The sequence below is a fragment of the Papaver somniferum genome, chromosome 5, assembly GCF_003573695.1.
Source record: "Papaver somniferum cultivar HN1 chromosome 5, ASM357369v1, whole genome shotgun sequence".
Taxonomy (NCBI): domain Eukaryota; kingdom Viridiplantae; phylum Streptophyta; class Magnoliopsida; order Ranunculales; family Papaveraceae; genus Papaver; species Papaver somniferum.
Window position 1 is genome coordinate 193,610,607 of NC_039362.1, and position 72,089 is coordinate 193,682,695.

General features: G+C 36.8%; 3 protein-coding genes and 1 long non-coding RNA gene across 6 annotated transcripts; 3 read left to right on the forward strand and 1 right to left on the reverse strand.

Annotated features, from left to right (window-relative positions):
• Nucleotides 1-9,898: 9,898 nt before the first annotated feature.
• Nucleotides 9,899-12,129, forward strand: LOC113284155. Of its 3 annotated transcripts, none has more exons than XM_026533569.1 (5): nucleotides 9,899-10,026; nucleotides 10,175-10,215; nucleotides 10,620-10,843; nucleotides 10,913-10,959; nucleotides 11,092-12,129. In XM_026533569.1, exons 2-5 carry the CDS (start codon nucleotides 10,205-10,207, stop codon nucleotides 11,248-11,250), a joined length of 441 nt encoding a protein of 146 aa, XP_026389354.1. In that variant the 5' UTR covers nucleotides 9,899-10,026; nucleotides 10,175-10,204; the 3' UTR covers nucleotides 11,251-12,129. The 3 variants fall into 3 exon arrangements, with proteins under 3 accessions (XP_026389354.1, XP_026389355.1, XP_026389353.1); XM_026533570.1 differs by having other exon boundaries at nucleotides 10,620-10,837; nucleotides 10,907-10,959; XM_026533568.1 differs by having other exon boundaries at nucleotides 10,620-10,795; nucleotides 10,865-10,959.
• Nucleotides 12,130-13,809: 1,680 nt separating this feature from the next.
• Nucleotides 13,810-15,322, forward strand: LOC113284156. Its single transcript, XR_003327951.1, has 2 exons — nucleotides 13,810-14,054; nucleotides 14,694-15,322. It is a non-coding gene; the product is annotated as an uncharacterized LOC113284156 (long non-coding RNA).
• A 9,835-nt stretch (nucleotides 15,323-25,157) lies between these two features.
• LOC113280452 lies at nucleotides 25,158-28,907 on the forward strand. The gene is made up of 5 exons (XM_026529073.1): nucleotides 25,158-25,566; nucleotides 25,671-26,659; nucleotides 26,743-27,195; nucleotides 27,574-28,148; nucleotides 28,298-28,907. Exons 1-5 carry the CDS (start codon nucleotides 25,158-25,160, stop codon nucleotides 28,905-28,907), a joined length of 3,036 nt encoding a protein of 1,011 aa, XP_026384858.1.
• A 37,247-nt stretch (nucleotides 28,908-66,154) lies between these two features.
• LOC113280453 (glutamic acid-rich protein-like) lies at nucleotides 66,155-66,730 on the reverse strand. Its single transcript, XM_026529074.1, has one exon. The coding sequence runs from the start codon at nucleotides 66,728-66,730 to the stop codon at nucleotides 66,155-66,157; it is 576 nt and encodes a 191-aa protein (XP_026384859.1).
• Nucleotides 66,731-72,089: the final 5,359 nt, after the last annotated feature.

Below are 72,089 nucleotides of genomic sequence, written 5' to 3' on the forward strand. Positions count from 1 at the left end.
ACTGGGAAATCTAGTACCGTGTTAGCTCTTCGCTCATACATAGATGAGGTAAGAAATTTTCTCTTATGATTTTAAATAGTATATTGTTACCTCCATACTTCCATCTCTTATTTCTATTTGTGTGTGAAGATTATTGCTGAAGTAGAAGAATCTGCCGATGTTGCGAAGATTGGTGATAAAGGTAAAGGTTCTCTTCGCAGGGAAAAGGAAAGTTCGTTCTTCTTCTCCTTCAAATATTCTTCCTCACGAAAATTCCTAAAGTGACAAAGGTGATGAGGACAACGATGATCTTGCTGCAAGTGAAGATTCTCCACCTGAACTTCTATGGCTAAGCTCTCTGGCCTCTTTTCTGATTCTCTTCAAGGAATGGGAGATAGCCAATTCGCAAATGCCTGCAAAGATCTCTCTACCATTTGCGATGTCCCTTTACTAGATAGTGATAGCTCTCTTCGTGGAGTTTCTAAATCAGTGACTCCCGACTTCTTGCATTATCTCAATAGTCTGATATACTTTCATCCTATTACTTCTTCATTGTTATAACTCAAAATTTCTTTATATATTAATATTTTTATATATTTTCGCAGGCTGGAAAAGCTTCTTTTGTTGTTTCCTCAGATCTAGAGAAGACGCGAAAATCTTGAAAAGAAGAATCTTCAATTTCGCAAAAATAATGAAGAATTGGAAGCTGAAGTTAAAGGTCTTCGTGAGAAAAATAGACAATTAGAAATTGATTCTTCTTCGTATAAAAACAAAATATCTAGTCTTCAGCAGCTAATAATCAGCTTTACGGTATGTTACTTTTCTCTTTTCCCTTTATTCATTCATCCTGTTGTTTTATCTTATTTAAATGATCTTTTTTGCAGACATTTATGGTCTTTCTGATAAAGCTACCCTTCTTTGTTCATTTCCTAACGCCTTGGATAATGATACCCTTCTTGAACGTCTTAACAATTCCTTAAATAGCTTCTCAAATGATAGAATTTCATCTCTTTCTCTAAATGAGCTTAGATCTACATTTTGCCTCTTCGAAATTGATCATAGATCTAGTTTAGGCTTAGACAACAGATTTAAGCGTCTCCTTATTGATTCCAAAGAGAAAACCAATGAGTTAAGAACCAAAATTAGCGGTCTCATAGATGATAAGGATCGTATCTCTGATCAAGGTGCCAAGGCTTTGGCGAAATTCCAAGAGGCTCTCCTTGAAGTTCAACTTGCACGAGATGAAGCTAACCGCAAGAATATCGAACTCTGCGAAAGGGAAAATCAAATTCGTTCTCGTCTTCTCATAAGTAGTGAGGATGAATTTGTTTGGGCTGCAAAAATTTTAGATGATGCTAGAAAAGATTTAGGCGTAAATGTTAGTCTCCAAGTTGAACATACAACCTTGATTAGAGATATGATTTCTGACAGAGAAGGTTGCTAATTGCTCTTCTTTACTATTCTTTTGCTTCTTATGAATTTTCATCAAGTTAATAATTGATTGTCTTTTGTTCGCAGATTCTGAAAATAAATATCGTGAAAAGATTGAAGAACTTGAAGCTGAAAAGGAGGAACTCGCAAAGAATCTTTCTTCTCGCAACGACAAGTATTCTAGATTAAAGAATCAAATAAAGATCATTGTTGCGAATTTTAAGAATAACGCTATGCATTTTCGCAATCAAACCATCCAAATGGTTTGTGACGATCATAATATCCCACATTCTGATTATCCTTGTATTTTAGAAGAAATCCCACAGAATACTCCCAGTTTGATCTTTGATAGCGAAGCTGACGATGAAGAATCTGATAGTGATGGAAGTTCTGATGGTGATAAAGATTTTGACGCAGACGAAAAAGGAAACAAGTCTGATGAAGATAATGAAGGATTAACTAAGAAATAGTCCTTACTTCTTTCTTTGATTCTTTGTAATACTTGTACATTTATTTATTCTTTCTGTATATTTGTGTTTCTTTCATTTTGACCTGCATTAGTTAAAACAATTCTTCTTTGCAATACAGTTAATCAATATCATCATTAATTCTTGAATCTTTGAGTAAATCTCTCATATGGAGACAAATAACATTTTCTAATTTCATACATTCCCATACTTGCCTCTGTTATTTGAATCCAAATGAGAGATTTCATAAAAAAATTCTTATTGTATAACTTTGAAATCTTATGCGAAGTGAATTTTGTTTCTTTTCAAAATCTCATTCATGTGTGGTCTTATTTTGCCTTCCTAATTAAAGGTCTTATTATGCCACCTCTTGTCATTGCGACAAAATCGCAGGACGTCCTTGCACTTTCATGCAAAAACCCATTGATCTTGCCTTAACTTTTTCTTTTATATTATGGCCTCTTCAGGAATGTTGCGACAATATGACAGGCCTAAATATTCTTGCGAAAATGAAACCCCATGACATTGCCGTCTTGCGACGAAATCGCAGGACGTCTTCGCACTTTCATGCGAAAACCCATTGATCTCGTCTTATCCTTTTCTTTTGTATGATTGCCTCTTCAGGATTGTTGCACAAATATGACAAGACTTAATATCCTTGCGAATAAAAAGCATCATGACATTTGCGTCTTAAGACACTTATCAACTCCCTAATGGAGGGTGCTGCCCTTATCTCCCCCTGGTTGCCCCTTCAAGGAGCCGTACTTCTACCATACAAGGTTAGCTCCTTCCATCCATTCTTAACAACAACCAGTTGTTTTCGCAGCCTCTTATCCCTTTTACCTATAGGGTTTATGGTTATGAGACTGCACCCTAAGTGGGGTTTTCTTCCGACCGAGTGCAGTATAAGCCAAGACTTGTCAAGAATGGAAAAGTACGCTTCAAATGTCTCTGGCACTCTTGACTCAACCGTGTACCTCGGCGCCTTGATCAGATCTGCACTCCTTGGGAGAGTCCTTATTACCTTAGTCGCCCAACCTAAGTCATATGCTTAAGTTGAGAATCCAAGGTGCCTCTCCCGGATGGGCTTCATTGACCCCAAATCTCCATGACTCAGGTTCCAGTGGCGGTGTAGCCTTTCCCTGAGTCATGCAATAGGTACCCCCTTATATGACGTACTTTAGGTCTTACATTTTCCTCTTGCGAAATTGTATTCGCGAACTAGGGTGTACGCCATAAAGGTTTGCCTCTTTCTCTTTCGTCATTTTTCTCTGATTACTTTCTGTAAAATTTATTATCTCTGCGAGAGTCTCGCAAATCATCATATTGTATCTGAATTTCGCAATCTCAATTTTGTCATTCAATCAAATGTATTTTTGATAATTTTTCTTATTGCGAGAGTATCGCAACAACTTAATCATTCATACATTTCTTGTTTTTATTACCTTTGTCATCCTCTGCTTCTTTATTATTTTCTTCTACTGCTTCCTTAGTAATGGTATATTCATTATTTTTATTCTGAGCTAGCATTAATTTCGCAACATCTCTGCTCCTTTCCTTTCGATTGTATCCACCATCAACCTCTCACTTCTTTATGTATCTTTGATTCTGTGTTGCCAATTTTCCTTCTTGTTTTCTCTTCCTTCGCAAGATTCTATCTCATTTTCGTAATACCTCTTTCCTTCAACCCAATCTCCCTTTATGATTCCTACACCACTGGGGTGATGGAATTTGATGCACTGGTGAAAAGTTGAAGCTACACCTAGAATCCCATGTAGCCAAGGTCGACCAATTAACGCATTGTAGGGTGATTCTACATCAACGACACAGAATAAGATTTCAGAAGATATTCCCTTCAATGGAATTCGCATAGTAACCTCCCCTTTAGGCTTGTTAGCAATACCATTAAAACCATATATCTTATATGTTGATGGTATAAGATCATTATCTCTTCCACCCATGGTTTTATAAGTATGATAAAATAAGATGTTCACAGAGCTTCCAGTATCAATTAGAATTCTATTGATTGCCCATGAATCTTCAGCTTCATCATCCTCATCTTCTTTCGGTTTTGGATTAATTTCTAATTTCACTACCAATGGATTGTCATGCACATCTTCTCCTTCGGGAATTTCTTCCGCGGTAAAAGAAATGATCTGTTTCTGCCATTCCTCTAGTGGCGAAATTTTCGCAATATTCATAATTTCTCTTCCATCATTATCTCTTGCGAACACTTTACTCAAAACATTATCATGAAAATCTTCAATTGTCTTATATGAATGTACGATAGAGTGACAGAATAGATTTTTTGCTTTTGCACCAACTTCTATGAAGAATGTTTCTTTCTTTTTCATCGCATTCATTTTGTGATGTTCTGGTGGTGGTGGCAGTGGTTGAGATTGTGGATGCCCTACACGAAAGTCGTTTAGTTTTCCTTGATCTATCATTCTCAAAATAATTCTTTTTACATTTCTGCAATCATTTGTGGTATGTCCATGAAAATGATGATAAGAAAAAAACTCATGACTTCTGTAGTTTGGAGGTGGTTCCGTTCCCGTGTTCCATGGTGTTGGTATATTCTCCATCAAGATTATAGCTTCCCGTATCTTGTCCACACTTGCATTTAGAGGTGGCATCTTGATTTCTTCCCATACTACCTTGTGACCTACTTGTCCTCTATTATAATTTGGTCTTTGACCTCCATAAGTTTCTTGCGGTTGATCGAGTCTTTGAATCTTGTTATTTCCTCCACGATTGTAGAAATTTCTTTCTCTTTCATACTCTTCTTGATCTCGGCTTCCCATAGCTACCAGTTTCTGTTGATTGTTACTTGTCACCTTCTCTTGTTGTACTTGCGAAGTATTCGCCACTGTGTTTATTAGCTTGGGTAATAAGCTTGCGCTCGTTGTTTGTGAGCTGGTGTTCGCAACTGGATATGATTCCATTTCATTTTGTCTTTCCTCTAGAGAAATGTACTCTGAAAATTTGGACATACAATAGGTTTGTTGTGAACATAGAATTGATAAATGATAATATAAGATATCTCTCATCTACACGGACAACCATTTCTCTACACATAGTTCTCCATATTTTAGTCAGGTGTTTTAAACTTTCGCCAATCCTTTGTTTTAATCCAAACACATCTTCTATACCAGGTCGCGAGGAATTATTACTTATATACGCCCCGAAGAATATAGTCTGCAAATGATTGAAGGAGGTTATTGTGTTCTTTGGTAGACCTTCAAACCATTTTAATGCCTCTCCTGTTAAGCTGGATGCGAAATATTTGCACAATACAGCATCATGATTTTCCCATTGTAACATGCACCTCACATAGGCTTTAATGTGTTGAATTGCACAAGTTGTTCCATCAAAAATGCTAGTTAATGCGGGCAAATTGCATTTCGGTGGTATTCCTCCTAATTGTACTGCCCTTGTAAATGGAGTTTTCGCAGCTTCTTCTATTGCTTCATCCAATTATCTTCTACCTACTTCTCCTCTATTATTTAACATTCCTCTCATTTCTTCTAATTCTTTCAAGATTTGTTTATTTACACCTGAATCTTGATCCATTGGTCTCTTTAATTTCGCCTCTCTTCTTCTGCGTTCATGTCTATCTTCTCTCGCGAAATTATGCATTTCTTCTTCATTATCCTCATCTCATCTTCTACTGCGATTCTCTTCCTCATCTCTATCTTGAATTCGCATATGATGATGTCTTACATTTTCCCCTCCATGATTTTGTTCATTTCTTATCAATTCGACTCGCTGTCTTTCTGCCATCCTCTTTACTCTATCATACTCTTCAATGAGATTACCGCTATTCCGGTTTTGTGTACGTCTTCTTTCTCGATTATCATGATTGTTCTGGCGAATTGTCTACTAAAGCTCTTGTTCTTCCATTTCCGCTCTCAATCTTTCACGTTCGCAGATTAAACGTGCTTGTTCAGCATAATGTCTTTCAATTTCTTCTTCAATTGTCTCTTGATTTCTTTGAGTTTCTCTCACATGTAAAATTCTTCTTCATTCCTCTCGATTTCCTTCGCCATCTTGGTTATTTCGTCCCTGATGTTGTTCGTTCTCTTGATTTCCACCATTTTTCCCATCATCAAAAGTTTCATTTTGTGGAACGTAACGATCATCAGCTCTTTCTCTATTTTCGCGACGTTCTTCATTAGGATTTGATATTTCTTCTTGAATATTGTTTCCAGCATTGATTGTGGGTGAGTTTCGCCTCATTTCTTTTCTAGTCGATCTTGAATATGATTTTGTAATACTTCTCAATCTTCTATTCTGTAGTATTATATTCTCCATCCTTAATTCGTGATTTTGCCTTGTTAAATTTGCACGTTCTTCTGCCTCATCTCTTCTTTCTTCATGTATTCTTTGTCTCAACGTTTCTAATGATCCAACTTCCTCATCTCCATGAATTATTCACATACAGTGCTTCGGATAAAATACTTCATATGCAGTACTTCACATACAGTGCTTCGGATGTAGGTCTTCAAATGTCGTTCTCTCCTTGATGACTTGTTCCGAAATCAATTGCCTTACTAAAACTTTGACAAGGAAAACTGTAGTGGGATAAAAACATGGTACAACTCTTCACATGTAGTACTTCAAATGTTATTTCGTATTTTACATGTAGTTCATCACATGCCATACGATCTTCAAAGATCGACGAGTCTAAGTTAATTGCCTCGTTAAAACTTCGTCAGGAAAACCCCTGAGAAAAAAACCTGAACTAAAGAAAAAGAGAAAGATATTAATTAAACTTAGAAAAGAGTTGGATTCGTATACGTTGCCTTAATAAAACCTTGACAAGGAAAACCCAGTGGGATAAAACCTTGATGAAGGGAAAAGAGGACAACGTGGCAGATGCAAGTAAAGTTGACCTGTTGCAGATGGTCACTTTGCTCCATTGAATTTGACTAGTTGCTTCACAACTCCTAAGGCAGGAAGTCCTTGTGAGAGAGACAATAGCCTTAGCTGGGAAATTACATTCCTGGTGTTTGTTGTTGTCTCATTAAAAACCTTTCCGATCAATAAAACCATGGTGGATTAGGCCTTCATCCATTTGTTCTTCCTCCTATTCTTCCGGAATGCCCTCGATAGGAGACAAAAGCGGCTCCACCTTTTCACCTTTCGTTTGACTGTGTTTGATTATTGAAAGCTGATGCAGATGATGTATTGATAGAATTTTTCTGCTAGGTGTGTCCGACTCCTCCTCCATGTATAGCTTCCGCACAGTATGATATCCGAGTTTCCACTTCTTCCACTTCCACGAAGGTTTGAAATTTGATATTGGTGAGGTTTATCCGTAAAAATTCATCCATTCCTCTAATGCAAATCTCTACTAAGCGTTCCTCCGCTACATCCTCATGGCATTCCAACGTGAATTCTCGGAAATGAGTAATGTACTTTCCGATTTCCTCTCCTACCCTCTGGGTGCATCTCCCAAAATCAATTGTTGTGACTCTTCTTTGAGCGAAGTAAAATATTTTTAGGAAAAGATGCACCATAACCGACCACGAGCTAACACTTTCGGGTTTTAAATTTTCATAACATGTAAAAGCGTCGCCCGTTAGTGAATTTGGAATTCCCGAATGCATAGGCTTTCATCTTGAGCGTAAGCATTCATTAATGATGTGAAGAGACTTATATAATCTTTGGTGATGTATAATCTTTGGGGTATACATAATCAAAAACATCCACAGAGTATGGCGATCCTATTGAATCATAAGCACCATGTTTTAGCACGCGATAATTGGTTTCCAAGAATTTAGCTATCGCATCCTCCGTCATTCCTTGAGCGGTGTTGTTCATGCATACAACCCTTCAGGTATTCGCGTCCTGTTCTCTTGCTCTCTTCAAGAATCCGCGCAGCTCCTGTTGTATCTTGACAGACGCGTCTAACTTCTCCTGCATTTCAGACATATCCCTTTCACTCGTCTTTGTGGAAGTCTTCCCTTTTGAGGTATCCGCCTGTTTCTGTGATATTCCTGCGCCGTGTGATGTATCTGCTTTATTATGAGAGGCTCTGACTCCTTATACGGTTGGTGTAGTAACTACCGCTCGGATTCGTATTTCCTCGTCACTTTTTTCTTGCCCATTTTCCACTGTAACCTCATCCAGAGTTGGTAATGCCTCGCCTGCTGATGCCTCTTGAATCGCACTTGGGAGTGTCATGCTGGAAAATAGGCTAAGATACTCCCACTGTGGTCGCTATGTTGATAGGGTAAAAGCGTGAAGGAAGAACTAGTCCTAATCAGAAAAAGTACTCCCAAGGAGTAGAGAAGTTTAGGAGAGATAATGATAAATTATGATGTCTTCTAAGTAAGCTTTATTCCCTATTTATAATAATCCCCCGTTTTCCTCTCTTATGGATAAGTACCCTAAAAGGTTAATATATTAGTTCCAAGTTAATTTTTTATAAAAAACTATTTCTTTTTCTTTGGGACGAGGCCCATTTGATCCCAATACCACCTTTTATGGACTAAAACTATCCCAATATTTAAGGGTTTTGCGCAGACCCCTAGTCGTCTCTATCTAAAAGGAGTCCTTAATAAGTTAAGGGGTGACTCCCTTTGGGGTTGACTATTTTCATGTATCAACAACCGGCCATTAAATCTAAGATCTTGACCATCTAGCAGCTAAATATAAAAAAAAAAAAATGAAGACCGTCCGTGTGATATGTATCAACTACCTACCTAATCTACTTCACACGTTTCACTTTGACTTCTAGAAGTCAAAATGCAAAATATCAGTTTGAGTTCTACTTCTAGAAAAGCAGAAATAAGACTAGAGAAGCAGAATGAATTATATCCAAACGCGTTATTACTAACCAAAAGAAGGCTGACGTGTTGGAACCCTAGTTAGCAATTCGGAGAATTATTGCGAACAACTCGTACCCGAATTATACGCCCGTCCGTTTCCAACCCTTGCAACCCCGATCCCTGTACGTGAATTATATGAGCTTCCCGGCTTATTCGCGGTTTTTCCGTTTCGAACTAGAAACGGGCGTACTAAATCGGCCCAACTTGTTGAAAGTATTTACCGGGCCTGTTGTCTAGGCGTTCTTTCATGGCCCAAAAGTCCCATTTCCTTCTCTTTTTTCCAAAAAGAGCAAATGAAGGGATTCGAACCCACGCCGTTATAGTCTGTAGCCAACTGAATTCTACTGAACTGGTGGTTCGATGGTGTTGTAAGTACTTATATCAATATATATTTGAAAATTGAATACCACAGATCAGATTTTCCAACTTTCCTTTGCATATACAATACTTCTTTTATAATTAGTACATGACGGATTTTACGTCCCGAACCCATATCTCTAAAACGAATTATACACGTATGTATGCCGAATCACGAACCGTTGACCGGATCTTTGACCGAATTTAATTTTTATAAAACCGAATAATACCGGTACGTTTACCGTTCCGTACGTATGCCGAACTCCGAATTGCTAACTAGGGTTGGAACGCTTACGGATCACCCAATAATTTTGTGCCACAGGTCACCGGTAGGCCCGACCAAAACGGTGAAAACTGTAGGTGGTGACTATTCAATACCAGGGGGTTAGTCCACTAGTGAGTTGGAGGGAGTTTAATGTATTTTGAATCTTGGGGATTTTGAGGGAGTGTAAGAGAGTATAGGGAGTTTGAGAGAGTTTGGTGTGTTGAGTGTAGGGAGTTTGAGAGACTCTCCCAAAATCTCTACTTTTTTGAGAGATTTGGAGTGAGACAAAAATACACTATAAACTCCCTTGAACTCCCCAGAACTCCCAAAAAAAAACAAACTCCCTATCATTCTAATTTTTACCACTAACAGGGAGTTTAAGAGTTTCTTTCAAACTCCCCCACGATTAACGGGGTTTTTTAGGTAGTTTGGGAGACTCTTCTAAACTCTCCTACGACTAACGGGGATTATGAGAGACTCCCTCGAACTCCCTCACGACTAACGGGAAAAAACACAACTACACCCAACTCCCCCAACTTACGTTTACCGGGCCGTTCTGGGCCGTTACTGGCAGTGGGCGGTTAGGGTTTTTGTATAAAACGAATGTTAGCCGCAGGAACGTTTCATTTGTGTCTTCTCTCTCCAGTCTACCACAAGAGTTAGGGTTTGGGTCCGAGATCACATAGAATTGGTAAGTCTTTATTTCAAAGATTATTCTTCTTTTGATTGCCTTGATTTTGAATCTGATTTCGATTGTGAATTTGATTTTCGATTTGGTTTTTGTGTTGATTTTGATTTTGATTTTGTGTGATATACTGATTGTTCTCCTTTCTTGGCAGTTATTTGTGATACACCAACCTTGTGCAGCGATGTTAGATAGGTATTTTTCTCAGCGTTCTGCGTTTTTTATTTTAATTTTCTGACGCTATCGATATGTAAATTTTAATTTTATAATTAATCTTGTTTAATTTTACTAATCAAAATTTTGGATTTTTGGTATCACAAGTAAAGAAATCTTACTCAGATCGTGGATAAATTTTTTATTTCTAATAATAAACTCAAATTCTCTGGTCCTAAAACTTGGATAATTTTTAGTTGAAATCTCTCTGACACACTACAGATGTGAAAAGAAAAGTCCATGTTTTGTATAGATAGTTATGTTGTTTATGATGTTCCTGTTTAGGTATTCTACCTTTTAGATTTTTTGCTGTCAAAATACTTGACCATCATCTTTATCTTTTGAGAATCACGCGCAACATTTGATTATAATCTTGTTTTTCCTAGCCGGAGTGTTATTCAACTTCCTACTGCTCCTCTACCTGCTCTTGGTGCTGTTGTCTCTTCCCAGAGATTCCCCACCTTCCATCAGCAAATTCAAATTGAAGAAGATGCCTCATCTGGTAGCAGTATCTCTCGTGCTTCCTCATTGGAGTACACAGATGATGAGGAGGAGTACACAGATGATGATGATGAGGAGGAGGAAGTGTCAAGCATCATGGAATCTGAAGATGATGATGAGGAGTACACAGATGATGATGATGAGGAGGAGGAAGTGTCAAGCATCATGGAATCTGAAGATGATGATGAGGATTATCCTTCAGATTATCCAGACTCTGACATAGAAGTATGTATTCATGATCAGCATCTTTTTCTTGATTGAATACAACAAACAACACCTTTTGTACCCCACTCCCTCTGGCCTCTTTAGGGTTATATATGTGTTCTAGATGGTGTATAACGATAACTGTGTTTGCAGGTAGTGCCAGAGACAACTGATGAACGTGTTCTTGCTCATTATGCAAACTTGAAGAAGTTCAAGGATATGCGGCCGGAATTGCAGGAACTGGATAAACTCCTGGTCCGAGAAAAAAAAGCCAGGTACAATTTGGCTCAATGTGTACGCTCACTGCAATAAGGTTAAAGGTTATGGAGGATATGGAGTTATTCTTCGTAATCAGTGGGCACGACCTATAATCGCCGCAACTTGTTTCTCTCGACAAGGGGGATCACAGTTCTTTCAAGTGCTGAGTGGTTTGCAGACTGGTCTTGAACCTGCTCTCAAACATGGGTGTCTCCGTCTTATTGTGAGTTGCAATGTGGAGAAAGCTGTTCATTTCCTTCGCATGTTTTTCCAAACAGCTGGTGCTTGCAGTTTAGGCGCCGACAGCAGCAGCCATGTAAAGAAAAACGGGATTTGCAAGGATTGTGCAAAACACTTTGTGTTGGTCAAGGACGCTACTTTAGAAACTTCGATACCTGTCATCGCGAACCTTAAAGTCCTGCATGCAAAGATTGGCGCGTCTAAATTCATAGAGCTCTCAAAGGTTGCTAGAAGTCAAAATGAAGCTGCACATTGTCTGGCAAAAATGGCAAAAAGGGATGCTCTCAAAGCTAACCGTGTGCTTCGCACGAACTCAAAGGTGATGAAACCAGCTGACTTTCCTCCTAAGCTGGGAAAAATTCTTTGGTATGATGCTTTTGGTTGTGCAACCCAGTATTCTCATTCACTCAGGCAACTAATGCTTCGGCAATGAATTATCTATCTAGTTTATATACTGTAGTATGGTTGCTTGTGTGTCCTGTTGTCTTTTTTTATATCCTTTTAAGGTTGGAGTCTCTATGGTCTGGGTATACTTATGTTACCAGTAACTCCGAGAGGATTATTTAAGGTACTTGAACTAGTAGTTTCTGGTCTCTACTGTAAAAAAACAACAAAAAACCGCAGTACCGCACCCTTCTAAGTTAGTTTTTGAATTCCAGTCAGTTGCTCTAGATTGATTTTTGGTTTTTTAAATGCTGGTCGTGAATATGTTTAAAGTTTGGGGATTTTTTTTTTCTATCCCAGTTTTTTTTTTAACCGTTAACAATTAAAATTTGGCATAATTGTAAGTTCTCAACTTACAATCTTTTGCAAGTTTGCCATCTGAGCTTGCAATCTTTTGGAAGTTCTCAACTTACAATCCTTGTTTGCTTTTTTCTTATACTTTATGAGGTCTATTCCTATACACATGTCAAAAAAATGGTGTTTGCCAGGTGGCATGGCAAACCATTTCCATTTGCGCCACTATGGGCGAACCGATATGATATTGTTTATATCGCCAGCGATAAAGCGATATTATCCTCCTATAAATTCCGCACCAACACCATTCTACTCTTCACAATCCATTCTACTCTTCTTTTCCCTTCTCAACTCTTCTTTTCCCTTCTCAAAAATGGAGAGAAAAGAAAAGAAACATAAAAACCAAAGGATGTACTGTTTAGAGGGTACATATACGAGTTTGGATCTCACCTCTCTCTTCTCTTTTTCAATTTTTTTCTTCTTTTCTGATTATGGAGTAATCTCTGTTGGATAAGCTTGGGGGCTTATCAGGATCATGAGTTATGGGATGATAACAGGGATCACTCCACCTTTAATGATCATAAATGATTTAGATGTTTGGTAATAACAGGCAACAGATTTTTGTTTTGTTTCTTTAAATTTTTCTGGTCTTTTTTATTTTTAACTTCTTTATTTGTCTATGGAATTTTTTTGGTTCAGCTCTTTGAACTTTCTCTCCTTCTTCTCTTTCGATCTAATGAATCTTTTAATTTTTTCTTTTTGTGATGAATCATTTTTATCCCCTTCTATCTCTTTTAATGGATCTGGACTAATATCGTTCCTCTCCTGTCTCTCTTTCTTTGCTTAGATTTTTGGTTCTTCTAATTCTCTTCTTCTCTAATTTTCTTTCTTTTATTTGTTTGGTTTGTTTGCCTCATCTAGATCTATCTCTCTATGTTGACTAATGCTATCTCTATCTCTCTCTTATGTTTCTAGACTTTCTTCTCTTTTCTTCTGATATTGTTCGCTGTTTAATTTGATATTATTTGCTTCATTTTTAACCTTCCCTGAATCAATTCTATTAGGAAAAAATAAGGTAATTTTAATTAATATTCTCTAGGCTTTGATGGAAATACCTTCGGCCCCCCTTTTCTTTTTTGGGAGTTTCTTCTTTTACAAAAATATTTTCAAATTGTTATCTTTCCTCTTAATGGTTTTGAGATTCAAACTTTAAGAAAATTCTTCTTTTTCCAGATCTAAAAAATGGTCTTCAAAATGTCTTCCTCTCTGCCTGGTCTTCTGGTTTGTAACCTGGTTTGTTTTTCTTCTTAATCATTCTTTATTTGTTCCTACTTTTGATCTATCTGTTTTTCTGGGAACAAGAAGAAAAATTCTTGGGTTTCCTTTGTATTATGGGATGTATACCCTTTGCATCTTTATTAATCTTGATTTCTCTTCAAATCTATTCAATTTAAAAGTAATTTTAAAATGTAACAGGGTTTGAGTGGTTTCTTCAATCTGATTTACTCTCTCTTTTTCTTCTCTATTTTGGGGTGGATTGTTTTTCTTCTGAATGAGTTTCTTTAAGTTTTCTCGAGAGCGGGAAGGGTAGGGTTTCTGGGACTGTCCTTATTAGGTATCCTGAATTAAAAGTCTATTGTGTTTCTTAGGATTGGCCTCCTCTTGCTGATTTTATGTTTATTTAACTGTTAACTTTTTTTTTTTTTTGATCTTTATTAAATCCTGGTTTTCTTCACATGTTTGATTTCTTGTCAGTTGTCGGTAGGTTTTTCACTTAATTTATTCTTTATGGTTTTTAAAATCTGCTGAAAAAAAATACTTAATAATAATTATAAACAAAATCCCTAGACCCAAACTCTAACTCCCCAAACGGCCCCCAGGTGAGTCCTTCTTCAATACTTTCTCCCCTTTGATAAATTTCTCTCACTGTTTCGGGTTCTCTATTTTGATTTCAATTATCGGATTTCCATTCAAATGCGTCAGTTGTTGCTCACCAAGAAAAGTGTCCTGGCAGTGTTGCGGTTGGGCTAAACAGGGGGCTTTTCCTACACCTTGTTTCTTAGATACTTTCTCTTTAGATCTCAGCTCTTGTAGATAGCAAACTTTAAGAGTCTGACTGAATTAAGTAATATTAGTACTTGGCCTTCTAATTACTTATCATTTTGAATAATATAAGTTTTTCCCTATGATGCATGTCATACAGGTTCATTAGTTTCCCCAATTACGTAGCATCTGTTAAATATTTTAGCTAATCTAGCCTCTAAGTCATTGGTTGTCTCTTGTTTTTGCTCTTGTATTTTTGCCCTTTCCTCTCTCTGCTTGAGGTTCCATAGACTGAACAATAGACTACTAAGCCCTTTAGTTTGCCCTCATATTTTACATTTTTCTTTACCTTTAGTTCATAATTAGGATTAATTTCTATTGGTGTTAGTCTTCTTTAGATTTTCATTTAATATGTTTTTTGCTTTTGTAAGGTTACTGTGTATTTTACACTACCTTTGTGCTCCTTCTTGGTATAGGAAAATGAAAGCTCATGTGAAACAACATGATGCTGAAATCAATACTGGCTGCGTTCTATTTGGTTGTATATTCTCAAGGATACAACTCTCACCAACAAAATCTTTGATTGTGGAAAAGGCTAAACCGTCATCCTCAATCATTAAGAAGAGATCTCTTTCCTGTACAGGCCGCCGTGACACTTTTATCAGACTTGCTCATGATAGAAGGGCTCAGGAATCCATCTTGATAGTTTTATCACACCTTCACAACTCGTTTGTGGATCCTTACATGCTGTCAGTATTAGAAGACTACTCATTGAAGAACGAATGCTTCCTATGTTATTGAAGAATTACAAATGGTTTGGTTATATTTGTTTATTTGGTTTTAGGATCTTGTCAAGGACTCATCGCGTTGTGCTCTTTTCCTTCGTCAAGGTTTTATCCTTTTGGTTTTGGGTTTTCCTTGATAAGGTTTTTAACGAGGCAACATATGCGTGTCCAACACCTTTCAGTGGTTTTCACATTTACCTTCTATTTTTCATATGTTATTTTTCATGTATTTCCTTTATTACCAATGTAATCAAGGCTGCTAACGCCATAAGTTAGTTTTTTTTAATATAATACCTAATTCACAAAAGAAAAAGAAAAAAGAGGATGTACTAGTACCCCAGCCAGTGGAATAAATTTTGTTGTGGATACAAATTATGAGTTTAATAATGTTAGACAAATAGCCGGTGAAGGTATCTTCTCTAATCACCTATCTAACCATGAGGAGCGAGTTAATTCGGTAACTCTAAGAGGTGGATGGACTGAGTTAAAAGTGATTTATGAATTACTTCCCCTAGTTGTTCAAGAGAGAGTTAGAAGATATCCTTGGCGACATATATATCTTATTCAGCCCAGAAACCACCGGACTCATATTTCAAGTTATATTTGAAAGATGGTGGAAACCTACAAACACGTTCTTTTTCAAGGACTTTGAATGCGGTAAGTTAGTTTTTTCCAGTAATTTCTTTTTTAAATTATATATTTAGTTTTATAAAAATCAACAAACGCTAATTATGAATAATTGTTGTTAATAGGAGTTTCCACGCTAGATTTGTACATGTTAACTGGAATCCAATGTGAGAGAACCTTACTTACATATAACACACTAAATTGGTTGGAAACAAGAACTTTCTTTATACTCTAGTGAATTAGAAGGTAATCCAGCACATAGACAAATAAAAGTGGGAGGTTTAAAAATGGATGGTTTGAAAAGTTTTTTACAACGTTATGCTAGGAATATGCATGAGAACAGGGAAGCTGGTAATCAATATTTGTTCCCTGGCCATTATGAGGAGCTCGAAAGGGTGTTTGTCTTATGGACACTAGGACAATGTCTATTTCCAAATGCTAGCTCAGTGGTCTTAATTGGTTTTCTCGAAGCATTAGAAGATTTAGAGCAAGCACCAACATATGGTTGGGGGTCTCCTATTTTATCAGAGATTTACATGACACTTGGTGATAACTCGACGTGTGTCAAAGATAGTTTTAATGCTTTTTGGGGCGTTCCGGAGGTAAGAAGCAATATTTTTCCAAATATTTGTTTGTTATTTTCACATGCAAAATAATAACCAATACTGGTATTATTTGCAGTATTGGTGGTATACATGATTCCGTGTTGCGGAACCTTCTCTTAAGAACCATACCAATGTTTTTCCGATCATAAGGAAGTATGATTCCGAGAATTGGCAACCTCTACAGATTGAAGATGGTCAACATACTGTTTTTGTTCATAAGATTCAACAGTTGAGTAGAACAAGCAATAACGTTATCTCCCATCCGTATGAAGGAATACCTGAGTTCGAAGAAGAACAAGCTCAGAGAATGTTACAGCTAAGACTTACAAGGATCGTGTTATACATCCCTATTTCTCAAAAGAGTGTTTGGTATTATGGTGAAAGACAACTTATTCAGTTGCAAAGAAGATCAGTTATATCCGTCAACCCCTATCAAAATTATGAGATTTCTGCAGATGACTACTTCAAATTATTAAGGGAAGGTCATCATTGGCAAGAAACTGATCAATTGATCCAGGAGCCAATTGAAAGGAATGATTACCTGTTTTGGTTTGATACTATTTACAAGCCCAATATTGCTATGTAACCGCAAAGTTTGGGTCGAGTTGATTTCCCAGCTTTAGGTAGGATGCCACTTGCTGATGACTATCTTCCTTCCCAACCTCCACCAGAGACGGGCGACACATTTGCACATCCTTCTCGAAGTGCATCGTCAACTATGTCACCATTTTCTTAGGAGGTACAGACTATATCGACCACATCTGGAGAGGTTGTTACGTATCCAATTACTTCCAGTGCACCTGATCGGAGTTAACCATACTGGGGGGTCAATCCCACACCGGTGGAGTATCAGACTCGGTTTAACAATTATGAAGCTCTACTTCAGGGATTTCAGAGATTCCACTTGGAGGAGTTGCAAAAACAGAGGGACAACATGATGTTTGACATGAGTCAAGGATTTGAAGGTTATGAAGGTTCAGGTAGTAGTAAGGGAATTAGTCCCGGTGGTAGAGGAATGAGTCCCGCTGGTAGAGGAATGAGTCCCAATGGTAGAGGTGGTAGATGAATGACTCATTTGAGTCCGAGTGGTGCAGGAATGAGTCCAACTGGAAGTCATCAAAGTCGTGGAAGTGAAAGAAGATTGAGACGTCGTATGCATGAGGCTACCAGAAAGTTCTACTCCAAACCTAGTGTTAGATGCTCAAGTAGAACGTGGAGCCGATGAACACGTTTGCATGGATACAACTCCCGCACAAATGGACATAATTACTCCCGGAGGTGGTGTGAACTTAGAATGTATTAGGCAAACGATTTTTTTTACCCCAATTTCCTCAAGCTCATCAGCATTTCAGTTATATCAGCAAACTCCTCCACCATATCAACAACAGCCATTTCAAGATTTGTATCGTGTTCCCTTCCAAGGTTTTGGTGATTCTGATGAGACTCAACTACCAAGTCAGTCTCAAACCAAACCAAGCTCGATATAACTGAAATGTTGAACAATACTCTTGATCTAGAAAATGCGGGTAATTGGGTCTTTGGTCAAGGAAATCAATAGTTTATTTGCATACTTTAGTTTAAATATTTCAAATTTAATATTTTTTATTTTAATTAATTAAAACTATCTTTTAATTAAAAACTAGTTTTATGTTTCAACATATATCTCAAATCTATATCCCTTGCATCTGAAACCCAACATCGGGTGCTTATCATAATATTTTCATAGATTATAATCATGAAAAACTGCAGTTGTTGGATGATGAATTAATCAGCGATAATCATGGCGCCGAGAGAAAGCTTGACTGACGCTAGCGAGTTTTTGACTGTCGAGCGCTTGAAAGACCGTAGAGCGATTAAGTCTCTATCGTTCGATGGAAACTCTGTCTTTTATGGCATATATGCATACGAGTTTGGCAGTTTGGCTTACCCATAGTGGGTGCATATATGCCAAATACCATGTTTTGGCATGTGCATAGGAATAGGCCTAAGAAACCCATAATTAAAGTCCAATATACCACGACCACAATTTGTTTGCTGTCAATCGACAACATCCAACAGAGGAAAGAGAGAGTCTGCAACGTCACCCTGGCGATTGCCTGTTCTTCCTTTGCCTGAATGTTTCAAACAATCTCCTCCCTGAATCTCTTAAACAATCACCCTGCTACTCTTTTTCTCGTTTTTGCTTTCATCATTTGAAGCATCATCATACACAAAATACTACATAATACTAAGTACATTGAAGCCTCGAAAAACCTAGAACAAAAGAAATTGTAGTTTCAAAACACTTTAAAACATCATATTTCTTACTTACAAAAAGGAAACTGGAATTGATACTGTTGATAACCATTACAATTTTGTTCTCCCAAAATCTAGCCATTTACACAGTACTTTTGTAACACCCCGAGTTCCGGTCCAAGGTCAAACCCGTATGGAGATCCGAACTCGAAGTGTTACGGGTCGTAAAGAGACTTAAAGTTTATTTTTAAAATAAACATAATTAAAACTTTATATACATGATTTACTAAACATCTTTAACAACATTTTAGTTCAGATTTACATTTCAAGCAAATACAAGTAAATAATTCAATCACTAAGATACTCATTCCTAGCTTCATCTACGCAACTCTAATAAATCTGCAAGGACTGTCAATTGGGGTGAGATGACAGCTCAGTAGAATTCATTCCCAATTCTCTAAAGATGCGCAAAAATAATCATTTTATCAAGAAAAAACATATAACAAGAACATGGTATAACTTCAACGAAGAAACGATATATTCAAGAATCACAATACTAACAATATTTTTGATAAATTATCCAAAGTAGAATTCAGTCTATGAGTTCACAATATTAATACTATTATCAATAAATCATCCATTTAGTATCAACTCAATAATTCATAAGAACAATATCGTTTTCAATAAATAATCCTATTCAATTGTTCAATCAAGAGTCACAATACCCGTATTATTGTCAATAATTTAATCAATTAGATTCTAAGCATGAGTTCACAACAATATTAATGTTTCCTACAAAATACTTCAATTCGTATTTCAGTGCTTGAGTTCATAAAACCAATAAGGTTTCCAAAAATCATTCAATAGAGATTTCAACACCATGTTCACAACTTAATATTGTCATCACAACAAGTAACCATGATTTCATCACACCAATTATGTTTTTCAGCAAATCATATAGTCTAGAATTCAAAACATGATTCACAAATTAATATAGTCACAGACAAACCATGAGTCCATTAATCATCTATTTGGGATTTAACACATCAATTCACAATTCATCCACTTAAGTTCATACTTGAGTTCAAGAATTCATTGAATTATATTTCACACATTTCACCAACAAACCTTGAGTTCACGGTACGAAAACCTTGGTTTGTACACCCACCTGTCTTTTATCGGCACGAACAGCTAGCCTCCATCGATGGTCAGGAACAAAAGTTCCTATGGGGATCATACCCATCTGCTCTCGGAGATCATTACCCGTTTCATTCCCCGTACGAAAATCTTGGTTCTTACACCACCTATCGTTTACCGGCACGGACAACCTCCATCGATGGTCGGGAAACACAAGTTCCCATGGGGATCATTACCCATTTAACTCTCGGGGATCATTACCCGCCGTTAGCATGATACCATATTCCATCTAACGGAAAAACATGAACTCATTTCCTTTTGAGAATCGTTTTTACAAGCAACACAAGCAACCATGGCTTAACAACATAAATTTCTTTCAAGCATTTAAGCATAAAATCTAACTACAATAATATTATATTATATAATTCATGATTACAACTTTATCCGATCAACTTCGAATTTTACAGGAACATTACTCATAATTTCATATATAAAATATCAAAATTTCACACTAAACCAACGGTAGAAACAAAAGATATTCGTTTTATACGTTCATTCTAAAAACTGGGCAGATGAAATCACACTAGCAAATTATTCACAGTAAATTCATATTAATCTCAAATGGATCAAATCCAAAGAAAAATGAAATATAAGATATTAATTTACAATTTTTGTTAAGAACGCAAATCATTCAAAAATAGTTAAGGTTACATAAATCGATCAAAAACATGATAAAGCGAATCTGTCCAGAAATTCAGAAACTATCACCCAAATTCAAACAAAATTTCAACGGTGAATATACGATGAAATACTCTCAAATTTTAACTAGTGATACCCAATCATGTTATATACCAATAATAGAAGTCTGATCATCAATAATATTCATCAAATTAAATAGAAAAATTTCAGAACCCTAATGATATAAGAATAAACAAATTGAAATCAAAGTATAACAAAGAAACACAAAGAGAAAAAAGATTAAACATTCTACCTCTGAATTGCTACAAACTCCTCTTGATTTTTCTTAATCCTTCTTCTCTAAAAATCTCTAGCTCCATTTATTTCTTCTTCTTCCTAGTCTTTTTTTTTCTAACTTATAAAATCCATTTTCTAAACTTTTTTTATTTATCTTTTCATTTTTCCTCAATTTTATTTATTATTAATTGATCCACCCTAATTTGTAGCTTTTCTATTTGAATCCACCCACCTAGGCTAAGGTTAAGGAACAACAACCTAAGCCACAAGGTTAACTAATCCGGGTATAACCCGAACCTAAACAGTAGTTAAAAATACAGGGTATTACAACTTTCAACCCCTTTCTTTCAAGTAAACAAATCAACAACAGATTGTTCATATTCAACAGTTCAGACTAGAAACAAGAAAAGTTCAACCTACTAGCCGTAGTACTACCGACATCTTTCAAACTACATCATACCGAACTATTTACAAAAAATTTATAACCATCAGCAAGAAACCATTGTAACCACTTCACAACATCAACACAGTTATCTTCAACATCATAACTCCAACACTAGAAGAGACAAAAGAGCGACCTTACAGATCATAAACACCACCAACAAGAAAGTTTAGAAGAGTAGTAACAAGTATTGGAATTACCATATAAAGAAGAACTTGTTAATCATCTTCAAGATTTTTGCAATTCATGAAGATCTGGCTATTTCCAATACTTGTAAAATGACGACTAATAGTCATCATCACTCTCTCCCTCGTCAGAATCCCAATACTCCTCTTCTCGGAACCACTTATCAGCACTTTCAGAGGAAGCAGGAGAAGTATTGCTGGAAGACGAAGCATCTTCATCATCTTCACTATCTCGTTCCTCACTCTCCTCTTCGGAGTCTTTCTCCTGAGTCTCCTCTTTGCTCCTGTTGCACTCCCTTCCTGCATGGTACATGCATATATCTTTGGATTGGCCATCTCAAACTCAAATCTCATTCTGAACTTCCTTTCATGATACCTTTCCATCATGTCTTTCTCTTCTGCTTCATCTGAATCCATCTCACTTGTGTTTATCTCTTCTACATCATATTCCATCTCATTCTTAGTTGAGTCAGAGTCCTCATCAGTTGCACTCCCATAGAGTTTGCATTCAACACGCTTCTCTTCCCACTCCTCTCGTTTCCTTATATCATAAGCCAGAAATTGGGTTTTCCATGCAGCATACTTGTTCTCATAATCCTCTTTCTCTCTTTTGTGTCTCCTCTCTTCTTCCTCCCTCTGACGAATTCCCTCCCTACAACGCTGATCATTTTCCATCAGTATTTGATCCTTCAAATGTTGCAACTCACTTGTACTTAATGATGGAACGAGATTGCTGGCTTGACTAAATGCCGATGATGAAGGGATCTCAGTCTGATTACTTGCAGAGTCATTGTTTGAAGAAGATGAATTACTTTCACTTTCCATTTCTAACTTTAAGTGGTTTCTTAATTCTTTCATCTTCTGACCATAAAAACAAAAGAAAACTCTATGAATCATCTAATATTACCTTCAAACCCCCTTATAATCTCCTTAAAATTCCTATTCATTACCATTTATGGCACTTGGTCAAGCGTCATGTCGCTTTGTTTACTTCTCCCATTCAAAGCCATGCGTATGGTTTAGTCTCTTCAGGCCATAGTTACCCCCATGCAACCCTATTTTCAACACCTAAATCCACCCTTATTCATTAATTCCTTTGGAACTACCATTAAGGAAGTTTTTGGTAGGTCATCTGTTTTTGATAGGTTTTATTGGGGTCTAATTAAGATTTTATGTCGTATGAAGATTAGGAAGAGACAACACATGTTGAGAGGCATCATTGATATTTGTAGCAGGTTAGACAGATGCATTGTACCCATCCTCAACTTGATCCATACCTACTCTCAATTGTTTCCTACACATCATAACCCTTATATTTGTAAACCCAGAAAGTACCACACCAAACAATACCTTAACTCCACCACCATTACAGAAACACTTTTGGATACCATTATGGCATTTGGCATTTTGTACCATCATGATATATATTCAAAAGAAGACAACCATATTTATGGTTCACCAAACATTTATTTGGTCATGATCACATATCAAATTTTTGTTTGTAATGTTTCTAATACTTTAGTACTCGGACAACCTTGTATTATAAACAGAAAATTTCACGTGACTACCTCCACTAAACATCAGTGGATTCTCACAACCAAAAGGAAGGAAATGGACTACTCTTGTAACCCATCCTTCCCCCCTGATACCAACACACACCTTACCAACTTTCTCTTACTACACCAAATTTCTCCTGAAAACTTTCCTAACCTTAAAGTCTCAGATTCCCCTACTACTTTTAAAATTCAAACCAGAAACAAAGAGAAGAACTTTGGTCACATTACTATTACCACTGTCCTCATTATATTTCAGGATAACACTTCCTCTGATATGACTGCTATCTTTCTTATTTTATTCATAATATCTAGCTCTACCAACATTTAATATCATTCTTTATAATTTTGATTAAATATCGGATGAACACTCATAACCACCAGAAAATCATCACAACCCAAATATTGATATACAAAATCTTACCACTCAAATGGCAGAAAAATTGTCTCTACCATCCACCTTAACTGAACCAGTATTCATAGACAAAACTGTTATCTTAGATTAATCAGACAGTAATTGGAAATGGTGCATGGTTGGATACCTCTGCTGTGAAACTCTTGTTCCTACTTCTTCTATCAGATTTTACATATGAAACCACTGGCCTCTTTAGCAAAAACCCACCGTTTCTACTTTCAGTGGTCAAAGGAACAAAGTTCTCATTCGCTTCTTGTTGGAAGATGATTTCAACAGAATCCACATTCAGAGGCCATGGTTTTTATGTGGCTACCTTATGGTCTTAAAAATAGTTCCACGGTTGGGATGGCCGGAGAATCATCAGATCTCCTTTGATGAAGAAATAATGTGGTTCATCTTATGTAACATCCCCAAAGAATGTACCGAATTTGAAGATCTACAGAAGCTCACCTTAACTACAGGAAATCATCCCCTGAAGAAAAATGTCAGAGTTTGAGTCAAAATAAATGTGAGGAAAGCTCTCCCAACTGGTATTCCCTTATTCACTAAAAGGATAAGACAACCATTCCTAATTGAATGTCGATGCGTTAAAGTGTCGAGATACTACTGTTCTTCTTATAGAGTTCTCGATCATAAGGATGCAAATTTTCCATCTTGGAAACAGAAGCAAAAAGCAATCAAAGATGCATCCCCATATGGCACCAAATATATTCTCCCAGCTGTTTCCAAACTTATGATGCCTTCTCCTTATACCCAAGCTAGAACAACACAACAAACAAATGAAATCCAGGATAGTCCTTCACAACCTACTGATATCATCCCTGATACTCAATTTGATTCCATCATCACTCCAGTAGAAGATAAAGAAAAAGCAGTTGCAATACCTCAAGAATCTAGCAAAATAGCTCAAGAAGGCACTTCCAATATGTTTCAAATGGGCCCGGTCGTCAATAGATCTACTGCATTAAAGATTTTGATATTGGTCCAATTCAACAGAACTCTACTCAGCTTAACAATGGTCTACCCATTATTATTAAGCAATTTACAACTCAAAATGTCACTGTGGAAGCTGACGTTTCTGTCTCTGAATCGGTTCCACTCGTTCTGATCCGAACCACCAACTCATCAAGAAGATTCAAAACAACAGCCTTACCTTATCCAAACCCAATTATCACCAGAGGTTCCACTGTTTCTACTGATCAAGATGCTCTCTTGAATCTCAAAAGAAAGATCAACCCGAGAGTTGATCTAAGGAAAAGAACCAGAGCTAGTAATTCTACATTGGCAAGTATCGTGGTTATTCCAGAAGAACAAAATGCTGATGAACCAAATTATACCGAAATGTGCCCTCCTATTACCAAATTAGGAGAGCTACCCAACATTGATCTTTCTAACTGCACCCTCAACACCCATACCTTGGTTTATCCCTATGGAACTTACAATGTACCTTCTGATACTTCTTCAGGAAATAATGGTGTCCGCAATAATTCTCCTCGCCCTGCTGTCATTCCTAATCTGAATTCCTCCAAACAAGCCTCCCAATCCGGTGATCAATCCGCAGCTTACCTTGGTGGTGGATCCACACCCACCAATCAGGTACATTCTCATAACCCCAACCCATTTATTGATTCTGATACTACCCCTGCTATTCTAGGACAATTCCCTGTTAACAATGTCAATATGGTCATATGGAACCTTAGAGGTTTGGGGAAAAAAATCAGCTAATTAGGAACTTAGCTTATTATGTAGGAATGTTAATCATGATACCATTTTCCTATCTGAAACAAAAATGAACAAAGAGATGGATTCTAGGAGATTGAAAAATATGGGTTTTCCATGTACCTTTAGTGTTTCAAGTGTTGGAAGAAGTGGAGGCTTAGTGTTGTCCTGGAAAAAATAAATCCACCTTAACATTATTGAATCTAGTCTAAGGGGTATCCATGTCACTTCTACTGATATTATCCATTCCAAAACATGTCACATGCATTTTGTTTATGGTGAAACAAATAGGATCCTTAGACAAGCCTCTTGGGAACAACAATGTCAGCAACCACAACCCCCAACTGATGAACCTGTTTTCTTTGTTGGTGATTTTAATGCTCTCTTAGGACATGAGGATAAGAATGGTGGGCTATCTCTTGATGATGATGATTTCTTTAGTCTTAGGAACTTTTGCAATACCTTTAACTTACATGATCCTGGATTTTCTGTCCCTAGATTCACTTGGTCTAATATGCAACAGGACCCTGACCTTATTCTGGAAAGACTTGATAGATGTTTTGTTAATCCTATTGATGAGACTTTATGCCCTAAATTGTGTGTTAACAATCTGCCTAAAGACTCTTCTGATCATTGTCCCATGCATATAGGTTTTAATTATGAGGATGTTTGTATGCCTAAACCGTTTCATTTCATGGCTATGTGGATAGAAGACCCTACTTGTAGAGATAGTGGTCTACTCATGTTTTCGGATCCCTTGCCTATAAACTAATAGATAAATTTCTTAGTACTAAAAAGGGTCTAAGAGATTGGAATAAAAATTCATTTGGTAATATTCAAACCAATATATCTACAATAAGGAAAGAGATACATGATGTGCAAATATCTAATGCCACTGACTCTAGCACTACTTCCAGACTCAAGAATAGGTTGGAGTATCTCTATAATCTTGAAGAACTTTATTGGAAAGACAAATCTAGAGAGGTTTGGTTATTGGAAGGAGATATGAACTCTCCTTACTTCCATAGAATTACTTTGTATAGAAGAAAGAGGAATGCTATTAGCTGGATCAAGAATGCAGCCAATGATATTCTAACTGATAGAGCTAGCATTAGTGATTCTTTTATAGATTATTTCAAAAACCTTTATTCCTCACATCCTCAACAATTTCAGGATGAGATTCTTCAATCTCTCCCTCCTAAATTCTTTGAAGAGAATTATTCCATTCTGAATCTCCCTCTTACTCCTGAGGAGATAAAGAATGTTGTTTTTCAAATGGTGGTGGGGGAGAAAGCTCAAGGACCTGATGGGTTTACTGGTTTATTTTATCAAAAACTTTGGGATATTGTGGGTGAGGCTGTCATTGACATGACTCAGACTTGTTTTAGAACTGGGCATATAGGAAAAGTTAATAACCACACTAATATATCTCTCATTCCTAAAGTCCCCCTTGCTGAACTTGTCACTCAATATAGACCTATAGGACTTTGCAACTTTGTGTATAAAATCCTCTCTAAAACTTTGGCTAATAGATTAAAACCTTTCATGAATAACATTATATCCCAACAACAAAATGCCTTTATACCTAAGAGGAGTATTTCTGATAATATTCTTCTGGTTAATGAGGATATATATGTTGTTAACCATAATGATAAAACTGAGGGTATAGATGCCATTAAATTAGACATCTCTAAAGCCTATGACAAGTTGGAATGGCCATTCCTACAAGATGTCTTAACCAAAATGGGTCTTTCTCTTCATTGGGTTAAACTTATAAATCAATGTGTGTCCACTATTCTTATTTTGTTCTTTTAAATGGTAGCCCTACTGGTTTCTTCAAACCATAGAGAGGTTTAAGGCAAGGGGACCCTTTGTCCCCCTACCTGTACATTAAGTGCTCTGAAGCTCTCTCTGCTTATGTTGATAGTCTTGCCAAAAAAGGTGATTTAGATGGTATTAAGGTTTGCAAAAATGCACTTGAGATGACACATCTTCTTTTTGCTGATGATTCCATTCTCTTCTCCAAAGCTACTGCCAAAAAACTTCAAACCATAAAGGACGATCTCCAGAAAAATTGCCTTGCTTCGGGTCAAGAAATAAACTTTGAGAAATCTAGCATTCTTTTTAATAGCAAAATACCTGAACATAGGAAAGCCATGCTTGCCAGTATTTTAGAAATTGAAATAGGGATTTATGAGAGAAGTATCTGGGAACTCCCACAGTGTTCCAAGCTTCTAAAATCCAAATCATATGGGGATCCTCCAAGCTGTGGATGCCAGAATCTCTTTGTGGCTGCAAAAGTTTCTCTCTCAAGCTGCTAGAAGCACTTTAATTAAACATATTGTTCAGGATACTCCTTTGTTCCAGATGGGGGCCTTCTTAATTCCTAAACATCTGTGTAGACAGATGGATTCTCATCTCTGTAAGTTCTGGTGGGGAGAAACCCTGGACCCAAAATATATAAAATTACACCTCTTAAGTTGGGACATTTTGTGCACCCCTAAAGCTAAAGGGGGTTTGGGCTTTAGAAGTCTGATCTCAACAATCTTGCCATGTTAGCTAGAAATGCTTGGAGAATTCTGGAAAACCCTAGGAGTATGCTAGCTACCACTGTTAAAGCTAAGTATTTTCCTCATACTGACTTTCTAAATGCTATTTGTCCTGATAAATGCTCTTAGACTTGGAGGTGTCTTCATGCTATTAAAGAAATTATCAAACCTTTTGTTTCCTGGATTGTGGGGGATGGTAAATTTATTGACTTTTGGTGTGATAAGTGGATACCTTCTGTTGGAACTGCTACCCCAAATCCTCTTGTTCTTTATGACCCTAGAATTAAAGTTTCCTACTTCATTAACCCTATCTCTACAACCTGGGACATTAACAGGTTAAACACACATTTTGATAATGCTTCTATTCAGAAGATTATCAACATTCCCTTAAGCCAGCTTTGCACTCCTGGCAGGAGGGCTTGTGATCTCACTAAAGATGGTAAATTTACTTCTAAGTCTGCTTATTTGGGTATTAATGGTATTACTCATTCCCCTTGTAAGAATCTTTGTCTAAGAATTTTGAAGATTAGAGTGCCACATAGGATTCAAATTTTCCTATGGAGAGCTGCTAGGAATGCTATGCCTTATAGAACTATCCTCCATACTGGAATGCCTATGTTGTCTATTGAATGTGCTAGATGTTTACATCCCCATGAATCTGTCATGCATGCCTTGGTTACTTGTCCTTTTGCTAGTCATGTCTGGTATCTGTCTGATTTTTGCATAAACACTCAGTTCTTTCAAGCTAAGTCTTTTACTGATTGGTTGTTGTTTTGGTTAGTTGATTTTTTAACTAAACTTCCACATGAAGATCAATGTTATTTGTTGTTATATTATGATCTTTGTGGTCTAGTAGAAATAACCTCATTTTTCAAAACCAAAAAGAAAACTATAGAGCAGTCATCCATAAAGCTAAGGCGATGCTGCTTACCAGGAAAAACAATCATATCATCAATCTTGCTACCATTATCAGTTTAGGTGAAAAATGGGTACCCCCTTTTCTTGGTTGGATCAAATGTAATACTGATGGTGCTTATGATGAATTATCTGGAGAAAATGGTGCAGGATATATGATGAGAAATTCCTTCTGCAAAGCCTCTCTATGTGCAACACTGGTGTTTCATGTTCAATCGACAGAGGAAGCAGAAGCAAGAGAAATTTGGTCAGGTCTACAGAAAGCTTTGAAGGAAAAATTCACCCACATCATCATTGAAAGTGATGCCAAGAACTTGATAGACAAGTTCTCTGCAGGATATTTTGATGGAGACAGCCGCACTGATGCTATCTTCAAAGACATTCAGTTCTTTTCTTCTCAATTTGTAGAATGTATTTTCAGTTTTCAACCTCGTAGTTGCAACAATGTAGCTCATGAACTTGCTAAATGGGAAAAAAACAACAATTCTACCATGTACTGGTCTGTGCCTCCTGTTTGGTTACTTCCAACAGTTGAGGGGGATCATTAGCCTTTTTAAAGGCCTTTATCTATTAAAAAAAATACCATGACAACATAATAATATTTAATATGTTTTATATAACCTTTTACCTAATAAGAAAATTTAATTTTAAAGTATTTTATAAAAAATGCTAACAAAAATGGTTATCACAAATTATAATCCCTAAAATAATTCTCCCTAAAATAATTAATTTTACCTTCTTTATCTCCAAAACAAAAATCATCTATTTACCTAATTTTTGAAATAGAAAACAGCTGTTATAAATTCAAACTCCTTAAATAAGAACCACTAATTGGGGGATAAAAAAAGGAATTGGGGGATACAAGAAAAGGACAAAAACTGGTTCCATATATCAATTCGGGGTCACCCCTTATCTAAGTATTTTATGTATTACCTAATGTACCCCTCACTAATCAGGATTAGTGAGTAATAATAATTAGTAAAATTTTAAGATTTTTGATAAATGATTAGTGTGTGTTTTATTTGAATTTGGGTGAGTTAGGTGAGAGTAGAAGGAGGGGAAAATATTTTTGAGTGGAAATTTTTTTGTGAAAATGGAAGATGATTGTGAGGAGAGAATTGAAACCGCTGAATCTTTAGCTCTACTACAACAAGGAGCTAACAACAACAACTCTCAATTGCAACTCTTTGTTAAGCCAACACCCTTGAATGATGATTTTGACGAGTATGGAGAGTTTTTCGAAGAAGCTACACAAGAAAGTAAACTTGCACAACATGCAAGCATCCCCAATACACAGGTAAAGCTGCTAGGAGGTTGAAAAATCGATTTTTTTCTTTAAACCCGCCATTTTTTCAACTGTAAAACCTCGGTGACCGCATGGTCATGGTATGAATACCATGCCGGTAAAGAGATATCCCCCAATTTGAATATTGATCTGGCATAGTGTTCTACCAAAAATCTATGCTGGTACGCAGTTAACTTTTTTACCTACCAAGGAATATACTACGGAATATTAAACCGGCATGGGTTCATTGATAGGTTACCATGCCGGAACTGCATGAAAAACATACAGGAAACATTTCCATGTAAACCCAAAAACCGGCATGGAAAATTAATAACCATCAACGCCGGAACCAGTTACTGGAGTGGTACTATCAATTTCGAGAATGTCGGCAGTGGAACCGGCGTTGTTGAGTTTCAAATTTACAATACCGGTACCTACAAAAAAACATACAGGAATAAATGTTTTCCAGATCTAAATACCGGCATTACATATCAATTAATTGGAATTCCGGTAGCTTGTACCGGCTTGGGACAATAAATTACGACAGTGCCGGCACCTTGTTTTCCGGCATTGCTGTCTAATGAAAAATGTATGTCGGACTATGTTTCAAATTTTGTCTTTAGTTTTGGCTAAGTTCGACAATGCCGGAACATTGGTCGAGCATGCCGGTACTTGTTTCTGGCATAGTGTTTTAATTTCGTTTGGAACTAATTTTCGTTCGATCTTTAGGTGGTGACATATATTGATCCAACAAATGCAAAGCTGCTTTATCGGGATACGTCGAAATACTATAAAATACCCCCGGTATGTGACCAAAGAATACTTTACTAATGGATTGCTAGTAATGAACCTTCTAATGAATGTGAAATTGATCTTATGTAGGGAATAATAGATCGAAATGAAGCAATCACTTGGGCTAAAGAGACGGCACTTAAGAACATGTGTGTGTTGGTGAGGAATACCGAACGTTCAAAGAGGAGTTTTGAGATGGCTTGCGAGAGAAGTGGGAAATACAAGGAGAAGAATAGCCACAAGAGAAAGGATTATGTATATCCAAAGAAGATTAATATAGTATACAAGACTCGTATGAGGAAGAATGATTTCCCGTTTAAGCTTGTTTTCCGTTTAAATGACATGAACAATTGGGATTGCGAGGTTTTGTGTGGCTGTCATAACCACCGGGATCCGAAAGATTTTGTTGGTCACTCCCTAGTTGCGAAGCTGAAACCTCATGAGTTCGAGGATGTAAAGAGATTGACCAAAGCACTTATCAAACCGAGACAAATTCTAAGAGGCTTCAAGGAAAAGTATGAGTCCAACGTGTCTTCTCTACGTACAATTTATAGCGCACAAGCAACTATTAGAAGGGTGGAATGGGAAGGGAGGTCCGTTATGTAAGAATTTGAAAAGATGGCTTGGGATTACAACTACACGCGTATCATTAAAAGAGGGTCGGACGAGAATCCCCTTCAAATATTCATTTCGCATCCTTCGCTTTCACAGTTGGAAAATACATGTTGTGGTGTTCTTATGATGGATTGTACCTACAAGACAAACAAATACAATATGTCGTTGTTCAATATCGTGGGGAAAACCTCGGACAAGGTAACATTCACATTGGCTTGGTGTTTAATGGAAAACGAGAGGGACTATAATTATCATTGGGCATTACGACAATTGAAATTATTCTTTCGGAAAAATCAACTTCCGAGGGTGATCGCAACCGATCAAGATGATTCATTAATGAAAGAAATATCCGACGTCTTCCCGGACGCACAAAATTTCCTATGTACATATCATATACGTCAAAATATCATAAAAACTTTCCATGCATTGTTTGAACCCACTAAGGCGGATATTAAGAAGAGAATGATTGTTCAACTAGAGGAAGATGTTCGAAAGAACAAAATATCCCCCGAAGAAGAAGAAGATGAGAGAGGCAAGATAAAGGAGCGAGTGGACAAGAACATGCGGAAAATCATAAAAAGGGGTTGGAATTTCTAAGAGATTGGGAGAAAGTTTATTGGTCTCTTGCCGAGGTTATGTACGAAAAGAGATTGGAGAAGTTTATTGCCGATTGGAACGAAGTTTATCCGACTGCCGTCTGGTATTGTCGGACTCAATGGTTGGATAAGTTCAAGGAAAAAAAGTTGTGCGTGCATGGACAAACCGGTATAGACACTTCAAGACTGAAGCAACTAGTGCAACGGAGTCCGCTCATGGGAGATTTAAATATCTTATCCAGTCCGGTCAAGGCAATGTGGTTACGGTCACCGAGGCAATGAAGCAATACTTTAAGGATGATATCAATAGGATCAAGGTGGCTTTTGAGAAAAGCTCAATGGAAAGGATGACTCAATTTCTTCGTTATCGTAAGTTGCTCCAAGGAATAGAATTCAACGTCTCTCATTGGGCAATAAAACATATGATGAGACAAATGGAATATGAGAAAAATCACGGAAAACTGGGTGATGTGTGTATTTTTCCCGACATTTCCTCATTGGGGCTTCCGTGTCGTCATATGCTTGTGAAGTATGAAGAAGTGATACCTATTGAGATTATTGATTTGTTTTGGAAGCAACTATCTTTCGACCCTCCCCCTTCGGGAGATCCCGGGCAATCTCCATGGGATACGAACGAAGCAAAGGAATTATACGAAGCTTACACATGTTTCGGTAAGCCGGCAAGTCTTGTTGAGCCAACTACGGCTAATTACTCGTCCATGGATCACACAAAGCGAAGAGCCAGGAAAGGGAGATCCAATAGGTAGACCCCAAACTAAAACGTCAAGGAGAAAACAAAGGGTAGAATTGAAAGGAATGACTCAACGTGAAGAAGAATGCGCAACAAGTAAGAAACGAGATCTAACCGCAAGTGAGATTTCGGAACAAAGGTTCGTGGAAGCGCAGGTTCCAAACAAAAGAGGTAGGCCGAGGAAGGAACCACTATCAAGTCAACAACAAACGAAGGATTCCGTATCCACATTGCATGTAATCTTTCATGTAGTTGGCATCAACCTCATCACCGTTTTCCGCAAGCTACCACTTATCCCACTGACTAATATCTCCCAAACGACGTGGTTCCCTATCCCTCCAATCTGTTGGATTCGGTTTTGGATCATACTCTACATGCAACCGATTAGGAGTTGAAAAACACCGATAAAGGTCAAGAACAAAACATTGAAAATAGTCTGTCTTGATATGTGATAATTGCTTGAATCCAAGTTGGCGCATCACACGTGTAGGATTGTCCATAACGTATCCTTTTGGGTGGAACAACGGCCCATGGTAGAATGCAACGTTAGCATACCTCAAAATTTGGCGGTTTCCTCTAACCTCATTGTAAGGGTCGAAGACAACATCTTGGGTACTCATCGCATCCAAATCCAATCTCATATCGATCAGTCGACCTATGTTACCGGGCTTCAGAGTGTTGTTGAGCTCGTATCTGCTAGCTATAGGCGTATCGGTTTTGGGAAGGTCTTTGATCTTCAAGGAGGTCCATTCCTTGAACAAGGTGGGGAAGTGTACATAAGCCCACACCTATCCAAGGTGAAGCAATAAGTTTTATTTCTAAGTTCACGATAAGGGTACATGTGAACAATATACATAATAACATAAGTTTAAAAACAAAATTACCTGCACTAAAGTGAAATTCCCGACAAATTGGTTGGTTTTAGCTTTAGAGGTGATAAGCACGAAAGTGCTACATTTTATGCCCATATTTATATTAGTTAGGACTCGATATTTTGGCTAATAGTATTGTTTTAAGGCTTTTGCAGGAATTAAAAACAAATCCAATCACCTGAAAAATAAGTGGTTAAATAAACAACAAATGACATTTGCGACTAAAATGGGTAAATGTGGCTGTCCTGGTATTCCTATGTATCAGCACCACTGTGATTAAGATTTTTTTTGATTGTCGTTGTAATTGTAGTAAATAGGGATTCGAACTCTAAGACTTGTTAAGATTAATTTTAAAGGAATAAAATAGAGAGTTACTGGGTCTAGGATTCGGCCAAACTCATATCAAGAGGTTCAATTATTTATTCTCAAACAATTATCGCTCAGTAAATAAAACAATATTGACTCTTATTTTTGCCAAGGTGGATTCTCCAAACATTAGTTATAAATCGTAAGCATGTGACATCAAACATCTAAGCAAGCATGACCCATCTAATAAAATGATAACTAATTTTTTCAAATCATATTTCAATTAAAATTAATGCAAAAGTCTTATAAAGAATTAAATAATTTTACCCATGTATGAAATTCGTCTTCCTCCGTTGACCTAGTGTTGGGATTTAGCTTCTCATGATAAATACAAACTCAAAAATATAATTTATAGCTCAAATGGTGTTTTTATTAAAGAAAACTAATAATACAATGAATCTGCAACGCTGTGTCGGCGTTACAGAAATCACTGTTACAATAGATGTTGCAAATACAAATTAAGCGTGCCAGACAAACTGTTACAAGTACTGTCAATAAACGACAGTTTCTTGCGACAGTCCGTAGGCGTCAAAGCTCTTCTTCTTCTTCTTCTCTCTGCAGCAGCAGAGAAGTTGCTATGCAACTCTCTATTTTCTTCCCCAGACTCTCGATATTCTTTCTCTGTTTACCAACTACCTTTTTATACTCCACAGCATCCAAATATCCTCAGTTTAATGCAGAATATTTTCTCTTTAATCCATTATTCTCATTGCCATTACACGAAGATTATTTCTTTCTCTTCATGCGTTAAATGTCTTGAAAACTTCCCAAACTCTGTTGATATGATAAATATATGGATCCTAGGAGAATATCCTCTCTTAACTGCACTTAACTTCTGTATTAAACTCGCCAGAAACCCAACCATAAACCCGAAGATATTTCTTACCTCTTTTATAAAAATCGTGTATATATCTTTTCTTCTTCGGAATTATGTACCTTACCAATCCTGTCATGCCGCAATAACCTCATCCAAATCCATTTGCACGAATAAATCACACAAAATCTTACCAAAAATCTGCAACAAGATCTTCCACAATAACTCAACAGAATCTATGAAATATATTCATCCTCAATTTCTTCTAACCGGTGATAATTTCCTTCCTTTCTCGATTCAAATGAAATTACCACCCCTGTTTACTCGAAACAGGATGGTATCTATCCATATCCGAGAGTAAATCCCCACAATATCTCCTCCAATCAATCCCAAAAATATTCGCAGAAACAGATTCATTTTTCCAGCCAAAACCTTGTGTTCTTGGTGATGAAGAAGGGTTCCCCGCAACAATTTGAAGGGTGCCCATAGCGGTGGGGTGTATATAACAAAGCAGGTAGCCCCTTAGCCAGTGGAGTGCCCCATAGTAATAGGTTACCCCTTATCCAAAATTGTGAGTTCGAATAACAAGTGTCTTCCGGGGTCCAAAAAACCACTTTTCGAGCAACTTTTCCATAAGAGCTCATTTCCTTGAAAAGATTTAAAACAATATTATTAATGATAAAATGAGTCCTAGCTCATGTAATTATGGGTGGAAATGCGTCGCACTTGCGTGTTCATCAAATTCCCCCACACTTACATTTTGCTAGTCCTCGAGGAAAATAGAAGAATTAACCCGCTACACAGCTGATCATAAAATAAGAGACAGAAGACCCGCTACACAGCTGATCATTTTTTTTAGACCCGCTATACGACTGGTCATATAATGCAAGGAAAAATAAAAGACCCTCTACACAGCTGGTCATAGAATAAGAGAGAGATAGAAAGAGAGAGACCCGCTTACACATATGGTCATAAAATGATAAGAGAACAAAAGAAAAGACCCGCTCCACAGCTGGTCATAATTTTTGTATTTTGTTTTTGTTTTTAGACCCGCTCCACAGCTGGTCATAAAATGATAAGAGAACAAAAGAAAAGACCCGCTCCACAACTGGTCATAATTTTTTTTTTGTAGACCCGCTACTCAGCTGGTCATAATATGCAAGAAATTCCTGAAACAGAAAAATAAAACGTTAACCACTCCCCCACACTTAAGCGCTACATTGTCCTCAATGTAATTGAGTCATCCAATGCAAAACTCAAGATGGGAAATCCATAAAATGAAAAAAAGTAAACGAAAATATAAAAATAAAAATACACCTACTGGAATGTACAAAAAGGATCCCCATACACTAATAACCTGAAAAACTTGGGGATCGACCCAAAATACAATATTTACAAATGACAGCTTCACACTTATGTCATGAAAACGCGGAGACGCTGAAACTATCAAAAACCAAGATTTACCCCTAAACCAAGTTTTTAATGCACAAGGAAGTGCGTAAAGAACAAAATATGGGGATTCTATTGAGACAGGGGAATTATCAATCGGCTCATGCACTTTATCAGGAATAGGCAAGTCCTCTGGGTATTTAGATGCAAAGTAATCCAATAAATTTTTTGAAGCACATAATTCTAACCCTAAATTAGGTAACTTTTGGAAGTCTAGGGGACTAAAAACAACCTCTAAGTTGGGTGAAAGATCTTGCGAGATGGATTCTTCTAATAAATTAGACAAATCATCTACACAATCATTCACAGGGTCATCTAAAAATTCTGTCTCGGTCAGAGAGTCACTACAGTCATCATCATCATTAAATAATTTTTGGCATTCCAGAATTCTCAATCTTAGTTCCAAGCTAAGTGGTGTGTGTTTATAATACTTCTCATATATCTCTAGAGGGGATTCTTCACTTACCACATGTGGATCAAAAACTCCATACCGTTGCCTACGCTTATAATCAGCAAGCGTCATCTCAGATGAGGTTTCCTGATAATTTGACTTTCTACGCTTATACTCCGCCAGCGTCATCGTAGGTGACGTCTCCTCAAAAGAAGGCATCATCCTAAAAAATTCCCTGAAAAGAAATATAAAAAGAAACGCATAAAAAGGAAAAAGAAAATCTAAAGAAAATACTATAAAAACTAAAAAAAAAACTAAAAATTAATCTAAAAACAAATCCGCGTCGCCGGCGCCAAAATGAAGATTTTTTTGATTGTCGTTGTAATTTTAGTAAATAGGGATTCGAACTCTAAGACTTGTTAAGATTAATTTTAAAGGAATAAAATAGAGATTTACTGGGTCTAGGATTCGGCCAAACTCATATCAAGAGGTTCAATTATTCATTCTCAAACAATTATCGCTCAATAAATAAAACAATATTGACTCTTATTTTTGCCAAGGTAGATTCTCCAAACATTAGTTATAAATCGTAAGCATGGGACATCAAACATATAAGCAAGCATGACCCATCTAATATAATGATAACTAATTTTTTCAAATCATATTTCAATTAAAATTAATGCAAAAGTCTTATAAAGAATTAAATAATTTTATGAAATTCGTCTTCCTCCGTTGACCCAGTGTTGGGATTTAGCTTCTCATGATAAATACAAACTCAAAAATATAATTTATAGCTCAAATGGTGTTTTTATTAAAGAAAACTAATAATACAATGAATCTGCAACGCTGTGTCGGCGTTACAGAAATCACTGTTACAATAGATGTTGCAAATACAAATCAAGCGTGCCAGACAGACTGTTACAAGTACTGTCAATAAACGACAGTTTCTTGCGACAGTCCGTAGGCGTCAAAGCTCTTCTTCTTCTTGTTGCTATCCAACTCTCTATTTTCTTCCCCAGACTCTCGATATCATTTCTCTGTTTACCAACTACCTTTTTATACTCCACAGTATCCAAATATCCTCAGTTTAATGCAGAATATTTTCTCTTTAATCCATTATTCTCACTGCCATTACAGGAAGATTATTTCTTTCTCTTCATGCGTTAACTGTCTTGAAAACTTCCCAAACTCTGTTGATATGATAAATATATGGATCCTAGGAGAATATCCTCTCTTAACTGCACTTAACTTCTGTATTAAACTCGCCAGAAACCCAACCATAAACCCGAAGATATTTCTTCCCTCTTTTATAAAAATCGTGTATATATCTTTCCTTCTTCGGAATTATGCACCTTACCAATCCTGTCATGCCGCTATAACTTCATCCAAATCCATTTGCATGAATAAATCACACAAAATCTTACCAAAAATCTGCAAAAAAATCTTCCACAATAACTCAACAGAATCTATGAAATATCTTCATCCTCAATTTCTTCTAACCGGTGATAATTTCCTTCCTTTCTCGATTCCAATGCAATTACCACCCCTGTTTACTAGAAACAGGATGTTATCTATCCATATCCGAGAGTAAATCCCCACAATATCTCCTCAAATCAATCCCAAAAATATTCGCAGAAACAGATTCATTTTTCCTGCCAAAACCTTGTGTTCTTGGTGATGAAGAAGGGTGCCCCGTAAAAATTTGAAGGGTGCCCATAGCGGTGGGGTGTATATAACAAATCAGGTAGCCCCTTAGCCAGTGGAGTGCCCCATAGTAATAGGTTACCCCTTATCCAAAATTGTGAGTTCGAATAACAAGTGTCTTCCGGGGTCCAAATACCACTTTTCGAGCAACTTTTCCATAAGAGCTTATTTCCTTGAAAAGACTTAAAAAAATATTATTAGTGATAAAATGAGTTCTAGCTCATGTAATTATGGGTGAAAATGCGTCGCACTTGCGTGTTCATCACACTGCGCGGCACCAAACATAAACGGAGCCTTATGAACTTGCAAGGAAAAAGGAGTACATGATTAAGTTCACGATTCCTATAGACGTGGGCAGAATTGAAATTCAGTTGGCTAGTGTCACTGGCTTGGCACTCACGAGTTCACAATGGGCATACAATTCTTAATATCAATTAATGCATGGTGAAGCGAGTCGATGTCAGCACACTAGTGACTTTATTATTGTTAGCATAAGAATGGAAGAATATCACCTCCATAACCATGTGCAAATGAAGAAAAAGGAAATATTAATATATCTTGTCCTTACATAAGTTCTCTAGCTTTATTTATATAAAGAATCTGAAGGAATATTTGAAGCCAAATGACGTCATTTTGCAAATACAGTTAAGGTGGGAGCCAGCACATGCAATAAAATATCATGCTTTCTAAATGAAATTGATATACTATGGAAAGTGGAGATTCGGTGATACTTTACAATGTCTCGGCATATTATGACACGCGGCAGAACATCATTGGGTGAATTTATATTTTCATGACATGTGGCAGACTTCTATTGGGAGGTGATGTGACGACGAAGAAGAAAAATGTGAATTCATTTGTGAGCTATATTTATGTGTTGTTTCAAAATATACCAGAGGGGGGCGCCCGTCCATAGAGCTGGAAGAGAAACAGGAGAAGGATTTTGGAGTTTTTCTTCTCCATTTTTTCTTAGCTATTTGATTTTAATCTTTTTATGGTTTTTTTGTGAAAGTCATGGCTAGCTAAAGCTATGTTAGGGTCTAGGTAGAACCCAATTTTATTATGAAAACTCTATATTTATATGCTTAATAATGAGTTGATTGATTAGTAGTTTTTCTTCATTTGGCTTGGTATTCTATTGTTGATGTGATTTTCTAGATTATTTATGCTTTTGAATTGATATTGCGTGCTTCGGTTAAATCCCTAGACGTGGTATGCAAGGATAGATAGGTAATACTTTAGAATCACTACTCATGAAGCGAAGACAACTATAGCGGAGAAACAATATTTGAAAAAGCATGGAATATACTTTTAAAGATTAGTAGAGTTTGCATAATTAATTGGTGGAAACTTAAAATCCTAATAACCCACACTCATTTTGTTTATCTTTAAATTATTTATCATTTCATTTTGTTCCTAATTTCTAAAAATCCTTAAAACATTATCTTGTTGATTATTTAATTTTTGGTATTAGTTGGTAGAGTATTTCACACTCCTTGTGGGAACGAACCACATTTGCTATCTATATTACTATTGACCTGTGCGCTTGCAGATATAACTGGGTTTCATTTAATCATTAATTTTGGTTATCTAAAATCTACATTATCATTTTGGCGCCGCCGACGCGGATTTATTTTTAGGTTTATTTTTATTTGGTTTGTACAGTATTTTAATTTCATCTTAGATTTTTTTTTCCTTTTTATGGGTTTCTTTTGTATTTGTTTTCAGGGACTTTTTGATGATGATGACTTCTTCTGAGGAGACGCCATCTACGATGATGCTGGCGGAATATATGCGTAGAAATTCAAATTATCAGGAAACCTCATCTGCGATGATGCTTGGTGAATACATGCATAGGCAACGGTATGGAGTTTTTGATCCACATGCGGTAAGTGAAGAATCTCCTTTAGAGATATACGAGAAGTATTATAAACACACACCACCTAGTTTGGAACAAAGTTTGAGAGTTCTTGAATGTCAAAGATTATTTGTTGATGATGATGATGAATCATGTAGTGACTCTCTGTCCCATACTGAATATATAGATGACCCTGTGAATGATTGTGTAGATGATTCGTCTAATTTATTAGAAGAACCTATCTCGCAAGATCTTTCACCCAACTTAGAGGTTGTTTCTAGTCCCCTGGACTTCCAAAAGTTACCTAATTTAGGGTTAGAATTATGTGCTTCAAAAATTTTGTTGGAATACTTTGCATCCAAATACCCAGAGGACATCCCTGTTTCTAATACCGTGCATGAGCCAATTGACAATTTCCCAGTACCAATAGTATCCCCATATTTTGTTCTTTAGCACTTCCTTGTGCAGTAAAAACTTGGTTTAGGGGTAAATCTTTGTTTTTGATAGTTTCAGTGTCTCCGCATCGTTATAACATAAGTGTGAAGCTGTCGTTTGTAAATATTGTATTTTGGGTCGATCCCCAAGTTTTCAGGTTATTAGTGTATGGGGATCCTTTTTTGTACATTCCAGTAGGTGTATTTTATTTTATTTTTATATTTTCGTTTACTTTTTTTCATCTTATGGATTTCCCATCTTAAATTTTGCATTGGATGACTCAATTACATTGAGGACAATGTAATGTTTAAGTGTGGGGGAGTGGTTAATGTTGTACTTTTCTTTTTCAGGAATTTCCTTGCATGTTATGACCAGCTGTGTAGCGGGTCTTTTCTTTGTTCTTGCATTATATGACCAGCTGTGTAGCGGGTCTTAAAAAAAAATTATGACCAGCTGTGTAGCGGGTCTCTCCATGTCTCTTATTTTATGACCAGCTGTGTAGCGGGTCAGTTTTCTGTTTTGCTCGAGGACTAGCAAAATGTAAGTGTGGGGGAATTTGATAAGCACGAAAGTGCGACGCATTTTCACCCATAAATACATTAGCTGAGACTCATTTTATCACTAATAAACTTGTTTTAAGTCTTTTCAAGGAAATAAGCTCTTTTGGAAAAATAGATCGAAAAAAGTGTTAAAAGCAGCCAGAGGAACTGATAAAGGCACCCATCATTTCAGATACGGTCACCCAACTTGTTAAAGTCACCCAACAAATGAACAAATGGATAGAGGCACCCTCTTCTTCTTCATTTGAAACAGATTCACATAATTTATGGGAGATCTCAAAGATTTAAGGCAAAGATATCTTGTTGCCTATTATACAAGAAGTTTTCATATCTTGAAGTTAAAAGAGATAATATATTGATGAGTTTGTTTTTATTGAAAAGGAGAAAGAAAATGTGTGGTTTTATTTATAAATAAAAAAATAATAATATCCCCAGGATTTATTCTAGCAAATAGAGGAAGATGTGTGATAATGGAGAAAGAAATTATTCCTGAGATATCTTTCATCAAAGAGAAGATCTGGTGGAGTTATGGAAGAATATTTTGAAAATATGTTTGAGTAATGGGTTGTTGTGTATAAATAGGGTGCTAATAGGACCAAACAGGAGAAAAAGAGGGGGAAGTTTTGGTAGAGCAAAATTGTTGCGTTTATTTTTTCTTCATTTTCACCATTGTAAACACCATTTGAGCTATTAATTATATTTTTTTGAGTGTGTTTTCATCATGAGAAGCTAGACCCCAACACTGGGTCGACGGAGGAAGCCGGACTTCATACATGGGTGAATTTGTTTTATTTTCTATTTGACTTTTGCATGGTATCGGTTTCACCATGATACCTTTCGACGAAGCAATTGATAGTCACGGAATCAGGCTTCACATAATTTTCAACCAAAGCATATAGACCAGATTCCATTACTATTTGTTGGACCTCTTCACATTCATCGGACAATTTCCAACAATCCGTGGCTTGGTTTCGGCAAACACGCACAGCCTTCATATGATCCTACAATCAGGAGACAATACAATTAAGATATTTTACATAAATACACAACAATACATATGCACAAGATAAAAAATACTTACATAGGTTTGATAGATAGTACGAGCCCACGAGTGCTTGTATCCAAATAGTGTTTTCGGTTCCGGAGCTTCACCCTAAATTCTACCACGTTCAAGGTCAGGTATCATGTCATTAATATGAGGAAGGTGGGAACCTTTAAATTTCACTTTGCCATTGCCCTTCTTGTCATTGCCTTGTGTTGGTTGTTGACTTGGCCCACCAACTTCGCTTTGGCTTTCTAATTGACTTGTAGGAACCACATTATCTTCATCCTCACTTTCCTCTTCATCTTGCTCATCTTGATCATCGTGGTCACGGATTACATCTCGACTACGGTCACCTCCACTCTCCCAAATTATCCCTCTTGTATCATCCCCCAAACGCTTTTTACGACCTTCATATTTCCCTCGAGGAGGGAGAGATTGAGGAGTATCAAGACCGTCCTTCCATCTTCTCTTAGTGACAGCATCTTTAGTTTTTCTTTTGTTAGCCTCCTTGGATTTTGACCTATATCATAAAATCACACGAAATGAATGTGAGACAACTCACTTTCAGTTTTTCTACCGGCATTGACTTACTGAAACAAAGCACGCCGGTTGTCTGTTCCGGCATTAAACAATGACTGTCGACAATGCCGATAATCATATGTAATTCTCCTGTATGTTTTAAGTCCACTATCGGCATGCTCGAAATAAATCAATTCCATGCCGTAACCTGGTGCCGGCATTCGAATCAACCTAAAAATATATGCCGGTTTAGGTGACAAATTCTTAAGTTTTCCTGTATTTTTAAGTCCACTACCGGCATGCTCGAAATAAATCAATTCCATGCCGTAACCTGGTGCCGGCATTTAAATCAACCTAAAAATGTATGTCGGTACTTGTGATAAATTCATAAACTCTCTTGTATGGTTTAAGTCCACTACCGGCATGTTCGAATTTTTACAAAAGAATGCCGGTACTATAAACCGGCATACAATGCAACCAAATGTCTATGCCGGTACTGGTGACAAATTCATAAACTCTCCTGTATGTTTTTACACTACACCAAATCTAGGATTTCCTTATTGAGAAAAAGCATTACAAAAAGATAGAAGTTAATTTCCCTTACGAAAATAAATGGTTATCGATAGGGAGTAATGTAATGTGTGAGAATTTTGATTCACTCTTTTAATCCATTAGGAAAATTAAATAGACTAACACTTTAAGTTCATTACAATATTTATCCTAACTATTTATATTTTACACTTCATATTTACTTTGTTATGCAAATACTATGTTACAACCGTTGTTAACTCTTTCTATTACTATTAAAATGACCAATAGACAAATGACATGTGTCTTTTGATTCTAGACGTTTGTAACATTATTTCTGTTAGAAAATTTGTTAGGTCTGATACCTAACAAATGGCACTTTTCCGGCCTGACAGTTTCCGGTCGCCTGAACTGATGACAGTTTCCGGTCGCCAGAACTGACGACGGTTTCCGGTCGCCGGGACTGACAATATTCAGTACCCATAAAATTAATTTTTAAGCTACAATTTAAAGAATCGAACACTGGATATATAAAATATATATATTAAGAACCATAATGATTATATACAAGGAGCAGTAGCTACCCAATAGTTACATGACAAATTACAGACTGAAAATTAGATAGGTACTAAAGAAGTTTTCACTTCACAAAAAGTGTGCTCCTCCAAGCAGGATATGTTTTCACTGCACAAAAAGTAGTTATTGAAGCTTTCATTCACGGGCAGACTCCATAAACTGTTTCCACTTCAAAAAGTAGTTACTCAAGAAGTTTTCATTCATGGGTAGAATCCACAAACTCGATACGAGACACGGGCCAAATTACTGATTCATTTGCAACATACTCTTTAAAATAAAAGCGATCACCTTGAGGACTGTCAGGTACAACACAGTTACCATCCTCGATGGTTTCAAGACATACCTTTCTCTCTTCTGGTTGCACTAAGAGTCCCTGACAATGTTCTCCATCTATGCCATACACAACATAACCTGTGGAAACAATTTCCCTTTTTTTGTTGTAAAGGCGCACAAATTGATTTCCATTAGGATCTTCAACACCACCACCAGCTGGGTTTGTGCTGGCAGAATGTTGGTTTTGTTGTTGTTTTGCCATAACTTGCAGCACAACCTATAACAACAGACAAAACCGTTAATTGCTTGTGTCACCTACAACAAATAAGAGACTAAAATGTAAATAAAGTTGTAATACAAATTTTCATCAACAGACAAATTGACAGCTAAAGAAGACTTGTCATCAGCATATACAAACATAAACAGTTATTGGATAATGAGAGCTACAGATATGAAATCATAACTCAAAACGAACACAGTTGAATCCCCTAAATAAGAAAGCACCCCCCCCCCCCTTTAAAGCTTAAGTACGTGCAAAAGTATAAGAGGCAACTTGCATACAGATTTTTTATTAAGTGTTTCAAAAATAAGCCTAATTTTTGTGCCCTGGCTCTATTGCTCTAGCAGAAATTCGAGTCTGTTTGGATTACTCGTTTGAAATAGAGGCCACATAAGAACACAAATTAGGTTTGCCACTTGGGAATAATAACTACAATCCATAAACATTTAAGCATTTATATCAAAAGGATGTCCCAAGGAAAAAAAAGGGTACATCCACCAAAACATACAGTTTGAAATTCTAGTGTTTTATATGTACCACTAGTATACCTACAATCTAGTACAAACATTCACGCATTTATATCAAAAGGATGTCCCAAGGAAAAAGAAAGGTACAACACTATATGTATGTTCAAAGCATCCACGAAAACATACAATTTGAAATGCTAGTATTTGATATGCATGATAACTTTTCAAAAGTTATCATGCATTTGATATGCACCATCCAAAAGTTATCATGCATCTATCCTTTGAAATATAATCGCAACTAACTAATGAACTATCCTAGTTGATTCATATTTCATGAGCATTAAGATGTAATGATAAACAAAAACATATATGTACCATCCAAAAGTTATCATGCATCTATCCTTTGGAATATAATCACACTAACTAATGAACTATCCTAGTTGATTATGTAGTTGTAGGAAATCCTACACTACACCCCTCATATGATTTCATTATTGATCAACTCACTTTTAGGTTTACACTCTTAATCTTATTGATTAATCTTTGAATGTTCTTACAAGAAAATATAAAGAAAACAAGAATGATCTCTGCTCTGAACTTTCTCTCTCCTATTTACTTGTCTCTTACTCAAAAAAGATTTATCTCCTTCTTTACAACTCGAACGACTATTTATAAAGAAAATACATAGTGGATGACAGCTAATCTGTCCTTTATTTTCGAGTATGGTTTGAGACATTCTCGCAACATTACAAATGTTAATTTCGCAAACTCTCTAATCTTCGCAGGACTATCACATCTTTCTCGTGATCTTAGATGACGTCATTTATTTTATCATTTCTGAAACTGTTCTGCGACGCTGTTATGCTGTGTCATTGATAATTTCGCTGAAACATTGTCATTGCGAGATTTTGATCCTACATCTTGCCTCTTCTCATATCTTCTCTGCAAAGTAGAGAATGATGTGAGAAATGCCGCAGCTGCTCATCTTTTCATGTTCTGCATTTATCACACGTATTCTTTCGTCCATTTGTTTCTTGACACGTCTTCTGTAACCGCTACTTTTCAACCGCTCACGTCTCTTCGTCTTGATGGTGTTTATTTCTTCGAGTAAAAAAAATCTCCTTTATATACTCATCTTACTCTTCTTTCTATTTTTCTTTTTACTTTCTCTTCTATTTTTATTCTCTCGTCTCTGCAATTCTGTTATTCTTCTGCAAGTTCTGTTGCTGTAACTTTTTCCTCCTTCAATCCTCTTATTTTTTATTCATTCCCATACTCTATATTCAAACATGTCTCCAAGTGGTCATAGATATGAAAAGAATTTACAAGATGTCCAAAAAGATCTTGCTGATAAAGGTTTTACACTCTCCACCATTCCTGGTGAAAATGCCAAATCAATTCTTTCTATCAAACTTTTTTCTGATTAGTATTGTGATGATCAAGCAATCATAATTTTGCTAGGTCAGATTCTCGCAGGTCTCCCTATTCCTCTTTATAACCCAGATCTTCCTTTATTTTATGAAGTTCTCGCTCACTCGGGATTTTCGCGAGCTATCTTCCAACTGAGTGGGGACTGCATCCGTCTGATGTTAGAGTTCGCTAATCGTGGTGTTGGTAGAGGATCTCTTTACTCCAAAGAACTTAGGGATCCTAAATTCGCAGACCTAGAGATAGTTGCTGAGAAATACACAGTAGTGAATTTCTTTGAGAACTATGAACTTATCTCCATGAAGAAAGAGAATACTCGCTGGGGTATTCGCTTAAAAAAGAAAGATAACATTGATGAAGCAAAAGTTTTCATGCAAGATATTGATTGGCATTCTGGTAAAAACACAACTCCTCTCCAATCTAAAGATGATAAATGGTGTGTTTTTCCTTTAATGCTAAAAGGACCCTACATTGCTGGGTCAAACGTTCTTCCTGCGAATCTCGCTGCTTATTAACCTTGAGTCTTCTCTTGGCCAGAAAAGGAGAAAGAGGTATGTTTCTTCCCATTTGACTCACTTTATATTTCTTTATTGATTTTTATTATTCTATTTGCTAACTCTTGCGACATTCCGCAGATTCAAAAACTGAAAGATAGTTATAACAGGACTGGGAAGTCTAGTACTCTGTTAGCTCTTCGCTCATACACAAATGAGGTAAGAAATTTTCTATTATTATTTTAAACAGTATATTGTTACCTCCATACTTCCATCTCTTATTTCTATCTGTGTGTGAAGATTATTGCTGAAGTAGAAGAATCTGTCGATGTTGCGAAGATTGGTGATAAAGGTAAAGGCGCTCTTCGCAAGGAAAAATTAAATGGTCCTCCTCCAAAGAAAAGGAAATTTCGTTCTTCTTCTCCTTCAAATATTCTTCCTCACGAAAATTCCGAAAGTGACAAAGGTGGTGAGGACAATGATGATCTTGCTGCAAGGTGAAGATTATCCACCTGAATCTTCTATGGCTAAGCTCTCTGGCCTCTTTTCTGATTCTCTTCAAGGAGTGGGAGATAGCCAATTCGCAAATGCCTGCAAAGATCTCGCTACCCTTTGCCATGTCCCTTTACTAGATGGCGATAGCTCTCTTCGTGGAGTTTCTAGATCAGTGACTCCCGACTTCTTGCATTCTCTCAATAGTCTGGTATACTTTCATCCTTTTACTTCTTCATTGTTATAACTCAAAATTTCTTTCTATATTAGTATTTTTTATATCTTTTCGCAGGCTGGAAAAGCTTCTTTTGTTGTTGCCTCAGATCTAGAGAGAAGACGCGAAAATCTTGAAAAGAAGAATCTTCAATTTCGCAAAAAAAAAATGAAGAATTGGAAGATGAAGTTAAAGGTCTTCGCGAGAAAAATTCACAATTATAAATTGATTCTTCTTCGTATAAGAACAAAATCTCTAGTCTTCAACAAGCTAATAATCAGCTTTACGGTATGTTACTTTTCTCTTTTCCCTCTATTTATTCATCCTGTTGTTTTATCTTATTTAAATGATCCTTTTTGCAGACATTTATGGTCTTTCTGATGAAGTTACCCTTCTTCGTTCATTTCCTAACGCCTTGGATAATGATACCCTTCTTGAACGTCTTAACAATTCCTTAAATAGCTTCTCAAATGATAGAATTTCATCTCTTTCTCTAAATGAGCTTAGATCTAAATTTTGCCTCTTAGAAACTGATCATAGATCTAGTTTAGGCTAAGCCAACAGATTTAAGCGTCTCATTATTGATTCCAAAGAGAAAACCAATGAGTTAAGAACCAAAATTAGCGGTCTCATAGATGATAAGGATCGTATCTCTGATCAAGGTGCCAAGGCTTTGGAGAAATTCCAAGAGGCTCTCCTTGAAGTTCAACTTGAACGAGATGAAGCTAACCGCAAGAATATCGAACCCTGCGAAATGGAAAATCAAATTCGTTCTCGTCTTCTCATAAGTAGTGAGGATGAATTTGTTTGGGATGCGAAAATTTTATATGATGCTAGAAAATACTTAGGCGTATATGTTAGTCTCCAAGTTGAACATACAACCTTGATTAGAGATATGATTTCTGACAGAGAAGGTTGCTAATTGCTCTTCTTTACTAATCTTTTGCTTCTTATGAATTTTCATCAAGTTAATAATTGATTGTCTTTTGTTCGCAGATTCTGAAAATAAATATCGTGAAAAGATTGAAGAACTTGAAGCTGAAAAGGAGGAACTCGCAAAAGAATCTTTCTTCTCGCAACGACAAGTATTCTAGATTAAAGAATCAAATCAAGATCATTGTTGCGAATTTTAAGAATGACGCTATGCATTTTCGCAATCAAACCATCCAAATGGTTTGTGACGATCATAATATCCCACATTCTGATTATCCTTGTCTTTTAGAAGAAATCCCACAGAATACTCCCAGTTTGATTATCTCTGATAGCGAAGCTGACGATGAAGAATCTGATAGTGATGGAAGTTCTGATGGTGATGAAGATTCTGACGAGACGAAAAGGAAACAAGTCTGATGAAGATAATGAAGGATTAACTAAGAAATAGTCTTTACTTCTTTCTTTGTTCTTTGTAATACTTGTACATTTATTTCCTTTCTGTATATTTGTGTTTCTTTCATTTTGACCTGCATTAATTAAAACAATTCTTCTTTGCAATACAGTTAATCAATATAATCATTAATTCTTGAATCTTTGAGTAAATCTCATATGGAGACAAATAACATTTTCTAATTTCATACATTCCCATACTTGCCTCTGTTATTTGAATCCAAATGAGAGATTTCATAAAAAATTCTTATTGTATAACTTCGCAATCTTATGCGAAGTGAATTTTGTTTCTTTTCAAAATCTCATTCTGTGTGGTCTTATTTTGCCTTCCTAATTAAAGGTCTTATTATGCCACCTCTTGTCATTGCGACAAAATCGCAGGACGTCCTTGCACTTTCATGCAAAAACCCATTGATCTTGCCTTAACTTTTTCTTTTGTATTATGGCCTCTTCAGGAATGTTGCGACAATATGACAGGCCTAAATATTCTTGCGAAAATGAAACCCCATGACATTCCGTCTTGCGACGAAATCGCAGGACGTCTTCGCACTTTCATGCGAAACCCATTGATCTCGTCTTATCCTTTTCTTTTGTATTATTGCCTCTTCAGGATTGTTGCACAAATATGACAAGCCTTAATATCCTTGCGAATAAAAAGCCTCATGACATTTGCGTCTTAAGACACTTATCAGCTCCCTAATGGAGGGTGCCGCCCTTATCTCCCCCTGGTTGCCCCTTCAAGGAGGCGTACTTCTACCATACAAGGTTAGCTCCTCCCATCCAGTCTTAACAACAACCAGTTGTTTTCGCAGCCTCTTATCCCTTTTACCTATAGGGTTATGGTTACGAGACTGCACCCTAAGTGGGGTTTTCTTCAGGCCGAGTGCAGTATAAGCCAAGACTTGTCAAGAATGGCAAAGTACGCTTCAAACGTCTCTGGCACTCTTGACTCAACCGTGTACCTCGGCGCCTTGATCAGATCTGCACTCCTTGGGAGAGTCCTTATTACCTTAGTCGCCCAACCTAAGTCATATGCTTAAGTGAGAATCCAAGGTGCCTCTCCCGGATGGGCTTCATTGACCCCAAATCTCCATGACTCAGGTTCCGGTGGCGGTGTAGCCTTTCCCTGAGTCATGCAATAGGTACCCCCTTATATGACGTACTTTAGGTCTTACATTTGCCTCTTGCGAAATTGTATTCGCGAACTAGGGTGTACGCCATAAAGGTTTGCCTCTTTCTCTTTTGTCATTTTTCTCTGATTATTTTGTAAAATTCATTATCTCTGCGAGAGTCTCGCAAATCATCATATTGTATCTGAATTTCGCAATCTCAATTTTGCCATTCAATCAAATGTATTTTTGAGAATTTTGCTTATTGCGAGAGTATCGCAACAACTTAATCATTCATACATTTCTTGTTTTTATTACCTTTGTCATCCTCTGCTTCTTTATTATTTTCTCTGCTACTGCTTCCTTAGTAGTGGTATGTTCATTATTTTTATTCTGAGCTAGCATTAGTTTCGCAACATCTCTTCTCCTTTCCTTTCGATTGTATCCACCATCAACCTCTCACTTCTTTGTGTATCTTTGATTTTGTGTCGCCAATTTTCCTTCTTGTTTGCTCTTCCTTCGCAAGATTCTATCTCAGTTTCGTAACACCTCTTTCCTTCAACCCAATCTCCCTTTATGATTCCTACACCACTGGGGTGAGGGAATTTGATGCACTGGTGAAATTGAAGCTACACCTAGAATCCCATGTAGCCAAGGTCGACCAATTAACGCCATTGTAGGGTGATTCTACATCAACGACACAGAATAAGATTTCAGAAGATATTCCCTTCAATGGAATTCGCATAGTAACCTCCCCTTTAGGCTTGTTAGCAGTACCATTAAAACCATATATCTTATATGTTGATGGTATAAGATCATCTCTTCCACCCATGGTTTTATAAGTATGATAAAATAAGATGTTCACAGAGCTTCCAGTATCGATTAGAATTCTATTGATTCCCATGAATCTTCAGCTTCATCATCCTCTTCTTTCGGTTTTGGATTAATTTCTAATTTTTACCAATGGATTGTCATGCACCTCTTCTCCTTCGGGAATTTCTTCTGCGGTAAAAGAAATGATGTTTCTGCCATTCCTCTAGTGGCGAGATTTTCGCAATATTCATAATTTCTCTTCCATCATTATCTCTTGCGAACACTCTACTCAAAACATTATCATGAAAATCTTCAATTGTCTTATATGAATGTACGATAGAGTGACAGAATAGATTTTTTGCTTTTGCACCAACTTCTATGAAGAATGTTTCTTTCTTTTTCATCGTATTCACTTTGTGATGTTCTGGTGGTGGTGGGTGGTTGAGATTGTGGATGCCCTACCAGAAAGTCGTTTAGTTTTCCTTGATCTATCATTCTCAAAATAATTCTTTTTACATTTCTGCAATCATTTGTGGTATGTCCATGAAAATGATGATAAGAACAAAACTCATGACTTCTGTGGTTTGGAGGTGGTTCCGTTCCCATGTTCCATGGTGTTGGTATATTCTCCATCAAGATTATAGCTTCCCATATCTCCACACTTGCATTTAGAGGTGGCATCTTGATTTCTTCCCATACTACCTTGTGACCTCCTTGTCCTCTATTATAGTTTTGTCTTTGACCTCCATAAGTTTCTTGCGGTTGATCGAGTCTTTGAATCTTGTTATTTCCTCCACGATTGTAGAAATTTATTTCTCTTTCATACTCTTCTTGATCTCGGCTTCCCATAGCTACCAGTTTCTGTTGATTGTTACTTGTCACCTTCTCTTGTTGTACTTGCGAAGTATTCGCCACTGTGTTTATTAGCTTGGGTAATAAGCTTGCACTCGTTGTTTTTGAGCTGGTGTTCTCAACTGGATATGATTCCATTTCATTTTGTCTTTCCTCTAGAGAAATGTATTCTTCTTGAAGTTCCCGCAATTCAGTCATTGTGATCGTATTCTTGACTCTGAAAATTTGGACATACAATAGGTTTGTTGCGAACATAGCATTGATAAATGATAATATAAGATATCTCTCATCTACACGGCCAGCCATTTCGCTACACATAGTTCTCCATCTTCTAGTCAGGTGTTTCAAACTTTCGCCAATCCTTTGTTTTAATCCAAACACATCTTCTATACCAGGTCGCGAGGAATTATTACTTATATACGCCCCCAAGAATGTAGTCTGCAAATGATTGAAGGAGTTTATTGTGTACTTTGGTAGAACTTCAAACCATTTTAACGCCTCTCCTGTTAAGTTGGATGCGAAATATTTGCACAATACATCATCATGATTATCCCATTGTAACATGCACCTCACATAGGCTTTAATGTGTTGAATTGCACAAGTTGTTCCATCAAAAATGCTGGTTAATGCGGGAAAATTGCATTTCGGTGGTATTCCTCCTAATTGTACTTCCCTTGTAAATGGAGTTTTCGCAGCTTCTTCTATTGCTTCATCCAATTTTCTTCTACCTACTTCTCCTCTATTATTTAACATTCCTCTCATTTCTTCTAATTCTTTCAATATTTGTTTATTTACACCTGAATCTTGATCCATTGGTCTCTTTAATTTCGCCTCTCTTCTTCTGCGTTCATGTCTATCTTCTCTCGCGAAATTTTTCATTTCTTCTTCATTATCCTCATCTCTATCTTGAATTCGCATATGATGATGTCTTTCATTTTCCCCTCCATGATTTTGTTCATTTCTTATCAATTCGACTCGCTGTCTTTCAGCCATCCTCTTTACTCTATCATACTCTTCATTGAGATTACCGTTATTCCGGTTTTGTGTACGTCTTCTTTCTCGATTGTCATGATTGTTCTGGCGAATTGTCTCCTGAAGCTCTTGTTCTTCCATTTCCGCTCTCAATCTTTCACGTTCGCAGATTAAACGTGCTTGTTCAGCATAATGTCTTTCAATTTCTTCTTCAATTGTCTGTTGATTTCTTTGAGTTTCTCTCACACGTAAAATTCTTCTTCCTTACTCTCGATTTCCTTCGCCATCTTGGTCGTTTCGTCCCTGATGTTGTTAGTTCTCTTGATTTCCACCATTTTTCCCATCATCAAAAGTTTCATTTTGTGGAACGTAACGATCATCAGCTCTTTCTCTATTTTCGCGACGTTCTTCATTAGGATTTGATATTTCTTCTTGAATATTGTTTCCATCATTGATTGTGGGTGAGTTTCGCCTCATTTCTTTTCTAGTCGATCTTTAATATGATTTTGTAATACTTCTCGATCTTCTATTCTATAGTCTTATATTCTCCATCCTTAATTCATGATTTTGCCTTGTTAAATTTGCACGTTCTTCTGCCTCAGCTCTTCTTTCATCATGTATTCTTCGTCTCAACGTTTCTAATGCTCCAACTTCCTCATCTCCATGAATTATTCACATACAGTTCTTCGGATACAGTACTTCATATGCAGTACTTCACATACAGTGCTTCGGATGTAGGTCTTCAAATGTCTTTCTCTCCTTGATGACTTGTGCTGAAATCAATTGCCTTACTAAAACTTTTACAAGGAAAACCCTAGTGGGATAAAACCATGGTACAACTCTTTACATGTAGTACTTCACATGTTGTCTCGTATTTTACATGTAGTTCATCACATGCAATACGATCTTCAAAGATCGACGATTCTAAGTTAATTGCCTCGTTAAAACTTCGTCAGGAAAACCCCTGAGGAAAAAACCTGAATTAAAGAAAAAGAGCACAATATTAATTAAACTTAGAACAGAGTTGGATTCGTATACGTTGCCTTATTAAAACCTTGACAAGGAAAACCAAGTGGGATAAAACCTTGATGAAGGGAAAAGAGTACAACGTGGCAGATGCAAGTAAAGGTGACCTGTTGTAGATGGTCACTTTGCTCCATTGAATTTGACTAGTTGCTTCACAACTCCTAAGGCAGGAAATCCTTGTGAGAGAGACAATAGCCTTAGATGGGAAATTACATTCCTGGTGTTTGTTGTTGTCTCATTAAAAACCTTGTCGAGCAATAAAACCCTGGTGGATTAGGCCTTCATCCGTTTGTTCTTCCTCCTATTCTTCCGGACTTCCCTCGATAGGAGACAAAAGCGGCTCCACTTTTTCACCTTTCATTTGACTGTGTTTGATTATTGAAAGCTGATGCAGATGATGTATTGATAGAATTTTTCTGCTAGGTGTGTCCGACTCCTCCTCCATGTATAGCTTCCGCACAGTATGATATCCGAATTTCTACTTCTTCCACTTTCACAAAGGTTTGAAATTTGATATTGGTGAGGTTTATCCGTAAAACTTCATCCATTCCTCTAATGCAAATCTCTACTAAGCGTTCCTCCGCTACATCCTCATGGCATTCCAACGTGAATTCTCGGAAATGAGTAATGTACTTTCCGATTTCCTATCCTACCCTCTGGGTGCATCTCCCAAAATCAATTGTTGTGACTCTTCTTTGAGCGAAGTAAAATATTTTTAGGAAAAGCTGCACCATAACCGACCACGAGCTAACACTTCCGGGTTTTAAATTTTCATACCATGTAAAAGCGTCGCCTGTTAGTGACTTTGGAATTCCCGCATGTAGAGGCTTTCATCCTGAGCGTAAGCATTCATTAATGATGTGAAGAGACTTATATAATCTTTGGTGATGTATAATCTTTGGGGTATACATAATCAAAAACATCCACAGAGTATGGCGATCCTATTGAATCATAAGAACCATGTTTTAGAACGCGATAATTGGTTTCCAAGAATTTAGCTAGTACATGACGGATTTTACGTCATGACGGATTTTACGTCCCGAACTCATATATCAATATATATTTGAAAATTGAATACCACGGATAAGATTTTCCCACTTTCCTTTGCATATACAATACCTTTTTTTATAATTAGTACATGACGGATTTTACGTCCCGAACTCATATCTCTAAAACGAATTATACACGTACGTATGCCGAATCACGAACCGTTGACCGGATCTTTGACCGAATTTAATTTTTATGAAACCGAATAATACCAGTACGTTTACCGTTCCGTACGTATGTCGAACTCCGAATTGCTAACTAGGGTTGGAACGCTTACGGATCACCCAATAATTCTGTGCCACAAGTCACCCAATAATTCTGTGCCACAGGTCACCCTTAGGCCCGGCCAAAACGGTGAAAACTGTAGGTGGTGACTATTCAATACGTTTACCGGGCCGTTACTGGCAGTGGGCGGTTAGGGTTTTTGTATAAAACGAATGTTAGCCGCAGGGACGTTTCTTTGTGTCTTCTCTCTCCTGTCTACCACAAGAGTTAGGGTTTGGGTCCGAGATCACATAGAATTGGTAAGTCTCTATTTCAAAGATTATTCTTCTTTTGATTTCCTTGATTTTGAATCTGATTTCGATTTTGAATTTGATTTTCGATTTGGTTTTTGTGTTGATTTTGATTTTGTGTGATATACTGATTGTTCTCCTTTCTTGGCAGTTATTTGTGATACACCAACCTTGTGCAGCGATGTTAGATAGGTATTTTTCTCAGCGTTCTGCGTTTTTTATTTTAATTTTGTGACGCTATCGATATGTAAATTTTAATTTTATAATTAATCTTGTTTAATTTTACTAATCAAAATTTTGGATTTTTGGTATCACAAGTAAAGAAATCTTACTCAGATCGTGGATAAATTTTTTATTTCTAATAATAAACTCAAATTCTCTGGTCCTAAAACTTGGATAATTTTTAGTTGAAATCTCTCTGACACACTACAGATGTGAAAAGAAAGTCCAGTTTTGTATAGATAGTTATGTTGTTTATGATGTTCCTGTTAGGTATTCTACCTTTAGATTTTTTGCTGTCAAAATACTTGACCATCTCTTATCTTTTGAGAATCACGCGCAACATTTGATTATAATCTTGTTTTTCCTAGCCGAGTGTTATTCAACTTCCTACTGCTCCTCTACCTGCTCTTGTGCTGTTGTCTTTCCCAGATTCCCACCTTCCATCAGCAAATTCAATTGAAGAAGATGCCTCATCTGGTAGCAGTATCTCTCGTGCTTCCTCATTGGAGTACACAGATGATGAGGAGGAGTACACAGATGATGATGAGAGAGGAGGAAGTGTCAAGCATCATGGAATCTGAGATGATGATGAGGATTATCCTTCAGATTATCCAGACTCTGACATAGAAGTATGTATTCATGATCAGCATCTTTTCTTGATTGAATACAACAAACAACACCTTTTGTACCCACTCCCTCTGGCCTCTTTAGGGTTATATATGTGTTCTAGATGGTGTATAACGATAACTGTGTTGCAGGTAGTGCCAGAGACAACTGATGAACGTGTTTCTTGCTCTTATGCAAACTTGAAGAAGTTCAAGATATGCGGCCGGAATTGCAGGACTGGATAAACTCCTGGTCGAGAAAAAAAAGCCAGGTACAATTTGGCTCAATGTGTACGCTCATGCAATAAGGTTAAGGTTATGGAGGATATGGGTTATTCTTCGTAATCAGTGGGCACGACCTATAATCGCCGCAACTTGTTTCTCTCGACAAGGGGGATCACAGTTCTTTCAAGTGCTGAGTGGTTTGCAGACTGGTCTTGAACCTGCTCTCAAACATGGGTGTCTCCGTCTTATTGTGAGTTGCAATGTGGAGAAAGCTGTTCATTTCCTTCGCATGTTTTTCCAAACAGCTGGTGCTTGCAGTTTAGGCGCCGACAGCAGCGGCCATGTAAAGAAAAACGGGATTTGCAAGGATTGTGCAAAACGCTTTGTGTTGGTCAAGGACGCTACTTTAGAAACTTCGATACCTGTCATCGCGAACCTTAAAGTCCTGCATGCAAAGATTGGCGCGTCTAAATTCATAGAGCTCTCGAAGATTGCTAGAAGTCAAAATAAAGTTGCGCATTGTCTGGCAAAAATGGCAAAAAGGGATGCTCTCAAAGCTAACCGTGTGCTTCGCACGAACTCAAAGGTGATCAAACCAGCTGACTTTCCTCCTAAGCTGGGAAAAATTCTTTGGTATGATGCTTTTGGTTGTGCAACCCAGTATTCTCATTCACTCAGGCAACTAATGCTTCGGCAATGAATTATCTATCTAGTTTATATACTGTAGTATGGTTGCTTGTGTGTCCTGTTGTCTTTTTTTATATCCTTTTAAGGTTGGAGTCTCTATGGTCTGGGTATACTTATGTTACCAGTAACTCCGAGAGGATTATTTAAGGTACTTGAACTAGTAGTTTCTGGTCTCTACTGTAAAAAAAAACAAAAAAACCGCAGTACCGCACCCTTCTAAGTTAGTTTTTGAATTCCAGTCAGTTGCTCTAGATTGATTTTTGGTTTTTTAAATGCTGGTCGTGAATATGTTTAAAGTTTGGGGATTTTTTTTTTCTATCCCAGTTTTTTTTTAACCGTTAACAATTAAAATTTGGCATAATTGTAAGTTCTCACTTACAATCTTTTGCAAGTTTGCCATCTGAGCTTGCAATCTTTTGGAAGTTCTCAACTTACAATCCTTGTTTGCTTTTTCTTATACTTTATGAGGTCTATTCCTATACACATGTCAAAAAAATGGTGTTTGCCAGGTGGCATGGCAAACCATTTCCATTTGCGCCACTATGGGCGAACCGAGATGATATTGTTTATATCGCCAGCGATAAAGCGATATTATCCTCCTATAAATTCCGCACCAACACCATTCTACTCTTCACAATCCATTCTACTCTTCTTTTCCCTTCTCAACTCTTCTTTTCCCTTCTCAAAAATGGAGAGAAAAGAAAAGAAACATAAAAACCAAAGGATGTACTGTTTAGAGGGTACATATACGAGTTTGGATCTCACCTCTCTCTTCTCTTTTTCAATTTTTTTTCTCTTTTCTGATTATGGAGTAATCTCTGTTGGATAAGCTTGGGGGCTTATCAGGATCATGAGTTATGGGATGATAACAGGGATCACTCCACCTTTAATGATCATAAATGATTTAGATGTTTGGTAATAACAGGCAACAGATTTTGTTTTGTTTCTTTAAATTTTTCTGGTCTTTTTTATTTTTAACTTCTTTATTTGTCTATGGAATTTTTTTGGTTCAGCTCTTTGAACTTTCTCTCCTTCTCTTTCGATCTAATGAATCTTTTAATTTTTTCTTTTTGTGATGAATCATTTTTCCCCTTCTATCTCTTTTAATGGATCTGGACTAATATCGTTCCTCTCCTGTCTCTCTTTCTTTGCTTAGATTTTTGGTTCTTCTAATTCTTCTTCCTAATTTTCTTTCTTTTATTTGTTGGTTTGTTTGCCTCATCTAGATCTATCTCTCTATGTTGACTAATGCTATCTCTATCTCTCTCTTCTGTTTCTAGACTTTCTTCTCTTTTCTTCTGATATTGTTCGCTGTTTAATTTGATATTATTTGCTTCATTTTTAACCTTCCCTGAATCAATTCTATTAGGAAAAAATAAGGTAATTTTAATTAATATTCTCTAGGCTTTGATGGAAATACCTTCGGCCCCCCTTTTCTTTTTGGGAGTTTCTTCTTTTACAAAAATATTTTCAAAATTGTTATCTTTCCTCTTAATGGTTTTTGAGATTCAAACTTTAAGAAAATTCTTCTTTTTCCAGATCTAAAAAATGGTCTTCAAAATGTCTTCCTCTCTGCCTGGTCTTCTGGTTTGTAACCTGGTTTGTTTTCTTCTTAATCATTCTTTATTTGTTCCTACTTTTTGATCTATCTGTTTTTCTGGGAACAAGAAGAAAAATTCTTTGGGTTTCCTTTGTATTATGGGATGTATACCCTTTGCATCTTTATTAATCTTGATTTATCTTCAAATCTATTCAATTTAAAAGTAATTTTTAAAATGTAACAGGGTTTGAGTGGTTTCTTCAATCTGATTTACTCTCTCTTTTTCTTCTCTATTTTGGGGTGGATTGTTTTTCTTCTGAATGAGTTTCTTTAAGTTTTCTCGGAGAGCGGGGAAGGGATAGGGTTTCTGGGACTGTCCTTATTAGGTATCCTGAATTAAAAGTCTATTGTGTTTCTTAGGATTGGCCTCCTCTTGCTGATTTTATGTTTATTTAACTGTTAACTTTTTTTTTTTTTTGATCTTTATTAAATCCTGGTTTTCTTCACATGTTTGATTTCTTGTCAGTTGTCGGTAGGTTTTTCACTTAATTTATTCTTTATGGTTTTTAAAATCTGCTGAAAAAAAATACTTAATAATAATTATAAACAAAATCCCTAGACCCAAACTCTAACTCCCCAAACGGCCCCCAGGTGAGTCCTTCTTCAATACTTTCTCCCCTTTGATAAATTTCTCTCACTGTTTCGGGTTCTCTATTTTGATTTCAATTATCGGATTTCCATTCAAATGCGTCAGTTGTTGCTCACCAAGAAAAGTGTCCTGGCAGTGTTGCGGTTGGGCTAAACAGGGGGCTTTTCCTACACCTTGTTTCTTAGATACGTTGCGGTTGGGCTAAACAGGGGGCTTTTCCTACACCTTGTTTCTTAGATACTTTTCTTTAGATCTCAGCTCTTGTAGATAGCAAACTTTAAGAGTCTGACTGAATTAAGTAATATTAGTACTTGGCCTTCTAATTACTTATCATTTTGAATAATATAAGTTTTTCCCTATGATGCATGTCATACAGGTTCATTAGTTTCCCCAATTACGTAGCATCTGTTAAATATTTTAGCTAATCTAGCCTCTAAGTCATTGGTTGTCTCTTGTTTTGCTCTTGTATTTTTGCCCTTTCCTCTCTGCTTGAGGTTCCATAGACTGAACAATAGACTACTAAGCCCTTTAGTTTGCCCTCATATTTTACATTTTTCTTTACCTTTAGTTCATAATTAGGATTAATTTCTATTGGTGTTAGTCTTCTTTAGATTTTCATTAATATGTTTTTTGCTTTTGTAAGGTTACTGTGTATTTTACACTACCTTGTGCTCCTTCTTGGTATAGGAAAATGAAGCTCATGTGAACAACATGATGCTGAAATCAATACTGGCTGCGTTCTATTTGGTTGTATTTTCTCAAGGATACAACTCTCACCAACAAAATCTTTGATTGTGGAAAAGGCTAAACCGTCATCCTCAATCATTAGAAGAGATCTCTTTCCTGTACAGGCCGCCGTGACACTTTTATCAGACTTGCTCTGATAGAAGGGCTCAGGAATCCATCTTGATAGTTTTATCACACCTTCACAACTCGTTTGTGGATCCTTACATGCTGTCAGTATTAGAAGACTACTCATTGAAGAACGAATGCTTCCTATGTTATTGAAGAATTACAAATGGTTTGGTTATATTTGTTTATTTGGTTTTAGGATCTTGTCAAGGACTCATCGCGTTGTGCTCTTTTCCTTCGTCAAGGTTTTATCCTTTGGTTTTGGGTTTTCCTTGATAAGGTTTTTAACGAGGCAACATATGCGTGTCCAACACCTTTCAGTGGTTTTCACATTTACCTTCTATTTTTCATATGTTATTTTTCATGTATTTCCTTTATTACCAATGTAATCAAGGCTGCTAACGCCATAAGTTAGTTTTTTTTAATATAATACCTAATTCACAAAAGAAAAAGAGGATGTACTAGTACCCCAGCCAGTGGAATAAATTTTGTTGTGGATACAAATTATGAGTTTAATAATGTTAGACAAATAGCCGGTGAAGGTATCTTCTCTAATCACCTACCTAACCATGAGGAGCGAGTTAATTCGGTAACTCTAAGAGGTGGATGGACTGAGTTAAAAGTGATTTATGATTACTTCCCCTAGTTGTTCAAGAGAGAGTTAGAAGATATCCTTGGCGACATATATCTTATTCAGCCCAGAAACCACCGGACTCATATTTCAAGTTATATTTGAAAGATGGTGGAAAACTACAAACACGTTCTTTTTCAAGGACTTTGAATGCGGTAAGTTAGTTTTTTCCAGTAATTTCTTTTTTAAATTATATATTTAGTTTTATAAAAATCAAGAAACGCTAATTATGAATAATTATTGTCAATAGGAGTTTCCACGCTAGATTTGTACATGTTAACTGGAATCCAATGTGAGAGAACCTTACTTACATATAACACATTAAATTGGTTGGAAACAAGAACTTTCTTTATACTCTAGTGAATTAGAAGGTAATCCAGCACATAGACAAATAAAAGTGGGAGGTTTAAAAATGGCTTTGGTTTGAAAAGTTTTTTACAACGTTATGCTAGGAATATGCATGAGAACAGGGAAGCTGGTAATCAATATTTGTTCCCTGGCCATTATGAGGAGCTCGAAAGGGTGTTTGTCTTATGGACACTAGGACAATGTCTATTTCCAAATGCTAGCTCAGTGGTCTTAATTGGTTTTCTCGAAGCATTAGAAGATTTAGAGCAAGCACCAACATATGGTTGGGGGTCTCCTATTTTATCAGAGATTTACATGACACTTGGTGATAACTCGACGTGTGTCAAAGATAGTTTTAATGCTTTTTGGGGCGTTCCGGAGGTAAGAAGCAATATTTTTCCAAATATTTGTTTGTTATTTTCACATGGAAAATAATAACCAATAATGGTATTATTTGCAGTATTGGTGGTATACATGGTTCCGTGTTGCGGAACCTTCTCTTAAGAACCATACCAATGTTTTTCCGATCATAAGGAAGTACGATTCCGAGAATTGGCAACCTCTACAGATTGAAGATGGTCAACATACTGCTTTTGTTCATAAGATTCAGCAGTTGAGTAGAACAAGCAATAACGTTATCTCCCATCCGTATGAAGGAATACCTGAGTTCGAAGAAGAACAAGCTCAGAGAATGTTACAGCTAAGCCTTACAAGGATCGTGTTATACAGCCCTATTTCTCAAAAGAGTGTTTGGTATTATGGTGAAAGACAACTTATTCAATTGCAAATAAGATCAGTTATATCTGTCAACCCCTATCAAATTTATGAGATTTCTGCATATGACTACTTCAAATTATTAAGGGAAGGTCATCATTGGCAAGAAACTGATCAATTGATCCAGGAGCCAACTGATAGGAATGATTACCTGTTTTGGTTTGATAATATTTACAAGCCCAATACTATTTACAAGCCCAATATTACTATTTAAAAGCCCAATTTAGGTAGGATGCCACTTGCTGATGACTATCTTCCTTCCCAACCTCCACCAGAGATGGGGGACACATTTGCACATTCTTCTCGAAGTGCATCGTCAACTATGCCACCCTTTTCTTAGGAGGTACAGACTATATCGACCACATCTGGAGAGGTTTTTACGTATCCAATTACTTCCAGTTCACTTGATCGGAGTTATCCATACTGGGGGGTCAATCCCACACCGGTGGAGTATCAGACTCGGTGTAACAATTATGAAGCTCTACTTCAGGTATTTCAGAGATTCCACTTGGAGGAGTTGCAAAAACAGAGGGACAACATGATGTTTGACATGAGTCAAGGATTTGAAGGTTATGAAGGTTCAGGTAGTAGTAGGGGAATTAGTCCCGGTGGTAGAGGAATGAGTCCCAATGGTAGATGAATGACTCACTTGAGTCCGAGTGGTGCAGGAATGAGTCCAACTGGAAGTCATCAAAGTCATGTAAGTGAAAGAAGATTGAGACATCGTATGCATGAGGGTACCAGAAAGTTCTACTCCAAACCTAGTGTTAGATACTCATGTAGAACGTGGAGCTGATGGACACGTTTGCATGAATACTACTCCCGCACAGATGGACATAATTACTCCCTGAGGTAGTGTGAACTTAGAATGTATTAGGCAAACGAATTTGTTTACCCCAATTTCCTGAAGCTCATCAGCATTTCAGTTATATCAACAAACTCCTCCACCATATCAACAACACCCATTTCAAGATTTGTATCATGTTCCCTTCCAAGGTTTTGGTGATTCTGATGAGACTCAACTACCAAGTCAGTCTCAAACCAAACCAAGCTCGATACACTACAAGAAAATGGGCATTTGGTGACCAATAATTTTGTCAGGGAACTACCTTGTTTAGTCGCTAAATACAATTTGGAACAAAATTTTTTTTGTCATCCAATCATCGTTGTGGAAAATTTTTATGGTCGCAGGAGATAATTTTGGTAACACCAAATTTTTTGTCGTTGTATATGTCTTTCATTGACTACCGTACTCTTGATATAGAAAATGCGGGTAATTGGGTCTTTGGTCAAGGAAATCAGTAGTTTATTTGCATACTTTAGTTTAAATATTTCAAATGTAATCTTTTATTTTAATTAATGAATACTATCTTTTAATTAAAAACTAGTTTTATGTTTCAACATAATATCTCAAATCTATATCCCTTGCATCTGAAACCCAACATCGGGTGCTTATCATAATATTTTCATAGATTATAATCATGAAAAACTGCAGCCGTTGGATGATGAATTAATCAGTGATAATCATGGCGTCGAGAGACATCTTGACTGATGATAGCGAGTTTTTGACTGTCGAGCGATTGAAAGACCGTCGAGCGATGAAGTTTCTATCGCTCGATGGAAACTCTGTCTTTTATGGCATATAGGCATATGAGTTTGGAAGTTTGGCTTACCCATAATGGGTGCATATATGCCAAATACCATGTTTTGGCATGTGCATAGGAATAGGCCTAAGAAACCCATCATTAAATTCCAATATACCACGACAACGATTTGTTTGCTGTCAATAGACAACATCCAACATAGGAAAGAGAGATTCTGCAACGTCACCCTGGCGATTGCCTGTTCTTCCTTTGCCTGAATGTTTCAAACAATCTCCTCCCTGAATCTCTTAAACAATCACCCTGCTACTCTTTTTCTCGTTTTTGCTTTCATCATTTGCAGCATCATCATACACAAAATACTACATAATACTAAGTACATTGAAGCCTCGAAAAACCTAGAACAAAAGAAATTGTAGTTTCAAAACACTTCAAAACATCATATTTCTTACTTACAAAAAGGAAACTGGAATTGATAATGTTGATAGCCATTAAAATTTTGTTCTCCCAAAATCTAGCCATTTACACAGTACTTTTGTAACACCCCGAGTTCCGGTCCAAGGTCAAACCCGTATGGAGATCCGAACTCGAAGTGTTACGGGTCGGAAAGAGACTTAAAGTTTATTTTTATAATAAACATAATTAAAAATTTATATACATGATTTACTAAACATCTTTAACGACATTTTAGTTCAAATTTACATTTCAAGCAAATACAAGTAAATAATTCAATCACTAAGATACTCATTCCTAGCTTCATCTACGCAACTCTAATAAATCTGCAAGGACTGTCAATTGGGGTGAGATGACAGCTCAGTAGAGCATTTCCAATTCTCTAAAGATGCGCAAACATAATAATTTTAGTATCAGTCTATGAGTTCACAATATTAATACTATTAGTCCATGAGTTCACAATATTAATACTATTATCAATAAATCATCCATTTAGTATCAACTCAATAATTCACAAGAACAATATCGTTTTCAATAAATAATCCTACTCAATTGTTCAATCAAGAGTCACAATACCAATATTATTGTCAATAATTTAATCAATTATATTTTAAGCATGAGTTCACAACACTATTAATGTTTCCTACAAAATACTTCAATTCGTATTTCAGTGCTTGAGTTCATAAAACCAATAAGGTTTCCAAAAATCATTCAATAGAGATTTCAACACCCTGTACACAACTTAATATTGTCATCACAACAAGTAACCATGATTTCATCACACCAATTATGTTTTCAACAAATCATATAGTCTAGAATTCAACACATGATTCACAAATTAATATAGTCACAGACAAACCATGAGTCCACTAATCATCTATTTGGGATTTAACACATAAATTCACAATTCATACACTTAAGTTCATACCTGAGTTCAAGAATTCACTGAATTATATTTCACACATCTCACCAACAAACCTTGAGTTCACGGTACGAAAACCTTGGTTTGTACACCCACCTGTCTTTTATCGGCACGAACAACCTCCATCGATGGTCAGGAACAAAAGTTCCTATGGGGATCATACCCATCTGCTCTCGGAGATCATTACCCGTTTCATTCGCAGTACGAAAACCTTGGTTCTTACACCACCTATCGTTTACCGGCACGGGCAACCTCCATCGTTGGTCGGGAAACACAAGTTTTAACTCTCGGGGATCATTACCCGCCGTTAGCATGATACCATATTCCATCTAACGGAAAAACATGAACTCATTTCCTTTTTAGAATCTTTTTACAAGCAACACAAGCAACCATGGCTTAACAACATAAATCTCTTTCAAGCATTTAAGCATACAATCTAACTACAACAATATTATATTATATAATTCATGATGATAACTTTATCCGATCAACTTCGAATTTTACAGGAACATTATTCATACTTTCATATATAAAATATCAAAATTTCACACTAAACCAACGATAGAAAAAAAAGATATTCGTTTTATACGTTCATTCTAAAAACTGGGTGGATGAAATCACATTAGCAAACTATTCACAGTAAATTCATATTAATCTCAAATGGAGCCAATCCAAAGCAAAATGAAATATAAGATATTCATTTATAATTTTTGTTAAGAACTCAAATCATTCAAAAATAGTTAAGGTTACATAAATCGATCAAAAACATGATAAAGCGAATCTGTCCAGAAATTCAGAAACTATCACCCAAATTCAAACAAAATTTCAACGGTGAATATACGATGAAATACTCTCAAATTTTAACTAGTGATACCCAATCATGTTATATACCAATAATAGAAGTATGATCATCAATAATATTCATCAAATTAAATAGAAAAATTTCAGAACCCTAATGGTATAAGAATAAACAAATTGAAATCAAAGTATAACAAAGAAACACAAGGAGAAAAAGGATTAAACATTCTACCTCTGAATTGCTACAAACTCCTCTTGATTTTTCTTAATCTCTTCTCTAAAAATCTCTAGCTCCATTTATTTCTTCTTCTTCCTAGGCTTTTGTTTTCTAACTTATAAAATCCATTTTCTAAACTTTTTTTATTTATCTTTTCATTTTTCCTCAATTTTATTTATTATTAATTAATCTATTTCCACCCTAATTTGTAGCTTTTCTATTTGAATCCACCCACCTAGGCTAAGATTAAGGAACAACAACCTAAGCCACAAGGTTAACTAATCCGGGTATAACCCGAACCGGAACAGTAGTTAAAAATACAGGGTATTACAACTTTCAACCCCTTTATTTCAAGAAAACAAACCAACAAAACCCACTGGCAGATTGTTCATATTCAACAGTTCAGACTAGAAACAAGAAAATCTCAACCTACTATCCGTAGTACTACCGGCATCTTTCAAACACATTCAAACTACATCATACCGAACTATTTTCAAAAAATTTATAACCATCATCAAGAAACCATTGTCACCACTTCACAACATCAACACAGTTATCTTCAACATCATAAGTCCAACACTAGAAGAGACAAAAGAGCGACCTTACAGATCATAAACACCACCAACAAGAAAGTTTAGAAGAGTAGGAACAAGTATTGGAATTACCACATAAAGAAGAACTTGTTAATAATCTTCAATATTTTTGCAATTCCTGAAGATCTGGCTATTTCCAATACTTGTAAAATGACGACTAATAGTCATCATCACTCTCTCCCTCGTCAGAATCCCAATACTCCTCTTCTCGGAACCACTTATCAGCACTTTCAGAGGAAGCATGAGAAGTATTGATGGAAGACGAAGCATCTTCATCATCTTCACTATCTCGTTCCTCACTCTCCTCTTCGGAGTCTTTCTCCTGAGTCTCCTCTTTGCTCCTGCTGCACTCCCCTTCCTGCATGGTACATGCATATATCATTGGATTGGCCATCTCAAACTCAACTCTCATTCTCAACTTCCTTTCATGCCACCTTTCCATCATGTCTTTCTCTTCTGCTTCATCTGAATCCATCTCACTTGTGTTTATCTCTTCTACATCATATTTCATCTCATTCTTAGTTGAGTCAGAGTCCTCATCAGTTGCACTCCCATAGAGTTTGCATTCAGCATGCTTCTCTTCCCACTCATCTTGTTTCCTTATATCATAAGCCATAAATTGGGTTTTCCATGCAGCATACTTATTCTCATAATCCTCTTTCTCTCTTTTGTGTCTCCTCTCTTCTTCCTCCCTCTGACGAATTCCCTCCCTACAACGCTGATCAATTTCCATCAGGATTTGATCCTTCAAACGTTACAACTCACTGGTACTTAATGATGGAACAAGATTGCTGGCTTGACCAAATGCCGATGATGAAGGGATCTCAGTCTAATTACTTGCAGAGTCATTGTTTGAAGAAGATGAATTACTCTCACTTTCCATTTCTAACTTCAAGTGGTTTCTTAATTCTTTCATCTTCTGACCATAAAAACAAAAGAAAACTCTATGAATCATCTAATATTACCTTCAAACCCCCTTATAATCTCCTTAAAATTCATATTCATTATCATTTATGGCACTTGGTCAAGCGTCATATCGCTTTGTTTACTTCGTCCATTCAAAGTCATGCGTATGGTTTAGTCTCTTCAGGCCATAATTACCCCCATGCAAACCTATTTTCAAAACCTAAATCCACCTTTATTCATTAATTCCTTTGGAACTACCATTAAGGAAGTTTTTGGTAGGTCATCTGTTTTTGATAGGTTTTATTGGAGTCTAATTAAGATTTTATGTCGTATGCAGATTAGAAAGAGGCATCACATGTTGAGAGGCACCATTGCTACTTGTAGCAGGTTAGCCAGATGCATTGTACCCATCCTCAACTTGATCCATACCTACTCTCAATTTTTTCCTACACATCATAACCCTCATATTTGTAAACCCAGAAAGTACCAAACCAAACAATGTCTTAACTCCACCACCATTACAGAAACACTTTTGGATACCATTATGTCATTTGGCATTTTGTACCATTATGATATATATTCAAAAGAAGACAACCATATTTATGGTTCACCAAACATTTCTTTGGTCATGATCACATATCAAATTTTTGTTTGTAATGTTTCTAATACTTTAGTACTCGCCAGCCTTGTATATCAAACAGAAAATTTCACGTGACTACCTCCACCAAACATCAGTGGATTCTCACAACCAAAAGAAAGGAATGTTGAGTGCCAAATAATGTATATATTTATCCCTTTTTGTTGGCATTTTAACTCATCTTTTGCGCATTAATTCTACATTTTATCCCATATTCTGTATTTTCATTGTTTTCAAGAATAAATATTTTTCTTACTTAATTTTGCATTTTTAGGTAATAAATAAAGTCTGGATAACTTGCGGAGCGGAAAAGAGCTGAAGAGTGGTGAAAAGCCGGAAGAAATTACGCAAGGAAGCCGCAAAGAGTGGTGCGCATAAGCCCAAAAGACTAGAAATGGGCTCAAGAAGGAAGAATTGTTCTTAAAGAAGATATGGGCTTGGCATACCCAAGGCCCAAAACCCTTACCCAAACCCATTTTCTATAACCAAAACCGCCTACATTCTCAGCCGTTAGATTGGATCCATCTCATCATCCAATGGTCGCTTCTTCATAGAGCATCAAAATCTGAAGTCTCTGCCAAACACCACAGCGCCTAAATTCCAAGCCTTCAGATTAGATCACATTTAGATCCAATGGTCGCTTCTTTGCCTACGCATCAAATCTCGATACTTCCGCTTAACACTTCAACACCTAACCCCATCTAGAGCCGTTAACTTCGTTGTATCAAGACATCCGACGGTCGATACCAGCCTCTTCAAGCGGAGTCGTCCGATTCACCTACCAGCTTCGACTCAAGTGGCTCAGCTTCGACAACATCTAACTTTGATGCGCCCGCTCAACACCCTAAAACGGATACCCTATACCCTAAACTGTCGACCCATTCTTCTCCTCTTTCTTTCTTCTTCTCCTCCACCCGACAGTTGCAGAGCTGCAACTGCAACACCCATTCCGCCACCATACCTCTGCCACAACCACCAAAAGCCATCATGGCTCTCACCAATCGAAACTCATCACCACCACCTACCGCACATGGTAACTTTCAATCAACTTCATCAACATCACACGATTTCAGTGACGTGTGGAATTGATGAGAATGATTGCATGTTATCAATCGAAGCTAGAAAAGGCATGGGAAGGAGCAGTGAAGTCAGAGGAAGGATGGGTCAGCGATTGATTGAAGAAATTGCGCCATCAAAGTAAGATTTTACGAAACCCTAATTTCTCAATTTTTGGGATTTTTATAGAAAACCCTAATTTCTGTTAGGAGAAGCAATGAATTAGTTATGGGTTCAATTTGTACTGTCAAAAATTAGGTAAATCATATACCTAATTTCACTGTTTGAATTTGGGTATTTTTCTATAAACCCTAAATTGGGTATTGGGTATAAAAGGGAACTGTGGGTTTGTGTGTGAGGTTTTATGCTGGAATAGCCAGTGTCCAGAACTTAGTTCTGTTAATGTTCAATTTCAGTTTCAAATCAATTTTAGTTAATTTTCAATTTCTGTTTCATTTCATGTTTAATTCCATGTTCATTTAGTTTATGTTCTTATAATTTCTGTTTGTTTCTAATTTCAATTTAGTTTTGTGTTTAATGTTAGTTCACTGTGATGTTTAGTTTCTTCAATTTTCCTAGTGCATGTTCCTGTTGATGTTTGTGTTCCATGTAACGTTAATGTACCTGTTATGTGATACATGTTTAGTGGAATGTTAGGCTAGAAACCTCAGTGCACTGATTTGATTGAGCAATGGGAGAAATTAGTGCTCATAGCAAGCTAATTCTCTTTCCATTCCATTTGTATGCTTAGGATGCATTGTTTTGATTGAGCAATGGGAGAAATTAGTGCTCATAGCAAGCTAATTCTCTTTCCATTCCATTTGTATGCCTAGAGCCACTGCCTTGGCCTTGCATTGTCATCACTGTTAGCTTCACCATCTCCCCTGCCCTTGGCTTAGGCCTTGGTTCACTTCCATTGTTCTCTGCTTGTAGTTGCAGTGTCTTTTGTGCTGTTTGCTTTTGCCATTGTAAATTTTCATCCTTTTTGCCCTGTGTTGCTTTTGCCCTGTGTTGCTTTTGCCCTGTGTTGCCCTGTATTGCTTCCATTGTAAATTTTCTCCATTGTCTTTGACTTAGGCTAACTGCCTCTGTATTATTGCCCCACTGTTTTCTTCCCCTTGGCTTGCTTCCCTTCCACTGCTTGTGCTGCTGCTGCTGCTTTCTTTCCCCTGCTGTGCAGTACTGCTGCTGCTTCCTTTTCCTTGATACTACTTGTTGTTGTTATGCTTCCCTGAGCAGCCTGCATTACCCTTCTGCTGCTGCTGAAGCCACTGCTGCTGCTGCAACTGAGCTTGGCTCACAGCAATCCAAAAGCCCAAGCTCAGTTCTCAGTTCAAGACCAAGCCCAGGTTTGAACCAAAAGTTGAAGCCCACTGTCCATTGTTTGTACAAACTGAAGCCCAGTTCATTAAGGCTCACAGCCCAGTTCATTAAGGCCCAGCCACAGTTTAGGTTAAGGCTCAAAGCCCAATTCAGTCAACTGTGGGCTTAATCAAAAGCCTAATTCAGAGACCAAAGCCCAAGTTCACAGTTCATCATTCAAAGGCCCAAAGCCTAGTGCACTTCAAGACCAACTGAGCCCAAGCTCAGTTCATTTCATTGTTAAAAACAAACCCATTAGGCCCAATTTAATCAAAGGGTATTCAAAGCCCAACAATAGCAACTAGAACCCAAAATAGCTAAACACTACAAAACACACCCAGTCTCTGTGGATCGACCCGTACTTGCACGAGCTACAACCGACGACCGTGCACTTGCGGTATTACTGTAGGCCCGTTTTTATTACGCTTTAATTTATACACATCTCCGGGTCCACCAAGTTTTTGGCGCCGCTGCCGGGGATTGGTGCTGTGTTTTTCTTGTTGTTTTATTAGCTATTTTTGCATTTCACTGCATAGCATTTGCATCTGCATCTGCTTCACTTCATTTGCTGTTGGACCTGCTGTTCTGAACCTGTTTTCCTCTGCTGGGACGCCACCAAGGAAAAGAACCAAAGCCCAACTGGGTTTTTGCAACAATATCAGAGCAGCTGGGCTGTGCTTAAAAGGTAACCCATGTAAGAGAACCCGAATTGTGGGCTTCCAATTTTTTTAATTGTGGGCTTGTAATATTAAAGCCAATTTTTGGGCTTCTCTTATTTTCTGTTGGGTTTGTAATAATTTATTTGTGGGCTTGTTTGTTTAATTTGTGGGCTTGTATTTAATTTTTGTGAGCTTGTTTAATTTGGACTTGTATTTTGTATTCTGGGTTTTTAAACCCAGCTGAGCTTGTAACCGATCACGCTAGTTGAACTCGTTAGTGGGCCGAGTACCCAAATTCTAGGCCGAGATTTTGGACTCAGTTCCACCAAAAGTTTTCAACCAAGCGGAGCCAAAGCAAACACAAAACAAACAGTGGGCGTGCTCCCATTCAAAAACCAAATTTTATTTTTTTTAAAAAAAAAAAAAAAAAAAATTACTTTACTTTTCTCCCATTCAAAAAAAAAAAAAAAAAAAAAAAAAAAAAAAAAAACCAAACCAAAATTTCTTTTGCTCCCAATTTTAAAACCAAATTTCTACTTTGCTCCCATTTTTAAACCAAATTTTCTTTTTCAAATATATCCCATCAAAACCAAAATTTTCCCATAAAAAACCAAATTTTTGAAAACCCATTAAAACCAAATAGTGGGCTTTGTGTCTTTTCAAAATGGGCCAACCTCGTGCTCTCCATGAATACATGTATCCGTCAATAAAAATTCCATTATCATGTATTGTATTACCTCAAACCAATAACCCTTTTAAAATAAATGCAAGCATGATACAAATACTTCCTATATTTCGAGGGTTCGATTCTGAGAACCCCTATACTCATGTAAGAGAGTTTGAACAAATTTGTCGGACTATGCAACCTGATCATATGTCCGAAGACTCTCTGAAATTGCGTTTGTTTACATTTTCTTTAAAGGAAAGGGCCAAAACATGGTTTTACGGTTTGAGACCACAATCAATCAACACTTGGGACCAACTCACAGATCTATTTTTCAAAAAATTCTTTCCACATCATAGGACCATCGCTATTCGTCAAAGTATCAATTGTTTTGTCCAATTGGATGAGGAAACTGTTTTTCACTATTTTGAACGTTTTAATGATTTGTTGAGCGAATGTCCGCACCATGGATTTGAGAAGTGGAGACTTGTCGTCATCCTCTATGAGGGACTAGACTTTAAATCTCGAACCATGGTTGAGTCTATGTGTAATGGTGAGTTTATTGATAAATCTGTGGATGATGCATGGAATTTTTTAGCCGAGATTGCAGAGAAAACCCATCAATGGGAATCCGTTAGGGAAACAGGAACAACACCACATGATATGAGTCACCCCCATGAATTAGAGTTTTATTCTTGTAATAGCTCCGACCTTAGGATTGAAAATTATCCTAGATTGCAAAATCCCTATCATGATGATGATGATGATGATGTTATGTTAGAAGAACATGTCTATACTGAAAATGTTA

Coding starts and splice junctions, on each gene's coding strand:
- LOC113284155 (XM_026533569.1), top strand. Junction 10,844..10,912: donor AAGCATCATGGAATCTGAAG/ATGATGATGAGG, acceptor TGGAATCTGAAG/ATGATGATGAGGATTATCCT. Junction 10,960..11,091: donor ATCCAGACTCTGACATAGAA/GTATGTATTCAT, acceptor CTGTGTTTGCAG/GTAGTGCCAGAGACAACTGA.
- LOC113280452 (XM_026529073.1), top strand. CDS start 25,158: ATGCATTTTGTTTATGGTGAAACAAATAGGATCCTTAGACAAGCCTCT. Junction 26,660..26,742: donor TGGGTCTTTCTCTTCATTGG/GTTAAACTTATA, acceptor TTCAAACCATAG/AGAGGTTTAAGGCAAGGGGA. Junction 27,196..27,573: donor ATCTCTTTGTGGCTGCAAAA/GTTTCTCTCTCA, acceptor AAATGCTCTTAG/ACTTGGAGGTGTCTTCATGC.
- LOC113280453 (XM_026529074.1), bottom strand. CDS start 66,730: ATGGAAATTGATCAGCGTTGTAGGGAGGGAATTCGTCAGAGGGAGGAA.